Below are 72,089 nucleotides of genomic sequence, written 5' to 3' on the forward strand. Positions count from 1 at the left end.
TAAAATAAAATGAAGTAAATGGAAAGAAAGATAAATATGTTTCAATTAAGGAAACAATAAAAATACATAGAAAAGAGGGACGCAGACTCATATAATTCCTTATAAACAATTTCGCTCTTTGACTTGGGTACTCCAGTTCTATGTGGAATTGTATGTGAAAACTTGCAAACCTTTTATTACAACATATGAGTCTACTATGAACACTAACTAGGAATAATCGTTTAATACAACTAAGCTCTGCAAAAATTAACACGTCATTTGAATGCATGAAACTTCTAACTCAACGACTTGCCACACTGTTAAGGCTCTGAAAATGGCTAAAACCATTATCGCTGATCGCGACTTTATGAGTCTATCGGGGTACTAACTGCAAGTGCATAGTCAAATCGGGTAGTTTTAAAAGATATCGATCCCACAGGGACTTAATGAATAGATCTACCGTTTTTCTAGGGTTACTGCGTAAAGCTAAGGCGGATGATACTTTAATGATTGAGGGAAAAGTAAAACTAAATTTGGATCTAGATAAAATATCAAATAATATGGATATCAGTATGTAGTTCGTCGTAATTAGGGAATCAAATCTTTGTTGGTCATTTTCTTAATTTTAAAATAAGTCTTTTCAGTAGACAATATTAATTAAAAGTCCTTTCCTCAAACTCTCGCTCTGTTGAATTAGACTATGACTTTATATTTTAACGTACGCTCTCACTATTTCGTTAAATCTAAAGTCACTTTTAAAATAATAGAATCTATAGAAACTCTTTTTGAGAAAATACTAACCGTTTAAACGCCCTCGTCTCAAACTCTCGCTCTGTTGACTTAGACTATATGATTAAACTTAAATGCTTAACTCTCGTCCTCACATTTAACTTTTAAAAATAATTTTTGAAAATAATTAGAATTCAATTAACCTTAAAAATTTCTTTCACCCTGATTTAAAGTTAATGTTCAATTTACACTGTCCAGTTAAAAGCTCAAACCGTCGTTCTATTGATTTTAACTTCTGTATGTCTTTTACTCTCGTACAAAAACCTTGGTATTAACTTTGTAAATTGCGACCAGAAAAAGAGTGACTATATTTTGAAATAAATTTAAACCAACTCAATTTTGATTCCTTTATTCCGCTTACTTTACATACCGATATCTAAATTAATTAGCCGGACATGCTAAACATGCATAAACAATAATCATGCATAAATACGGCCATATCAAACAAACAATATATATAAACAGCGGAACAAAGCATATGTAAATTAAAACTATAAATCAATTAATTAATGAACCTGGAAAAATACTAGAATTCTGGATTTTATCTCCTAGCTTCGATGCTCGAACACTCCACGACAAGTCGGTTGGATTTGTTCTTCACAATTCTCGCTCGGATAGGAAAGTAAAAACAAGGAAATAAAATACTATGATCTAACGTAAGGTTAGATCCAGTAAAAATTACACAATAGTTTCCGGTGTAGAAACTATCGTGAGAAAATAAATTGAATGCTTCGGAAATTAGACTAGAAAATAAAATAAAATAAAATAAAATGCTTGGAAATTAGAATGCTGGAAAATTAGAAAGCTGGAAAAATATTGCACGGAGAAGCGACTGAATTGGCTCTTTTGAGGTCTATTTATATTCACCTCTAAATTAACCGTTTCCTTGAATTGGTCTTTAGTGTGGTTCCAAGCGTCAACGAGTGCAGGAGAAACCGGTTAGCGATTCTGATCCCCTTTTAGTTAGAAGTTCTGGTACATAAGTTGGATAACTTCGTTATTTAGTCCATTGCAAATTGCGGGGGATCGGACCGTAGTCCGCCCTACCAAGTTCAGCACCAGAAACCGCTGAACCAACTCGCAATGGATCGTTCATACTATGTTTTTGTAGGGTCCGCAACCTTTGGATTAAATGATCGGGTAAGGATCACCTAACTAAATTAGTGCATTTCCTGATTTTTAATGTGTTGTTTTGGGAATCATTCACTTGTATTCATCGGCTCTCCACGTAGTTTGCTATTAAGATGGTGCCGACTTCTTGTATAAACTACTCGGGGTTACTACAGAACTAAAAGTTCAAGGAATTGGTATAATAGGTGCTTAGACTGATCTAACATGCTGAGGTTTTTAGAGTGTTTGGGGCGGTAATAATTTTGTCTTAATTTCACTCAAGTTTTATAAAATAGGCAACCTTTATACTTATTGAGTGTGTTGAATTTTGTTATGGCTCAAGAAAATTGAGGAGAATAGATAATAAAAATTTTCACACTAGGGACTTGACTTAAAATAATTTTTTTTTATTAATGAAAGGGAAATAACATACTTGAAAGGGAAATATTGAAAGGAAAAAAAAACATACTTGAAAGGGAAATAAACATAACTGAAACAAAGTTTTCCCCCTACACTTAAATGAAACATTGTCCCCAATGTTTCAAAAAAAGCGAAAAAAGGAAAAAATTTGGTACTAAAACTCAATTCTGCCTGCGTCCTCTTGTTCTCGGACCCGGTGATCGCTCACGTACTGCCAAGTCATCAAACCTGTTAAGCAAGTCAGTGAACCTCTGGTCGGTTATTGCATTCCGCTCTTGTTGTTGTTGTTGCATCTGGCGCATCAGTTGCATTACTTCGTTATTCTGCGCATGCATGGCATCAAGACGTTGGGCTTGATGTTCAATAGCATCCATGATGTCATCATTTGTTGCATGCCTTTTTCTTCGACGACATCGGGAGGATGGGCCAGGCACATTATCGGAAGGATTATGTGGGACCGAATGTTGTTCAGGACCTTGATCACCTTGCTCTATTTCATCAAACTCGTCTGGGGGCGGGTTTGCTTGTGTAGGCATGGTAGGTTCGGGAGCATTCATATCGTAGATGAATCTGTTGGGGTTAGTAACATCGGTGAGCGCAATGTTGGGCATAACGATGCTTGGGACTTCGTGGTTATTCACCATAAGATAATACTTCCCGCCTACCCTATTTTTGATTAAGCGGCTGGAGCGACAATAGCTGATATCCATAAACAGGGGTGGCAAAGATTGCAAATTCTGAAGTCGGTCCCCTAGATTTAAACCGAGTGCGATGGTGGTTATTAATCCTCCAATCACAAAAGGTTGACTGCCTCGAGCACAAAGGGTACGGATATGGTGAAGTAAGAAAGAGGCGGCGTTTACCTTTGTATCGGCTGAAAAGATGCAGTGTAGGAAGAATAATTCTTTCGCGTTGACTTTGTTGTTGTTGGCTCTTCCAAAGATGGTGTTTTGCAAAATACGGATAAAATACCGGATAGTGGGGTTGCGTATGTGTGAAGCAAGTAATGCATCCCAATTGGTAGTTTCCACACCGGATATTTTTCCGAGGAGGTCGAATGCGTTCGTGTTCCATTATGAGTTTGGAGGGATTCTTGGGTGGACATCGTCTCCTACAGGAAAACGTAGCATGGCGCTCAACTGTGCTTGAGATAGTGAGTACTTAGTGTTGAACATACGGAATTTTGCGACACCGGTTAAGCACTCGTCCTCACCGGTTGGAGTGGTGTATGAATAAGAGCTTAAAAACTCCAAGGTGAGTGATGGGTATGTTGGGTGATTTTGTGTGCACAGAAAAGTTAAATCGGACAGCCTAAGCAGCCATTGCACACCTTGAAGTAATCCTAATTCTTGTAAGCAATTGAAATTTGGGTACCTGGTAGATATGACACCGCGTTGCTGGAACCGAACAAACTGCTCCCGTTGATAGTTACTATCTTCAGATCGGAAAATAATATTTCCGAATTGCACTTCTTGATGTTGGTTCTCCGCCATTTTGGTTGGTAGGTAGAAAGGAGGAGAAAGGAAAGAGGATGAAATATTTTTTTTGTATAGAATTGTTTGATGTGGTGTAGGAAGAAATGTAGAGAAGGTATTTATAGGAAGAGTTTTGAAATTGGGAAGAGGAGTGGGTGAGAAAAAATTAATGGGGATGAAGGTGAGTGGAATGGAGTAAAGAGGTGAGTTGAAAAGATGAATTAAAATGGGGAGTAACTGTCATGACCATAACGGTCAACAACATTTACGAGGAAACAAGTTGTCACGCTCGTGACAGAATGTGTTACGGGCGTCATGGGTTGCGTGGCGACCGTGACAGCATGTGTGACGCTCGTCACACTTCTGAGCATGCAACGGTCACAACGTTCGTGACAGCATGCGTGGGCGCTTTATTAATTTTTTTTTATTTTTTTTATTATAGTTTTGTTTATTATATTTGCTATTGTTTTCTTTTTGAATTGTCATGAATGCTACTTTACTACACCATAGTGTATATATATTTTTTTCTTCTAATAAGCCATGTAAGTAGTAGCATACAATATATATCATCATTGGGAATTTTAGACAGTGCATAAATCAAAATAAAATTTAATTTAACCAATAATGCCAATAGCTTCATAAAAATAAACATAATGTAATATTTGACTGAAAAATAAAACATGCGAAAAATAAATCCTAAGATTAAAAATATTGTCAAACGAAACTATAAATTTCCTAAGACTAAAACTAGCTAACTCCAATTCTTCTAGCCACTCGTAGAATCTCTCGTCGGAGGAGCAAAGGAATTGACACGGTGTAGCAACTCGTGAAATTGATTTGTCATTCTACTCATGTATTCCATAAATTCATGTCCCATCTTAGTTAACTCTTCTCTAATGGCATCTTGTTCTGACATCAAGGCTTGAATAGCGGTATTATAATCAGTTCCGGGCATATGATGTCTAAGATCAGGTACTGCTGATTCTACGGACGGGATAGGATGAGGTGGAGAGGCAACATCATGGTAACCAGTTGGTGTCTGCGGATCAGACTCGGCATTAGGAATCTGGTTGTCAAGAATCTCATAATCTTGGATGGTTTCAACAGATCTAACAGGAGAAGGTAATCCATCCAGGTTGTAGAGCCAATTATTTCGGTTATGGACACTAGTCATCGGACTAGGCATGGTGAATAGGTAAAAAGCTTGGTTGTTAATTAATAGTTCAAACTCTTTAGGTCCAAGGTTTCCTATAAACATAGTGTTGAAAAGGAAAAGTATATTCATAGGATGAATACCACAAAAAGGGTTCAAATCAAGCATGGGTTGGCGCAATCCAATAGCATTAGCAATCATAGTTATCAATCCTCCTATTTGAATCGGTGCACGGTCATCTTGAATAAGGAGGTCAAAACTCGCCAACATATAAGTGGCACCATTCACTGGACGGTTCTGGGAAGCACAAAATATTATGAAAAGTTCATCATGTGATACTGTCGTAATGTTTGATCTTTTCCCAAAAAAAGTGTGTGCTAGGATCTTGTGGAAATAACGAAAAGCTGGGTTGTGTATGTTTTCAAAAAGAAACTCATGTTCCTCAGGGTCGTCATTTCCCGTCAAACTTCCCCAAAAATGCTCAAGCTCTCGATATTCAAAGAGGTCTTCTTGGCTCATGGTGAATGTGTCAAAAGAAGTAGGGAACCCTAAGAGGTTAGTAAATTCTCTAATGTTATACTGATACTCCATATTGAACATCCTGAATTGAATGAAACCTCAGTTTATTCCTTTTCCATGGTTCGGTAAATAAATCAGGGAGCTAAGGAATTCTAGAGTTAGCCTCCGGTAAGTAACAAATTTTCTCCGAATAGGAGTGGTTTCCCACCCTATTTGACTCAGCAGATATAGGACATTATCTCTTAGCCCAAGAACGGTCATTGCACAATCATCAGCATAAAAATTTGGGTGCATCTCTCTCTCAGCAAGTTCTTCAAGTTTTTGTCTCTGAGCTCTCCCTCGGAATTTGATACCCATGCGATCAATATGTCCCATCAGGTTAGTGTTAACTAAAGAAAAGAAAAACAAGAATTTAGTCAGGATTTGGCCAGATGCCGAAAGAAGAAAAGAAGAAAAATTTAATAATATAAAGAAAATGAAGAATGAAGACTGAATAAAATCAAAAGAATAATCAAAGAAAAATAAAAATTTGTGGGTTGTCTCCCATGTGTAACACCTCAAAATTTGCCCTCCTCTCTTGGGACTAGCATTAACATATTGCATTACATTTTTAGGTCATTAGGCATTGCATATTGCATATCATGTGGTTACATTGTGCAAGCTATCCTCTCAAGTCTTGATCAGAAGATGAGGAAGTCAAAGTGCAAGCCTAGGGGTTTTACTGATTGATCACTGGCCATCTGAGGTTTGGGCTGTGAATTAAGGTTTTGTGATTCTCCAAGGATGTTGGACTTCATCTTGATTGCAATGATACATCATCATCATCATGGTTGGATGTCATCAGAAGATTGAAGAAGATTCCTTGAGATTAGGGTTTTGACCACTGGTCAACCCTAATCAGCTGCATTGGGCCAATCAGGGCTGGATCAGGAGATGAGGTTTATGATGGTTATGGGGATCATAATGTGATTATATTGAGCTCATGGATGCTAGGGTTTCATGGTTGAGCCATTTCATCAGGAGTTTGGGGCTCAATTTGATCAGTGCGTAGCCAAATTCATCTATCTGTCAGAAAAGTCAATTGTGGTCAACTGTGCCTGGATTGATGGATTTGGAGGAGGGAGAGGGCAAGAGATACTCCATTCATGTTCAAACAAGTCTCATTTGACATTTCAAATACTCACATTGAAGGATTTGAGGTCATAGCAAAGGTTTCCAAAAGGAAAAATGACCTATGGTTTCAAGTTTCCAAAAGGGTGGCAAGTTTTTGGAACGACTTCAACCCGATTTTCCACCATCAAAAAAAGCTTCAAATGGAATTTTGTTGAACATGAAAGTTGTAGATATTTCTCTCCCATTTTCAAAAAGTCCAAGATCGTGAGAATCGGATGAACGGTTGAGGAGATATGGTCAAATTACCACCGGGCGTGCATGGCAAAATTTTCCATGTATCGATGCACACGAATTTCGTATCGATGCGTGCAAGGCAAAAAAGGGCCATGTATCGATGCACACGAGTTATGTGTCGATGCACACTGTTAAAAAGTGCCTTGTATCGATGCAAACAAGTTATGTATCGATGCATACTGTTAAAAAGTGCCATGTATCGATGCAAACAAGTTATGTATCGATGCATACTGTTAAAAAGTGTTATGTATCAATACATAACTCTATTTGGAGCTCTCATACAGCACTGTTCATGTCCATATTACTTCATGCACCATCTTCATGCACAAGAGTGAAAATCTCATTTGAGCCAACACACTCCAAATATCAATTGAGAATGTATGAGCTGTCAATGAGCTGTCACAGGGCTTGAGTGAAAAGGCCATTTTGCCCTTGCTTAAGTAAATGCACATTTGCTAATTGCATGTCATTTTGCTAATTTGGTGATTAAAGCTTGATTAGTTGGAAGTATATATTCATAATCATCATCTAATCATAACAGAAAATCACAAATCCCAAAACCAGATCTGAAAACTCATCACATTCTCTCAATTTCCTCAAGAACACAAAAACCAAAAATTGACAAGAACTCTCTCATTTCTTGATCAATTTTCGAAATTCTTCTTGCTGCCACTTCCTCTCATCATCATCTCCATCTGTTTTTGAAGTTTGGATTGAAAGGAGCTTCATTCGTGGTGGTTCATTGTGGAGGCATCAATGGTGAATTGAAGAATTCGTGCACTACAAGCCGTTTCAACTGAATCTAATCACTCTATTCACCTTCCTCATCATCCTTCTACATCTGTTTGAAGCCAAAACACGTGAAAGCTGCACGAACAAACACTGCCATAGCAGGTATGTCAACTTTTCGACCGTCACGATTCTCTTAATGCTTATATGCGTTTGAAAGAGCATGAAACGTAGAGTATGATGATGCTCGTGGTTTTAGAAATAGAGGACTGTAGCGTGAGAAATCTAGATTCAAAGTTTTAATGTCAAACCCTAGCTCGCGCGATTCGTTCGATTTAGGAACTTTTAGCCAAGAATAAGTTGATATTCGTGATCCTTAGGCTCAGACGGTTCTAACGGATATGAGATTGTTCATTTTGGTGATGATTTGAAATTTCGTGTTCTTGAGGATTCTGGACTGTAGACGATGAAGTTCTGGAAATTTTACTGTTCAATCCAAAATCTGTTTTGAAAATTCAAACTGCATGTTTCCCGCTCCCGCCATTAGTATTTACAATAATGCCACTGTACAAATTCAATTAATTTGTTTAATTCTAAAAAATTCCATATCACATTAAAAAATTCACAAAAAATTGTAGAAAATTCATAAAAATGTGGAGATTTTTTCCTTGACTTTGTCTTTGAGTGTAGAATTTTTTTGACCTATTGGTCAAGGTTGTGCTTGGCAAATATTTTATTTGGCATAGGCTTTTCTAATGTATGTCACATTTTGATACATTTTGGCAATTTGATCATGAAATACTCATATCATAAAATAAATGGCTGAAAATTTTTGTGGTGGTTCTTGACTCATTGAGGATTATTTATATGTAAATTTCATGAATTTTTGATACCTGGTTAGAGAGCAGCAAATTCTGGAACTTAGGTGTGACAATTTGTGTCACACCTTATTATGTCAACTTGCTGGATTTAATTGGATAACCTATGCATGTTAGAATTGAATGAAATTTGGCATGGTGAATTGTTGATATGTTAGGATGCTTGATGAATTTTTGTAGAATTTTTCACTGTATTTTCAATTTGATCATGATTTTTCATTTCTGGTTGTTGAAATTGCAAGCTCATGTGATACATGTTGGTAGATTGATTGGGAAATCCTCATATTGTATTGTATGGCCATGAAATTTGATATGCATGAACTAGACACATGTTAGGACCTCCCTGTTTTGGTCTCATCCATTTATGTGTTGTTTTCAATGAGATATGAATTTTTGAATTGGATGTATGCATTGATGGTGTGAATTGAAGCCTGAAATTGTGTCTGTTTTTGTTGATTTTCATTGACATGGTTCCATTTGCCCAATTAAGCCCAAATTTGACATGGTAGACCTTGATTGACCCCTGTTTAGGTGTATTTAATTTGAGATTTTTTTGATGTGTTTTGGCATGGCTTTGAATGCAATACTTCTGTTTGTATATTTGGTGCTTCATTTGAACCAATATGGATTGTTTTGTGCATGAATTGAACTTGATGGATGATATAAACATGAGACCAAGGATGTTTGCTCTTGTTTGATGTTAATTTGATGTTGGATGGTGGATACCTTGCTGTTTTAACTTTTTTCTTGCTTTTGGACCCTAGGCTTGGCCTAGTGGTCTAGTTGCTAATGTTTGCTTGGTTTTTCAGGATCAAAAGCATAATGTACATGGAGAATGATACAAGTTGATTTTAATTGATGTTGTGGATGTTTGTACACTAACATAACATTGTTATGTAGGTGTTGGAGCTTGGGCTTAAGCCTTGAGCTTGCTTTGTGTTGTATTGTTTAAACTGTTTGATTGTTTGCTGTACAATTTGTCTGATTGAATACTGACTGAGTTTTGATTGTTTCCAGGTACTTTAGTTGCTCAGTTCCTTGTGAACTATTGCTTTGCTTTGCTTAAGCAACTTGCATTTGAGGTATAACCTTCTTACTTCATGTAGTCTGGAGACCCGGCTGTTACCGGGCCGGGCAAATTGTCTGAAGTCCTCCTTAAGAGGCAATGATTGTGTATGTTTATTTTTCAAGCCCAAGCAGGAAAAGTCCTTCAAGTAAGGCAATTGGTGGAAGGTAGGGACAAGCAACCTGTCCCCCACTATTCAGTGAGTCATCTCCTTGCTCCCATTACATGGTTGTAGCATTGAGATCCAAAGCCCAAGATCTGTTGTGTCAGAGTCATCGAGTATAGAAGGGTTCCCCTATTCTGGACCCATGCTCATTTGTCAGCTCTCCCTGGTTAGGGATAAGAGCTGTGAGGTCTGATCCTCACTTCATCCCATCATCTGCTTCACCTTAGCCTCGTAATGGCAAGGTTAAGAGCAAACACAGCCTGTACAGACGATTGCTTAGGCAGTCAAACCTGATTGATTGAGCCCCCTTGTTTGGCTATAGTGCGTGTTATGTGGATATCTGATTGACATGCTTGTTTGAGATACCTGTTCTCATTTGATGATATATGATTGTATGCTTGTGTACTAGCTTCTTTCCTGGTTAGGTTAGTTTGCTTATGCAAGTAGGATAGAAAACCGAACTTAGGGTTAACTTTGCATGACAACATTAGGCTCGAGTCTCAGCTCCCTAGTGTCGTGTTTTCCCCGGTTTCTGGTTAGCAATTTAGTCCCTTTCAGGGGAACTACATCGCCCTGATCCTCGTTCCAGACGAGGTATGTAGGCAGGTGGTCGTGCGAGACCACTCCGGGCGCCTTTTTCTTTTTTTGTGTGTGTTGTTTGACTTGTAGGCTCGAGTTCCAGACTCCCTACTAGTTTGCATGTTCTTTTTCCCTTTCAGGGGAACTACATCGCCCTGATCCTCGTGCCAGACGAGGTATGTAGGCAGGTGGTCGTGCGAGACCACTCCGGGCAACCTTTTTCTTTTTTGCGTGTGTTTGTTTGTTATCTGGTTGTGTGTTTGGCTCGGATGCCGACGTAAGCCCAGTGATTGGCTGTCGGGCTCCACGTTTGCCCTTTTGAGTGTGTTTTGGTTCGGATGCCGACGTAATTCCATCCAGTGGTTGTCGGGCTCCATGTTTGCCACCCTTGCTTGTTTGTTTTGTGTTGTTTGGCGTGCGTAAGCCGAACTACAGTGGCTCTGATTCTTGTTTCAGACAAGATATGTAGGCATAAGGTGCGATACCTTATCGAGCTCCGTTTCTCCTAACCCCACCTGCGTTCCCCGTGTGTGTGTGTGATGTTTAGCAACCTTTTCTTTATTCTAGGACGTGGATCCCGTCGAGTACGACGGACGTGAGGGGTGCTAATACCTTCCCCTTGCGTAACCGACTCCCTTACCCTTTCTCTCTGGTCGCGAGACCATGTCTTTCCAGGTTTCTCTGAGCGTTTCCTTTCCCTATCTTGGGATAAATAACGCGCAGTGGCGGCTCTGTGTGTGTTTTATTTTTAGGCTCGCCGGTTGATTTTTCGCAGGATGCGACAGCTGGCGACTCTGCTGGGGACCTGGATGTAGACCTATGCTGGTCCATCGTCCCTAAGCGAGTCCTTCCTAGCGTTCTAGGATTGGTTTAGGTTGCTTGTGTGCGCTATTTATTGCATTTATTATACTAACCATTGTTTATATACTTGCATTAAATACGTGCATGCATCATTACTGTCATGTTGCCATCTTCCTCTGCAGGTGGTTCTGTTACTTTGGGGTGGGTGTTCTGAGTGGGGCTAAAACCCAGGCCCGAGGGTACACCTAGGATTAGCGTGGTCTCATGTCGCTCATGTGTCGGTTGGGCATATTGTTGCGACGTGACATACCACAAGTCGGACGAGGTTCATCTGAGAAGTGCTCTTCCAGTGGGGTTCTCCACTTTGGTTGGGTTATCTCTTTTGGGCTGTTGACTCTGATGACCGATCATTTCCCGGATCTTTGGTTTAGACGATCTTAAGGGAGCTACAATGGCACACCCGCGAGGGCAAACCCATTGAGTATCTCCGCCCGATTGTCGAGACTATTATCCGCCTTAGGATGACCTGTTTAGAATTTACCTGTGAGGGGAGGGTGATTCTTACAGATGCATGTTCAGATGGTGACTCAGATGGTGACTTTTTGTTCTGTGGATCAGAGTCCTATTTATAAGTCGGATTTATGGCCATTTACTGCTGAGACGCCGGAGTGTTGTCCGTGTTATTTATCAGTGGGGATCCGTTTATTTCAGGATTCCCCGGGCCGATTCAGATGATGATGGGTATCTGCTCAGAGATTGGTGATGGTGATGATGATGATGTATCTTTCTTCCGTTTATTTCGGAACCTGTGGGCCAGATTGGTGGTTACATATTCCCTCAGATGGTTATGATCAGTTCAGAAACCAGGTTTCAGAGCAACAGATGATCATAGGACTTGGAGGATGGCCCAGTGCATTGCATACATCTGCATCATTCTCATTTTGCATTCATCTGCATCAAACTCACGTCTAGCCATATGGGGAGTATTATTGATTGAGAATCTGGTTGAGAGACATCTTGAATTTCAGAATGTGGATGTCAAAATATTATCTGTCTCGATGAAACCAGAATCAAAAGACGGAAGCTTCCTCATATGGATAGACGTCGCATTCATGCATATTAACTTGTTTGCTGTTTTGCAGGAATCATTGCTCGTGCTCGTAGAGCTGTACCTTTGCACTCAACCCGTCCTCACAGATACTTCACCAGACGCAATACTCCCGGACTAATGGATCCGTCCAACACCGACATTCTCGAGCTGAAAGAGAAGATGGGAGAGCTGATCAGTGTCATGCGAGAGTTCGCCTTAGGGCAGAAGGAAATTGTTGAGAAGGTGGGGAGGATTGAAGACTGGCTGAAGATGGGGAACATGCAAGGAAACGCTTCATCGTCTGGACCGAAGAAATCTTTTGGTAATGACCAGCACAAGGATGAGGGTGAATCGAGTGCTGTGTACGCCCAGAGAGGACACGGTAGGGGTCGTTACTACCAGCACACCGCTGCGGTAACTATTCCTGCTGACAATCAGCCTGCACAACAGCAACAGCAGCGTCAACCATTTCAGCGGAGGTCTCCGAGGGTAGGCTATCCAGTCAGGAGGAGGATGAGTGATCGGCATTTTGACAGGCCGCCTGTGACATACTCTGTCCTATTGAAAAAGCTGAAAGATATGGGGCTGGTACAGTTGAGGACTTTAGCACCTATGAGACCTGATCAAAGGCCAGCCAATTTTGATGAAAATGTCAAATGTGAATTCCATTCGGGTGCTCCCGGGCACAGTGTAGAGGACTGCAAAGCTTTTAAGCACGTAGTCCAAGACCTGGTGGATTCCAAGGCCCTCAATTTTACATTGTCATTGAATGCTGATGCCAATCCTATGCCGACGCATGGACAGGCGATGGTGGGTGCAATTGCTGAAAATTCAGATCGCGCCTGTGCGATGGGGGAAGAGACTGACAGTGACTGGGAGATTGATCAATGGATAAAATCGTATGTACCAGGAAGCTGGAAGGCTTAAAAGATCAGCACTGTCATTCATCCTGAAGAGTAATAATTTCTTGCTTTCAGTTTTATTTGCATGAAAGCCTTGCGTGTTGCCCGACACGTAATGGTTCATTGTAAGGGCCACCTCATGTTTAAATTTGCATTTTCTGCATCATTAATAAATGGATGTTTTTCAGTCAAAAAGCGGTGTTCCCTGTTTTTCATTTATTTTTGCAGTTTAAAAACAAATAAAAATGGCAATGTTTATTTTCATTTTTCCTTTTTGATTTGTCTCGTCCCAAAGTCGAAAAATAATTCTCCGGATCTCGTTGATAACAATTTGGTTACCCCTCATATGACTTCGACAAACCGATCTATCTTGCTGAAGAAGAAGACGAAGAAGATTGTGATCTGCTGGAATTAACCAGATTGCTAAAACAAGAGGAGAAGGTGATTCAGCCGCCCGAGGAGCGGGTTGAGATTGTTATTCCACGCACCGCCGAGGTCAGAAAGGAAGTAAAAATTGGAGCCGCTTCAGAGGCAAGTCGAGAGCAGAATGGTAGCCTTGTTGAAAGAGCATGTGGATGCTTCACCTGGTCATGTCAGGATATGCCAGGGTCGGATACCAATGTCGTTGTGCACAAGCTACCGTTGAGAAGACTGTCCTCTGGAGAAGCATAACGCCAGTGCCTGTATCAGAGAGCCATGGTGACTTTGTTTCATGATATGATTCATCATGAAATTGAATGCTATGACATGATAGCAAAGTCCCGAACAGAAGTGGGGCATCTGGCAGACCGGGGCAAGTCGGTTGACGGGTTGAGACTATTCAAGCTGAGGTTGAATTCAGATAAGCGCACTATCAGAGTGCGGTCCGGTAAGATGATTGGGGTTCATTGTAAGGGAGGAATCGAGGTTGATCCTGCTTAAAAAAAAAAAAAAAAAAAAAAAAAAAAAAAAAAAAAAAAAAAAAAAAAGAAAAGAAAAAAAGAACAATAAGAGAAACGCCTGAACCGAGAAAGAAAAAGAGAGGTTCGTGGTTTCATAGATAGATTGAACTACCTGTCATGGTTCACATCTCACCTGACAGTCACGTGCGAACCTATATTCAAGATGAAGAAAGATCAAACGGTCAGGTGAAATAATGATTGCCAAGGGGCATTGAAAAATAAAAGAAAAGTTGCAGGAACCTCTGATTCTGATACTTTCTGTGGAAGGAGTGTTTGTCAAATCTGTACTTGACGGCCTTCGAGTGGTCTACGAGGTGTATTGGGTCAGCATGACGCGTCTTGTCGAAAAGAGCATGCAATTTACCTTAGCAAAAAGTTTACCGACTGTGAAACAATACATTCACTGTTCGAGAAAACTTGCTGTACTTTGGCATAGGCTGCTCGCCGACTGAGACAGTTTATGCTGGTTTATACCACTTTGTGGATTTCGAGATGGATCCGATCGAGTATGTGTGTGAGAATCCAGCATCGACCGGATGGGTTGCGAAAGAGCAAAAGAATGTTGACTGATTTGTGATACTCTCAGAAAGCAATCAAAAGGGGTATTGTCTGATTACATCTCTCTGCAACCCATTGAGGATTATCAACCGATGAAGTTTGAGTTCCCTGATGAGGACATCTCGAGGTACTCAAATCGAAGGATTGAGAGTGACCGATCCCGGAGGAGGGGCCTGACCCTGAATCCGAACGGATTCTGATGTCTGATGGGGAGGTTAAGGAGAATAAGCTTTTGTTGCCCGGATAACGTTTGAATACACCAACGACGGTGTGATTGAGTAGGAAACTGGTATCCTGGGTAGTGATCTTCGGTGTGTCTACTGGGGCAACTCCTTTCTCATTGGTATATGGAATGGAGGCGGTATTACCCGTTGAGGTTCAGATTCCCTCTTTGAGAGTCCTGAGGGACGTGAAGTTGCAAGAGGCTGAATGGGTAAGGACCCGATATGAAGAGTTGAGCCTGATCGAGGAAAAGAGGCTAGCAGCCATCTGTCATGGACAGTTATACCAGCAAAGGATGAAGCGTGCTTTTGACAAGAAGGTGCGACCTCGGGTATATCACGTGGGTGATATGGTGCTGAAAAGGATCCTTCCTCCTCAAAACGATCGAAGGGGCAAATGGACGCCGAATTATGAAGGTCCATTCGTGGTCAAGAAGGTTTTCTCTGGCGGAGCCTTGTTGTTGACGACCATGGATGGCGGAGATTTTCCATCCCCTGTGAATGCGGACGCAGTTAAAAAATACTTCGTGTGAATAGACCCGCTGGACGAAAAGAATAAAATAGTCCAGGCAAAAATGGGCGTCCCGGCGAACCAAAAACAGAAAAGGGTTCGGGCAAAAATTAGGGATAAAATGAAAAATGTACACCCGGCAAGTCGAAAACCTGAAAAGGCGACTTGGGCAAAAAGGGGTATCCCGGTGGACTGAAAACCCGAAAGGGCGGTCCAGGCAAAAGAGGGATTGAAACGAACAACTGCGTCCCGCATGATCGTTTGTGCTTTGGTTAAAGCATCATGGATAATACCCGGTAGGGATCAGTCAGAAACGTCTTGTTCAGAAGGCAGAAAGCATGGAGAGTCTGAGGACATATGGGGTGTAACCGAGTTGGAACTTGATGAGATCACAAGTTTCACATTGCCATTAGGATAGATTTTTCCTTTTGCGCAATTACCTCTTTTCAGGAATTGTTTCCTTTGTATTGCTCAATTTGAGCCACACACTTTTCAATCAATAAAATGCATATTCAGTCAAATAATTTTGTTTTTGTTTTCCTTACCGCTTTGATTGCAAAAACATCCAGAGATTTTTGATAAAGAATGTTGCATTTTAAGACATACAGGTTCCCTCCAATGCATGTTTATAAGATTGAAACTGGAAATCTTATTTGGAAGGTTGAGTGACCCAAGTGTTGAAATCTTGACACGCCTGGGGCACGGTTTTATCTGACGATCTGTTTTGCAGGAACTGTTAGATATTCGTCACTCACTTGCAGGTTGTGATGTGAAAGCTTTGTAATAGATCCCCAGAGAGTTCGCTCAGGAACGAATATATGAAGAAATGGCGAAGACGTTGAGACGTACGACGATCCTTGATGATAATCAAGAAGACTCTTCAAAGTCGAAAGACTTGAAAGTTTGTAGAAATTCCCCAGAGGAGGACGGTAGGAAGAGACGACGCGAGACGTCCGACGACCTTTGGAATTAATCAAGAAGACTCTTCAAAGTCGGAAAATTGAAATTTCTGTATAAATCTCAGGGGTACGTCTCTCGTCGAGCGCGGAGCGACTTGGAATGCAAGATGATGGAGCAGAAAAGGTCCAGATGAGTCTGGGAATTCTCAAAAGTGGAAAGCTGATACGAGATTGGAAGGTGGATACCGTGGTTCGACGAGTCGACGGGTGTTCTGTACTTACTTTTCTCATGTCCCAGCTAAGTCCCCAAGCAGAATCAGAGGACTAGCTCCCCAGCAGATTCCAGGTCTGTGATTTCCCCAGCCGAGTCAAGATGGTTATCTCCGGTAGGTTCAACGATGTTTCCTCAGCAGCCAGGTCTGAAGGTTGTTACTCCCCGAGTGGAGCGGGTTCAAAGAAATATATCTCCAGCAGTTCCCCGAGTGGAGCGGGTTTTTTCAATGACATATCTCTCCAACAGTGTTCATTCTACCAGTGGATTGAACAAGTTCCCGTAGTGGACGAATTTCTGCATCCCCCAGCTGAGATGATTCTACATGTGGATTGCATGGGTTGTCCCCAGCGGAGTAGTGTGCATTTCCCTAGCAGGATCAGCATGGGTTATCCCCAGCAGATGATAGAGTGATGCATCCCCAGGTGAGTCTGGAGGTTGTTATTCCCCTAGCAGAGTCTCTGTGAGTGTTTCCCCGGCGAAGTCAACAGATATCTGTGGGGGTTTTCCCGAAGCGGAGTCAGGATTGATATCCCCAGCAAGTCAAAGATTGTGGTATCCCCACAGAGCGCGATGATGGTTCTTCTTCCCCAGCAGGTCCTCGAGAGGGTTGGGTGCAAAGGAGGTATTCCCCAGCAAGGGTGCCTTATCCCTAGCAGCAGTGATTCCCCAGCATGGTGGAAATCGGAGCGTTGACGAGTCCCTCAGCAGAGTGTCTCGTATTCCCCAGAAGAGTCCCTTGAGGGGGATACTTTCTTTATGCATTCATCATGAAAAAATAAACATGGCATATTGCATAGAAAAATAAATAATCGCGTAGCATTTCCATAATTGTGGAGCATTACGCTGAAAAAATCAATCATTCATCATGGCAAGCATAAGCTAGTCTCAAGCCGTGGTTACCGTTTGAGAGGTGGTTTTGCCCAAAGGTGAAGAGGTGTTACTCCGAGGAGTTCAGCATCGTGATTGAATCAAAGGTATTTCCCCAGTGGTGCGATACTGGAGTAATTGTTTTCCGTCGAACAGAGATGGGAAGGTTATGCGATCAGCGCAATTCAAGCCGTGGTTACCGCTTGGAGTTTTGGTTTCGCTGGATGGTGAAGATGTTACTCTGAGGAGTTTAGCATCACGACGTCAGATCAACAATGTTCCCCAGTAGTGCGATATTGGAGGAAATGTTTCCGTCGGACAGAGATGGAGATAAAATCAGAAGACGTTGCGCGATCAACGCGATTTTCGGGGTTCAATCAGAGAAGAGTATATGTTGAGGCATTTTCGGGGTTCAAATGGAGAAAAGGAAGTGTTGCGGCATTTTCTGGGGTTCAAATGGAGATGGAGTTGAAGATTATACCCGGGATGAGGTCCTCAGGATTATCTTCTGTTCATGTGTCACCGTAGACTCGGGCTGAGGCCAATGGGGGTCGTTATAGGTGTCTTCTGAGGAAGAGATACACATGCTACCTTCTTTATGAAGGTTTACCCTCTGACATGTCGCCCTCAGAGTGGTTTGGTGTTATTTCCGACGTTGCCAGCGGAATTATCACGAGAGATTGGAGAAAAGGAGATGCTGAGACATTTTCTGGGGTTCAAATGGAGAAAAGGAAATGTGGATACATTTTCTGGAGACGGGGTTCAAATGGAGAAAAGGAGATGTTGCGACATTTTCTGGAGAACGGGGTTCATTCTGGCGATCGAGAGTTATCGTCAGGCGACTGGGGTTCAAACTGGAGATCGGGGTTCATTATGTTGGCAAAAAGGAGTGCTGAGGCATTTTCTGGGGTTCAAATGCAGAGGTCCGAGGATCGTTTGCGCGGAGAAAATTTCGGGGTTCAAGAAAAGCATAGAAAAAGAGAAGAGAATAATGATCCCGCGTGGATGTGTGGTGATCAGACCATGGTTATCCTTGCGTTACCATTTATTTTGGCATCCAGGTCGTCGGTTTTTCGAGTTTTTCTTCGCCGATGCTGACAGGCGTTGTTAATTATTATCCCATCAGAGTGCAAATTGTTCGTCTGTTCTTGGTATTCAATCACTCTTCATCCTGATCATCCGAAAGCCGAGGCTATTTCGTATCGACAGGTTCACAGTGGATTGAATAGGGGCAGCTGTAACACCTCAAAATTTGCCCTCCTCTCTTGGGACTAGCATTAACATATTGCATTACATTTTTAGGTCATTAGGCATTGCATATTGCATATCATGTGGTTACATTGTGCAAGCTATCCTCTCAAGTCTTGATCAGAAGATGAGGAAGTCAAAGTGCAAGCCTAGGGGTTTTACTGATTGATCACTGGCCATCTGAGGTTTGGGCTGTGAATTAAGGTTTTGTGATTCTCCAAGGATGTTGGACTTCATCTTGATTGCAATGATACATCATCATCATCATGGTTGGATGTCATCAGAAGATTGAAGAAGATTCCTTGAGATTAGGGTTTTGACCACTGGTCAACCCTAATCAGCTGCATTGGGCCAATCAGGGCTGGATCAGGAGATGAGGTTTATGATGGTTATGGGGATCATAATGTGATTATATTGAGCTCATGGATGCTAGGGTTTCATGGTTGAGCCATTTCATCAGGAGTTTGGGGCTCAATTTGATCAGTGCGTAGCCAAATTCATCTATCTGTCAGAAAAGTCAATTGTGGTCAACTGTGCCTGGATTGATGGATTTGGAGGAGGGAGAGGGCAAGAGATACTCCATTCATGTTCAAACAAGTCTCATTTGACATTTCAAATACTCACATTGAAGGATTTGAGGTCATAGCAAAGGTTTCCAAAAGGAAAAATGACCTATGGTTTCAAGTTTCCAAAAGGGTGGCAAGTTTTTGGAACGACTTCAACCCGATTTTCCACCATCAAAAAAAGCTTCAAATGGAATTTTGTTGAACATGAAAGTTGTAGATCTTTCTCTCCCATTTTCAAAAAGTCCAAGATCGTGAGAATCGGATGAACGGTTGAGGAGATATGGTCAAATTACCACCGGGCGTGCATGGCAAAATTTTCCATGTATCGATGCACACGAATTTCGTATCGATGCGTGCAAGGCAAAAAAGGGCCATGTATCGATGCACATGAGTTATGTGTCGATGCACACTGTTAAAAAGTGCCTTGTATCGATGCAAACAAGTTATGTATCGATGCATACTGTTAAAAAGTGCCATGTATCGATGCAAACAAGTTATGTATCGATGCATACTGTTAAAAAGTGTTATGTATCAATACATAACTCTATTTGGAGCTCTCATACAGCACTGTTCATGTCCATATTACTTCATGCACCATCTTCATGCACAAGAGTGAAAATCTCATTTGAGCCAACACACTCCAAATATCAATTGAGAATGTATGAGCTGTCAATGAGCTGTCACAGGGCTTGAGTGAAAAGGCCATTTTGCCCTTGCTTAAGTAAATGCACATTTGCTAATTGCATGTCATTTTGCTAATTTGGTGATTAAAGCTTGATTAGTTGGAAGTATATATTCATAATCATCATCTAATCATAACAGAAAATCACAAATCCCAAAACCAGATCTGAAAACTCATCACATTCTCTCAATTTCCTCAAGAACACAAAAACCAAAAATTGACAAGAACTCTCTCATTTCTTGATCAATTTTCGAAATTCTTCTTGCTGCCACTTCCTCTCATCATCATCTCCATCTGTTTTTGAAGTTTGGATTGAAAGGAGCTTCATTCGTGGTGGTTCATTGTGGAGGCATCAATGGTGAATTGAAGAATTCGTGCACTACAAGCCGTTTCAACTGAATCTAATCACTCTATTCACCTTCCTCATCATCCTTCTACATCTGTTTGAAGCCAAAACACGTGAAAGCTGCACGAACAAACACTGCCATAGCAGGTATGTCAACTTTTCGACCGTCACGATTCTCTTAATGCTTATATGCGTTTGAAAGAGCATGAAACGTAGAGTATGATGATGCTCGTGGTTTTAGAAATAGAGGACTGTAGCGTGAGAAATCTAGATTCAAAGTTTTAATGTCAAACCCTAGCTCGCGCGATTCGTTCGATTTAGGAACTTTTAGCCAAGAATAAGTTGATATTCGTGATCCTTAGGCTCAGACGGTTCTAACGGATATGAGATTGTTCATTTTGGTGATGATTTGAAATTTCGTGTTCTTGAGGATTCTGGACTGTAGACGATGAAGTTCTGGAAATTTTACTGTTCAATCCAAAATCTGTTTTGAAAATTCAAACTGCATGTTTCCCGCTCCCGCCATTAGTATTTACAATAATGCCACTGTACAAATTCAATTAATTTGTTTAATTCTAAAAAATTCCATATCACATTAAAAAATTCACAAAAAATTGTAGAAAATTCATAAAAATGTGGAGATTTTTTCCTTGACTTTGTCTTTGAGTGTAGAATTTTTTTGACCTATTGGTCAAGGTTGTGCTTGGCAAATATTTTATTTGGCATAGGCTTTTCTAATGTATGTCACATTTTGATACATTTTGGCAATTTGATCATGAAATACTCATATCATAAAATAAATGGCTGAAAATTTTTGTGGTGGTTCTTGACTCATTGAGGATTATTTATATGTAAATTTCATGAATTTTTGATACCTGGTTAGAGAGCAGCAAATTCTGGAACTTAGGTGTGACAATTTGTGTCACACCTTATTATGTCAACTTGCTGGATTTAATTGGATAACCTATGCATGTTAGAATTGAATGAAATTTGGCATGGTGAATTGTTGATATGTTAGGATGCTTGATGAATTTTTGTAGAATTTTTCACTGTATTTTCAATTTGATCATGATTTTTCATTTCTGGTTGTTGAAATTGCAAGCTCATGTGATACATGTTGGTAGATTGATTGGGAAATCCTCATATTGTATTGTATGGCCATGAAATTTGATATGCATGAACTAGACACATGTTAGGACCTCCCTGTTTTGGTCTCATCCATTTATGTGTTGTTTTCAATGAGATATGAATTTTTGAATTGGATGTATGCATTGATGGTGTGAATTGAAGCCTGAAATTGTGTCTGTTTTTGTTGATTTTCATTGACATGGTTCCATTTGCCCAATTAAGCCCAAATTTGACATGGTAGACCTTGATTGACCCCTGTTTAGGTGTATTTAATTTGAGATTTTTTTGATGTGTTTTGGCATGGCTTTGAATGCAATACTTCTGTTTGTATATTTGGTGCTTCATTTGAACCAATATGGATTGTTTTGTGCATGAATTGAACTTGATGGATGATATAAACATGAGACCAAGGATGTTTGCTCTTGTTTGATGTTAATTTGATGTTGGATGGTGGATACCTTGCTGTTTTAACTTTTTTCTTGCTTTTGGACCCTAGGCTTGGCCTAGTGGTCTAGTTGCTAATGTTTGCTTGGTTTTTCAGGATCAAAAGCATAATGTACATGGAGAATGATACAAGTTGATTTTAATTGATGTTGTGGATGTTTGTACACTAACATAACATTGTTATGTAGGTGTTGGAGCTTGGGCTTAAGCCTTGAGCTTGCTTTGTGTTGTATTGTTTAAACTGTTTGATTGTTTGCTGTACAATTTGTCTGATTGAATACTGACTGAGTTTTGATTGTTTCCAGGTACTTTAGTTGCTCAGTTCCTTGTGAACTATTGCTTTGCTTTGCTTAAGCAACTTGCATTTGAGGTATAACCTTCTTACTTCATGTAGTCTGGAGACCCGGCTGTTACCGGGCCGGGCAAATTGTCTGAAGTCCTCCTTAAGAGGCAATGATTGTGTATGTTTATTTTTCAAGCCCAAGCAGGAAAAGTCCTTCAAGTAAGGCAATTGGTGGAAGGTAGGGACAAGCAACCTGTCCCCCACTATTCAGTGAGTCATCTCCTTGCTCCCATTACATGGTTGTAGCATTGAGATCCAAAGCCCAAGATCTGTTGTGTCAGAGTCATCGAGTATAGAAGGGTTCCCCTATTCTGGACCCATGCTCATTTGTCAGCTCTCCCTGGTTAGGGATAAGAGCTGTGAGGTCTGATCCTCACTTCATCCCATCATCTGCTTCACCTTAGCCTCGTAATGGCAAGGTTAAGAGCAAACACAGCCTGTACAGACGATTGCTTAGGCAGTCAAACCTGATTGATTGAGCCCCCTTGTTTGGCTATAGTGCGTGTTATGTGGATATCTGATTGACATGCTTGTTTGAGATACCTGTTCTCATTTGATGATATATGATTGTATGCTTGTGTACTAGCTTCTTTCCTGGTTAGGTTAGTTTGCTTATGCAAGTAGGATAGAAAACCGAACTTAGGGTTAACTTTGCATGACAACATTAGGCTCGAGTCTCAGCTCCCTAGTGTCGTGTTTTCCCCGGTTTCTGGTTAGCAATTTAGTCCCTTTCAGGGGAACTACATCGCCCTGATCCTCGTTCCAGACGAGGTATGTAGGCAGGTGGTCGTGCGAGACCACTCCGGGCGCCTTTTTCTTTTTTTGTGTGTGTTGTTTGACTTGTAGGCTCGAGTTCCAGACTCCCTACTAGTTTGCATGTTCTTTTTCCCTTTCAGGGGAACTACATCGCCCTGATCCTCGTGCCAGACGAGGTATGTAGGCAGGTGGTCGTGCGAGACCACTCCGGGCAACCTTTTTCTTTTTTGCGTGTGTTTGTTTGTTATCTGGTTGTGTGTTTGGCTCGGATGCCGACGTAAGCCCAGTGATTGGCTGTCGGGCTCCACGTTTGCCCTTTTGAGTGTGTTTTGGTTCGGATGCCGACGTAATTCCATCCAGTGGTTGTCGGGCTCCATGTTTGCCACCCTTGCTTGTTTGTTTTGTGTTGTTTGGCGTGCGTAAGCCGAACTACAGTGGCTCTGATTCTTGTTTCAGACAAGATATGTAGGCATAAGGTGCGATACCTTATCGAGCTCCGTTTCTCCTAACCCCACCTGCGTTCCCCGTGTGTGTGTGTGATGTTTAGCAACCTTTTCTTTATTCTAGGACGTGGATCCCGTCGAGTACGACGGACGTGAGGGGTGCTAATACCTTCCCCTTGCGTAACCGACTCCCTTACCCTTTCTCTCTGGTCGCGAGACCATGTCTTTCCAGGTTTCTCTGAGCGTTTCCTTTCCCTATCTTGGGATAAATAACGCGCAGTGGCGGCTCTGTGTGTGTTTTATTTTTAGGCTCGCCGGTTGATTTTTCGCAGGATGCGACACCATGAAGCGCTTTGTTTAATGTCGCAAGCTCGACATAAAACTACTAAATGTTAATCTATTAATTTTGGAGACAATACGTCTAAGTGCAGGACTTGCGAGTCTTCATTGTTTTCAACATAATGATAATGTTTTAGACGCTGCCCGTTTACAATAAATGATTCAATAGATTTTCCTTTAATTTCTACAGCCCCACTAGTAAAGACATTAGTGACTTGGAAAGGGCCAGACCACCTAGAGCATAGTTTTCCTGGGAATAACTTAAGTCTAGAGTTAAACAATAGGACTACATCGCCTTATTTGAAAGTTTTCCTTGATATACGTTTATCATGCCATTTTTTCGTTCTTTCCTTGTAGATTTTGGCATTTTCGTATGCGTCTTGTCTAAGTTCCTCTAATTCGTTTATATCTAGAATTCGCTTTTCACCGGCGGCCTTATAGTTTAAATTTAAATTTTTAATAGCCCAATAGGCCTTATGTTCTAACTCCACTGGGAGGTGACACGATTTACCATAAATAAGCTTAAATGGGGTTGTTCCTATGGGAGTTTTGTAAGCGGTTCGATATGCCCATAAAGCTTCGGGTAATTTTGATGACCAATCTTTCCTTGATGTAGCGACAGTTTTTTCCAATATCTGTTTAATTTCTCTATTAGACACTTCCACTTGTCCACTAGTTTGAGGATGGTAAGGTGTTGCTACTCGATGTTTTACACCATACTTAAACAATAATTTTTCGAGTATCTTAGATATGAAATGAGATCCACCGTCACTGATGACTATTCTTGGGACACCGAATCTTAGAAAGATTATATTCTTAAAGAGTTTAATTACTACTCGTGTGTCGTTTGTTGGAGAAGCTATAGCCTCAACCCATTTGGATACGTAGTCAACTGCTACGAGTATGTACTTGTTACCAAAAGGAGGTGGAAAAGGTCCCATGAAATCTATTCCCCACACATCGAAAATTTCTACTTCCAAAATGCCTTTTTGTGGCATCTCGTTACGTCTAGATATGTTTCCTGTGCGTTGACACCTATCGCATTTCTTGACAGCGGTGTGTACATCCTTCCATATGTTTGGCCAATAAAGACCGGCTTGTAGGATTTTAGAGCAGGTCTTGGATGTACTTGCGTGTTCACCATAAGGAGCGGAATGACAATGTTGGATTATACTTTCTACCTCTTCTTCAGGTATACAGCGACGGAAAATACCATCGGAGCCTCTTTTGAAAAGTAAAGGGTCGTCCCAGTAATAATGTTTTATGTCATGGAAGAATCGTTTCTTTTGTTGGTAGGATAAATCAAGTGGAACCACTCCGGCGGCTAAATAATTGACAAAATCAGCGTACCATGGTGTAACGCATACAACCAAGGTGGTTTCTACCTGTTTGTCAGCTCTATTTTCTTCCAAATTAGCTATAAGTTTATCGTACGAGAAATCATCATTGATCGATGTTCCTTCCGGTTCCAGGTTTTCAAGTCTAGAGAGGTGATCTGCTACTACGTTTTCAGTTCCTTTTTTATCTTTGATTTCCAAATCAAATTCTTGTAGCAACAAGATCCACCTTAGGAGTCTAGGTTTAGCGTCCTTTTTTGTTAAGAGGTACTTAATGGCAGCGTGATCAGTGTAAACGATTATTTTAGCTCCGACCAAGTAGGAAAGAAATTTATCTAGTGCAAATACTACTGCTAAAAGTTCTTTCTCGGTCGTGGCGTAATTCATTTGCGCTTCATCTAGAGTTCTACTCGCATAATATATGACGTGAAGTTTTTTATCCTTTCGTTGTCCTAAAACAGCGCCTACGGCGTAGTCACTTGCGTCACACATTATTTCGAAAGGTTCATTCCAATCCGGGGTCTACATTATGGGCGCGGAGATCAATGCTTGTTTAAGTGTTTGAAATGCTTCTAAACATTTATTGTCGAAGATGAACTCAGCATCTTTCATTAATAATTCGGTTAAAGGTATAGTTATTTTAGAGAAATCTTTAATGAATCGTCGGTAAAAACCGGCATGTCCTAAGAAGCTTCGTATTTCTCTCACAGTTTTCGGAGGTTGAAGGTTTTCGATTACTTCTATTTTGGCTTTGTCTACTTCAATTCCTCTATTTGATATGATATGTCCTAAAACAATTCCTTCTTGTACCATAAAGTGACATTTTTCCCAATTAAGTACTAGGTTTACTTTTACACATCGTTCTAGAACTCTTTCTAGGTTTTTCAGACATTCTTCGAAACTTTGCCCGCATACGGAAAAGTCATCCATAAAGACTTCCATGATGTTTTCGAGAAAATCGGCGAATATTGCCATCATGCACCTTTGGAAGGTTGCAGGAGCATTGCACAAGCCAAACGGCATTCATCGATAAGCGAAGGTACCAAAAGGACATGTGAACGTTGTCTTTTCTTGGTCATCAGGATGAATTGGTATTTGAAAGAAACCTGAGTAACCGTCCAGATAGCAGAAATGAGAATGCTTGGCTAGTCGTTCTAACATCTGGTCTATGAATGGTAAAGGAAAATGATCTTTTCGGGTTGCTTTGTTTAGCTTCCTATAGTCAATACATATTCTCCATCCCGATTCAACTCGTTTGGTTATAGTTTCTCCTTTTTCATTTTCGATCACTGTTATACCTCCTTTCTTTGGTACTACGTGTACAGGACTAACCCATTTGCTATCGGATATAAGATATATGACACATGCCTCTAATAACTTCATTACTTCCTTCTTCACTACCTCACTCATGATCGGGTTTAGTCTCCTCTGATGTTCTCTAGAAGTTTTATAGTCTTCTTCTAGCATGATGCGGTGCATACAAATAGAAGGACTTATCCCTTTAAGATCGGTGATGTTGTTGAAGGAGAATTGCGACCCAAAGCGCAGCGGAAATTAAAAATTTCTCCTTTAGAGATCCTTACGAATGGTCATGATCAGTGATAGAATATTTACCTCTTGTGACGGTTGAAACCTTTGGTGCAGATCTCTTGTGACAATCAAAACCTTTGATGCAAATCCACAAAGCGATCACGAACGTTGAACGATGACAACGTCTCTACTCAGTCCACACGAACGGCTTCCTTCAATCTCAGTGCTAGCTGGTACGAATGAAGGCTTTGAGTGAGAGAGAGAGAGAGAGAGAGAGAAAACGAAAATAATGCAACCGCACTTTGTGCTTCTGCACAAGGGTTCTATTTATAGAACCACTTGTGTGGGCTTCAAGCTAAAAGCCCACTTAAGTGTATTTTGGCCCATATCTTATAATATGCCCAAAATCACTTAAGCCCATGGTACCTTACCATATTTCGTATTCTACTCAAGTACACCGTACCTTACGATGTTCTATAACTCACTTAAGGGCACCGTACCTTACGGTATTCCTTAGTTACTCTATCTCTCATCAATCCGTCCTTTGTGTGTGACCCTGTAGGTTTTCGCGGTGTTGGCAATTATATTAAATCATGTATTTAACATAATAAACAGTGAGCGGTATCTAGCAACACATCACTGCTACCCAAGACACGAAAATGTCATGTGATCTGACAATTCCTTCTGTGATAATACTTATGTGTATAATTACCCTTTTGCCCTTATGTCTATATTGAACACAAGGTATAGACCGTGTCATCCTTGTCCAGTTCAATATTGGGCCCGTAGACATTTATCCTGTTATGCAGGATGGGCAAATTCCATCTAGGTCACTCATGTCCCTCAGCATGCTTCGTGGAGTACCCATCAACTGTCTTTATGGTTATCCAGTTACGGACAACGTTGGATCAGCAATAAAGCACTCGACTCTACACCTAGGATCCATAGTGGTTTCAGGTCGAAGAGTGGAATACACTATTATCACCATGAGAATAACTTATGACACTTTGCATAACGTTCTATATAGTATTCTCATAGCGGGTCAATCCGGTATAAATATTACTCTTAATATTCATACCTATGTTTAAGACTTAATAACTCTTTATCCATGATCCATGAGATGTGATCATCAGTCTACAAACATAATAGTCTTAATGCTTTAATGTTATCCCACTTCACACTAAAGCTCGACTACGGATACTTTAAGAATAACGCCCTTATGTTTAATGTGTTCTCATGATTAAGTCACACTTAATACATTAAACGGACTATCTATTCTAGGGACTTTATTAATCAATCATAATAAAGAAAAAGCCTTTTATTAATTCGATACAAGTACCAAAAGGTATTGGCCTCTAGGGCTTACACCAACAATCTCCCACTAGCACTAGAGCCAATCAGGCATACCCCTTATGCCCATTGATCTAGTATGGCCATCATGCTTCTGCTGCGCAAGAGGCTTTGTCAGTGGGTCAGCTAATTTGTCAAGTGTAGGTACTTTACATATTTTCACACAACGCCTAAGTATGTATTTGGATCGTTGGTGAGATCTAGGCTCCTTAGCTTGTGCGATAACACCATTGTTATCATAATAGAGACCAATGGGATCCACAATGCTAGGGACTATGCCAAGTTTATTGATCCAAACAACTTCCTTTGCTGCACTTAAGGCAGCAATATACTCGTCCTCAGTAGTAGAATCAGCAACTGTATCTTGCTTTGAACTTTTCAAGCTCACAGCGCCACCATTTAAGCAAAACACATAACCATTGGAATCATTCATATTAAAGCGTCTCAGCACCTTGTCTATGTACTCTGACTTAGGCCAAGCATTTTATGATCTATCTATAGATTCTAATTCCTAATATATAGGTTGCTTCACCTAGGTACTTCATAGAAAAGCATTTCCCCAACCAAGACTCTACTTGTTGCAGGGCAGGGATATCGTTTCCAATGAGTAATATGTCATCTACATATAATACCAGGAATACGATCATGCTCCCACTAACCTTCTTGTAGACACAAGGCTCATCTTCGTTCTTAACAAATCCATACAGTTTCACTGTTTCATCAAAACGAAGATTCCATGAGTAGGTCACAGGCTCATCTTGATCCATGAGTAATACATCACCTTGATCCATATATCTCAGGTAGGTGACGTATCCTGCCTGACCTACATTGGTCTTGTTCTACTTGAGCAGGTTGCTCTTACACAACTACTTGTGTTTCCTGCTCCAATTCCTCCATAGGTGTATCGATGCTTTGTGATTCTTGAATTTCTTCAAGCTCTACTTTCCTCCCATTGGTTCCTTTGGAAATAAAATTATTTTCTAGGAAAACTCCAGTTCGAGCGACAAACACTTTGCCCTCAGAAGGATTGTAGAAGTAATACCCTCTTGTTTCTTTAGGATACCCCACAAATAAGCATTTGTCAGATTTGGGCTCAAGCTTAGTTGAAATTTGTCGTTTCATATAAACTTCGCAACCCTAAATCTTCATGTAAGACATATGTGGTTTCTTACCACTCCATATCTCATATGGTGTCTTATTAACCTTTTGGATGGAACATGGTCAAGTGTGTAAGCTGTTGTCAATAGTGCATGTCCGCAAATGGAGTTTGGAAGATCAACGTGACTCATCATGGATTTAACTCATTAGGTTTCATCCTTTTAGTATTAATGTTATAAGTTGGCATTATGAGATCAAGGACATATAGTCCATTGCTCACTTGTGCAGTAGCATAGAATATATCATTCAAATAAATTGAGCAACAATTGTTCTTTATTATAAATAAAAAACCAAACTTGTCCAAACAAGAAATGGAAATAATATTCCTGCTAATTGCAGATACATAATAACAGTTCTCTAACTGAATTATAAAACCACTAGGTAAAATTAATAAGATCCTACGGCTAAAGTAGCAACCTTTGCTCCATTGCCAACTCGTAGGTCAACTTCACCTTTTGCCAAATCTCTACTCCCTTTCAGCCCCTACACATTTGTACAAGTGTGAGAACCGCATCCAGTATCTAATACCCATGATGCAGAAGTAGATGAATTAATAACAAAAATACCTGAAGTTGAAGTCTCTACTCCATTCTTCTTATCTTCCAGGTACTTTGGGCAGTTTCTTTTCCAGTGTCCGGTCTTACCGCAATGGAAGCAGGTGCCTTCTTTTGCTATGCCTCCACTAGGCTTCAAAGCAGCAGTGGGTCTGGGATTTGCAACTTCCTTGCCCTTCCCCTTATCACTCTGCTTAGTGGGCCTTTTGTTCTGTCTCTTTCCATTTCCGATCATCAGAATGGACTTCCCTTTTGACTTCAGATTCTGCTCAGCAGTTCTTAACATGGCTAGCAGTTCAGGAAGAGATTTGTCCATATCATTCATATTGAAATTTAGGACAAATTGACTGAAACTATCTGGCAACGATTGCAAGATTAAATCAGTCGCAAGTTCCTTTTCGAGGGGAAAGCCCAATCTCTCAAGGTTTTCCACATACCCAATCATCTTGAGTACATGGGGACCTACAGGGGCTCCCTCTGCTAACTTGCTTTGGAAAAGGGCTTTTGAAACTTCAAACCTCTCATGCCTTGCTTGCTCTTGATAGAGCAACTTCAGGTGTTCGATCATATCGAATGCTGACATGTTCTCATGTTGCTTTTGCAATTCTGAGTTCATCGTAGCCAGCATGAGACAAGCAGTTTCATTGGCATCATCGACATGCTTCTTATAAGCATCTCTTTCTGCCTTAGGTGCAGAACTAGGAGGTTCCTCTTCAGGAACAGGTCTCTCCAAGACATACAACTTTTTATCATGTTTGAGGACAATCCTCAGGTTTCGGTGCCAATCCAGAAAATTTGTCCCAGACAATTTTTCCTTGTCAAGGATTGATCGCAAGATGTTGTTAGAGGTGTTTGCTGTCATGGTTATCTACATAAGGATTAAGAAAATATAAGTATCATTGACATATTTAATTAGGCCTTTAATCAAATATGCTCCCACTATTTTACTCAAAACAAATGACCCTCATCATTTGATTCGGAAAATCCCGTTGGAAGATTTTCTAGTGGGTCGAGATCCATATTTCACTTCGTTCTAAGTCCGCGTAGGCGGATTACACAAAACTAGGTTATTTAGGTAGGAACTCCTTCCAATTGTATGTCATACAACTCTCGAAAATTTCAGTTGGGTGAATAACTCCTTATTCCAATCCATCATATGGATCATTCCCAACTCTTGCTTCTAAACATATATAAGAAAATTATAATTAAGTTTGACTCATCGTTTTAGCAGTTGGATATTACAATTATCCCATCGCACCTTAACTAATACAAAACATGCACCTCGCGTAGGCGAAACCTACATATTCGATACCAGTCTTGATGAGTGCTAAAACTTGGAAAGCAACCACATATAATATTATTATAATTTGTTTAGTTAAGTTTGACCCATTATTTTAACAGTTGGATATTACAATTATCCCATCGCACCTTACTAATATGTAGATCATGCACCTCGCGTAGGCGAAACCTACATTATCCATTACTAGTCTTGATGAGTGTTAAAACTTGGAAAGCATAAACTTAATATTTAATTTTGAGGGAATTGCAATTATACTGATCTCACCGGCTTGTTTATCATATAAATCGTCTCTCACATGCATCAACATACATTCACATACATTCACATACATTCACATGCATCAACATACATACACAATGAAACAGTTATGGCCCCTAGCGCAGTTGTTCTCCCAAGCCAATGAGAGAACCTAAGCTAACCTAATAACGATCTAAGCTTCTCCAAGCAAGATCTTCAAGGTTGTCCTCCTTTAATATTGAATTCTTCTCTAAGCTTCTCCAAGCAAGATCTTCAAGGTTGTCCTCCTTTGATCTTCAAGGTTGTTCTCCTTTGATATTGAAATCTTCTCTTTCTTCATAACATTGTCTTCTTCTCTTTCTTCATAACATTACATTACAGAAGAAACTCGTTTTACATACGAGGGTTTGAGATGAGAAAAGAAGTTACATTAAGAGATCAAAAGGAGAGGCACGACACGCAGGTCGTATTTAAAAACCCAAAATAAAATAAAATAAAGAAAGACTAAGGCCATAACTGATCACAACAAGGCAATAATAACAAACACATTATTATTATTAATTTTAATTCCTTTAATTAATTAATTAACCCCAAAATTTTGACTCTGGGAGTGTGACGACCGTCACAGGCGTGTGACGACCGTCACAGGCAATGTGAGTGTGACGACCGTAATGGGCGTGTTACGACCGTCACGCATCCAGTTTGTTACGCTTGTTACGCTCGTCACACGAGCTTCACGCGGCCAAATAACAAACTTTGAAACAGTCAACACACGTGTTCCAAAAACCCTAAATTGACAACTCCTTGACGGCACAACCCTTGCGCAGTCACCAACCCTAATGCGCCAATTTCAGACCGTCAAACACACCTCGATTGTTGATTCAGTATGATTGATCAACAGGTCATTGCTTCACCATACTAATGTCGGATTCCGAAGCAAATGACCATTGATCGCTCAAAGGAAAACAATCATTTAGTGTTCGAATGAATGAAACAGAAACAGTATATCACATATACCGTATTTTGCATTAGGATTACTTATATCATATATAAGTTGATCGGTCTCAATTGTGTAACCTATGGACGATCGATGTATCGCTGCTTCACCATACTAATGTCGGATTCCGAAGCATAGTCAACATCAATCATCCAACTCGTACACTCATGATGCCAAATTTAATTACCCGTTTAATTAATTGATTCATTCTGTCTTTTAATCATATTAATACAGAAAATAAACAGCTATCCGATTCATGGTTTCGTAAGTGGCTCTGATACCACTGAAGGAGAATTGCGACCCAAAGCGCAGCGGAAATTAAAAATTTCTCCTTTAGAGATCCTTACGAATGGTCATGATCAGTGATAGAATATTTACCTCTTGTGACGGTTGAAACCTTTGGTGCAGATCTCTTGTGACAATCAAAACCTTTGATGCAAATCCACAAAGCGATCACGAACGTTGAACGATGACAACGTCTCTACTCAGTCCACACGAACGGCTTCCTTCAATCTCAGTGCTAGCTGGTACGAATGAAGGCTTTGAGTGAGAGAGAGAGAGAGAGAGAGAGAAAACGAAAATAATGCAACCGCACTTTGTGCTTCTGCACAAGGGTTCTATTTATAGAACCACTTGTATGGGCTTCAAGCTAAAAGCCCACTTAAGTGTATTTTGGCCCATATCTTATAATATGCCCAAAATCACTTAAGCCCATGGTACCTTACCATATTTCGTATTCTACTCAAGTACACCGTACCTTACGATGTTCTATAACTCACTTAAGGGCACCGTACCTTACGGTATTCCTTAGTTACTCTATCTCTCATCAATCCGTCCTTTGTGTGTGACCCTGTAGGTTTTCGCGGCGTTGGCAATTATATTAAATCATGTATTTAACATAATAAACAGTGAGCGGTATCTAGCAACACATCACTGCTACCCAAGACACGAAAATGTCATGTGATCTGACAATTCCTTCTGTGATAATACTTATGTGTATAATTACCCTTTTGCCCTTATGTCTATATTGAACACAAGGTATAGACCGTGTCATCCTTGTCCAGTTCAATATTGGGCCCGTAGACATTTATCCTGTTATGCAGGATGGGCAAATTCCATCTAGGTCACTCATGTCCCTCAGCATGCTTCGTGGAGTACCCATCAACTGTCTTTATGGTTATCCAGTTACGGACAACGTTGGATCAGCAATAAAGCACTCGACTCTACACCTAGGATCCATAGTGGTTTCAGGTCGAAGAGTGGAATACACTATTATCACCATGAGAATAACTTATGACACTTTGCATAACGTTCTATATAGTATTCTCATAGCGGGTCAATCCGGTATAAATATTACTCTTAATATTCATACCTATGTTTAAGACTTAATAACTCTTTATCCATGATCCATGAGATGTGATCATCAGTCTACAAACATAATAGTCTTAATGCTTTAATGTTATCCCACTTCACACTAAAGCTCGACTACGGATACTTTAAGAATAGCGCCCTTATGTTTAATGTGTTCTCATGATTAAGTCACACTTAATACATTAAACGGACTATCTATTCTAGGGACTTTATTAATCAATCATAATAAAGAAAAATCCTTTTATTAATTCGATACAAGTACCAAAAGGTATTGGCCTCTAGGGCTTACACCAACAGTTGTATCCTAGTGCGGTTGGATATTTTCTTAAGATATGTAGGAGTTTTTCGGTTTCAAGTTTTCCTAGGTCTGCATTAACTATTAATGGTCGTTCAAGTTCTAAGTCTAGGAATTCATATCTCAGATTTTTGGGAAGTGTTTTCAGGTCGAGGGTTGGTTTCTTAAGGCATTGCGTAGGATCTGATGTTATTGCTAAACATTGGTTCAGTCTGTCTTCTACACGATAGTCAGATAAATCGTCATTTTCTAATTTTGTTTCTTTTATGCATTCATCGATGATATCCATGAAGTAACATGTGTCTTCTATTGCAGGTGCTTTCAAAAATTTGGAAAGAATGAACTCAATTTTCTCTTCTCCTACTTCGAAAGTGAGTCGTCCTCGTTTTACGTCTATGATAGCACCGACAATTGCTAAGAAGGGTCTTCCTAATATAATGGGGGTAACTTCATCTTCTCTTATGTCCATAATTATAAAATCGGTGGGAATGTATAATTGACCTATGCGCACGGGAACGTTTTCAAGAATTCCTACGGGATATCTAACGGAACGATCTGCTAATTGCACATACATTTTAGTTGGTCTTAATTCTCCCATTTCAAGTTTCTTGCATATGGACAAGGGCATAACACTGATACCGGCTCCTAAATCGCATAAGGCTTTGTCTATGACAAATTTTCCTATATGACAGGGTATAGAGAAACTACCAGGATCTTTAAGTTTAGGAGGCATATTCTGGATTATTGCGCTACACTCAGCAGTGAGTGTAACGGTTTCGCTATCTTCAAGTTTCCTTTTATTAGATAAAATTTCTTTTAAGAACTTAGCATATGAGGGAATCTATGTAATAGCTTCTGTAAAAGGAATTGTGACGTTTAATTGTTTCAGTAGGTCAACAAATTTTTTAAATTGGCCCGCGTCTTTGGTTTTAATTAGCCTTTGAAAGGCGGTGGAGGTACATAAGGTTCTTTTTTCTCTACGGTTTCTTTATTACACTCTTCCTTTTCCTTAGGTTTACCTTCTTCCTTAGTTGACTTTTTAGAGTTTTGGTTCTCAATCCTTGGGTCAGGCGGTCCTTCTACCTCTGTACCACTTCGTAATATAATTGCATGAGCGTGGCCTTTCGGATTAGGTTGGGGTTGTCCAGGAAATGTACCAGTTGGGGCAGCAGTAGGCGCTTGTTGTTGAGCTACTTGCGAGATTTGTGTTTCAAGCATTTTGTTATGGGTAGCCAGGGCATCTACTTTACTTGCTAGTTGTTTAATCTATTCGCTAGTGTGTACATTCTGGTTTAAGAACTCTTTATTGGTTTGCTGTTGAGAAGCTATGAAGTTCTCCATCATGATTTCCAAGTTGGATTTCCTAGGAACGTTATTGTTAGGTGTAGACGGGGTCGGCTTTTGATATCCAGGAGGTATAGCTGGAGCTTGACTGGGTGCGTATAAAGCGTTGTTACTTTTATATGAAAAATTAGGATGGTTATTCCAGTTTGAGTTATAGGTATGCGAGTAAGGATTTCCTTGAGCATAGTTCACCTGCTCTGTTTGGATTCCTGTTAGGAGTTGACAATCTGTAGGCGTGTGACCTTGAATTCCACAAACTTCGCAATTTTGAGTTACGGCAACCACGGTGGCTGGAGGTGATACATTTAAACTTTCAATTTTCTGGGCAAGAGCATCCACTTTTGCATTAACATGATCAAGGCTACTTATCTCGTACATGCCACTTTTCGTTTGAGGTTTTTCTATCATTGTTCGGTCGCTTCCCCACTGATAATGATTTTGGGCCATGCTCTCGATAAGTTGATAAGCATCGGTGTAAGGTTTATCCATAAGCGCACCACCAGCGGCGGCGTCTATTGTTAACCTTGTGTTGTACAAGAGACCATTGTAGAAGGTGTGAATTACTAACCAGTCCTCTAAACCATGGTGTGGGCAAAGTCTCATCATGTCCTTGTATCTTTCCCATGCTTCGAAAAGAGACTCGTTATCTTTTTGCTTAAATCCATTTATCTGGGCTCTCAACATAGCTGTTTTGCTTGGAGGAAAATATCGAGCAAGAAAGACTTTCTTCAACTCATTCCATGTGGTGACTGAGTTGGAAGGAAGATATTGAAGCCATCTTCTAACTTTATCTCTTAACGAGAAAGGAAAGAGACGAAGTCGAATTGCCTCTGAAGTGACACCATTAGCTTTAACAGTGTCAGCGTATTGGACAAATACGGATAAATGAAGGTTTGGATCCTCGGTAGGATTTCCAGAAAATTGGTTCTGTTGCACTGCCTGCAACAGCGAAGGTTTAAGTTCGAAGTTGTTCACTTCGATTGCGGGTGGAGCAATACTCGAATGCGGCTCATCTTGCGATGGAGCAGCGTAATCTCGAAGAGCACGAGCTGGTTCGGCCATCGCTGGTATCGTCGAAGGAAGGAGATTTTTGAGATCAGGAATTTCGATTGGAGGAAGATTGTTTCTAGCACGATACTCCCGGATTCGTCGTAATAATCGGAGATATCGTTCAACATCGTTGATTCGTAAGTAGTACGGCTCGCCTTGTGAGCGAGTGTATGGCATACAAATCAACGAAAAAGAAGGGAAAAAATAAAAATTGCCTTAGTCTCTACATCGTAACAGAAGAGTCACGATATCGACTAAATAAAAGTCCCCAGCAACGGCGCTAAAAACTTGATCGCGACTTTATGAGTCTATCGGGGTACTAACTGCAAGTGCACAGTCTAATCGCGTAGTTTTAAAAGATATCGATCCCATAGGGACTTAATGAATCAATCTACTGTTTTTCTAGGGTTACTGCGTAAAGCTAAGGCGGATGATACTTTAATGATTGGGGGAAAAGTAAAACTAAATTTGGATCTAGATAAAAAATCAAATAATATGGATATCAGTATGTAGTTCGTCGTAATTAGGGAATCGAATCTTCGTTGGTCATTTTCTTAATTTTAAAATAAGTCTTTTCAGTAGACACTATTAATTAAAAGTCCTTTTCTCAAACTCTCGATCTGTTGAATTAGACTATGACTTTATATTTTAATGTACGCTCTGACTATTTCGTTAAATCTAAAGTGACTTTTGAAAATAATAGAATCTATAGAAACTCTTTTTGAGAAAATACTAACCGTTTAAACGCCCTCGTCTCAAACTCTCGCTCTATTGACTTAGACTATATGATTAAACTTAAATGCTTAACTCTCGTCCTCACATTTAACTTTTAAAAATAATTTTTGAAAATAATTAGAATTCAATTAACCTTAAAAATTGCTTTCGCCCTGATTTAAAGTTAATGTTCAATTTACACTGTCCAGTTAAAAGCTCAAACCGTCGTTCTATTGATTTTAACTTATGTATGTCTTTTACTCTCGTACAAAAATCTTGGTATTAACTTTGTAAATTGCGACCAGAAAAAGAGTGACTATATTTTGAAATAAATTTAAACCAACTCAATTTTGATTCCTTTATTCCGCTTACTTTACATATCGATATCTAAATTAATTAGCCGGACATGATAAACATGCATAAACAATAATCATGCATAAATACAGCCATATCAAACAAACAATATATATAAACAGCGGAACAAAGCATATGTAAATTAAAACTATAAATCAATTAATTAATGATCCTGGAAAAATACTAGAATTCTGGATTTTATCTCCTAGCTTCGATGCTCGAACACTCCACCACAAGTCGGTTGGATTTGTTCTTCACAATTCTCGCTCGGACAGGAAAGTAAAAACAAGGAAATAAAATACTATGATCTAACGTAAGGTTAGATCCAGTAAAAATTACACAATAGTTTCCGGTGTAGAAACTATCGTGAGAAAATAAATTGAATGCTTCGGAAATTAGACTAGAAAAGAAAATAAAATAAAATAAAATGTTTGGAAATTAGAATGCTGGAAAATTAGAAAGCTGGAAAAATATTGCACGGAGAAGCGACTGAATTGGCTCTTTTGAGGTCTATTTATATTCACCTCTAAAATAACCGTTTCCTTGAATTGGTCTTTAGTGTGGTTCCAAGCGTCAACGAGTGCAGGAGAAAATTTAGGGGAGAACGTTCCTTCTGTTACGCACGTCAAGCCTAAAATATAGGATGAAATGTGTGACGTCCGTCACACCATGTGTTACGGTCGTAACACTAGGTTTTGGGGCGTGACGCTCGGCACGTGGGTGTGGCGGTCGTGACAGCCATTTCCTTCGTTCCAAACGTGGGCTGGGCTTTGGTGCTTCAGCTTGCTGCTTTTCCTAGAAAATCCTCTTTTTGCACCCCTCTTCTTTCTTTTTCACACGTGCTTTAAATAATGATACCTGAAACAAATAATAAGAAAATACCAAGTAATATCGAATAATATAAAATAAATTGACTCAAATAACGATATAATTTAATTAAATCAAGTCTAAAAAATGTGATATAGTTTCATGTTATCAATCGCACGTTCTCTAGCTGCTAGAGACTGGTAACTGCTTGCTCGTCGAAGGCAGTCACAACTCATAACACCCTTCTCCTTTGGTTTCCTTAATCCTCTAAGTATCTAAAGCCTGTTGGAGAGTCCTCTCTTGACATGGTGTATAGTGATCAATTAGGTCTACTCATGATACTCCTTCAATTAATATCTCAAGATATCTCAAGATTTTCCCAAACTAACATCTCAAGATGCTAGTTGAGATGATCTAGTCGGTGTGCCATCATTGTCGACTCTTGTCCATCACTTGTTACACTTAGCATTTCACCAAATGCAACATTGACTTCATTTTCCTATTAGACAGAAAATCGCAAGTCAACAGGAAGACAGTGAAATAAGCTTCATTCAATTGAGTCTTTAGGGTTTTATTTGAATTGAGAATTTATATCTTGATGTTATGTTATTGAATTGTTAGCATCTCAATTGAATTGTGAAATCAGATTGTGATATTATTCAAATTTAATTTGGGTATTTATCAATTACCACTATTTTGGGTATTTATCTTTCATGCACTCTAAAAAACACCTCAATAGCCACTTATAGATCCTTTTCATTTCATCAGATACCAATGCATCACCAAAATATAATTGTCTGAGAGTGGTGGTTACACCCTGAAAATATAACCAGTTATATTTGTCCTTCTTGTAAATTGTGTCGAACGCAACCACGTTGCCAAAATAAAATAGTTAGATTTACTGCTCCCGTCTGTCATACGGTGAACTGACTTAGGGTGTTTTGCTTTTTATCGCAATGTCGCGGATAGCAAGAGTCGCCACCGACTTTTCTTTTATCCAATAAGGAAAGGTGGAAAAGAACAGGAAAGACCTCAATAGATTTTGGGTTCGGGAGGCACATTATACAAAGGGAAGGTATTAGCACCCTTTGTATCCATGGTTATCCATGGGCTCTTAATTACTGGATCACTTATATTTTTGTCTGAAAAAGTGCTTGTGAGGTGCTTAGAAAATGTTTTGAAAAAAAAAAAGAGAATTTAACTTTGTAATGATTCTCGTATGAATGTATACAAAGTGGTTATCTCGTTTGATTTTGAAAATGGTTTAGAAAAATGTAACTCGGTAATGATTCTAGTATGAATGTATACCAAGTGGTGACTTTCTAGGATTTGTAAAGTGTAAAGTGTGAGGGGTGGAAAATGTTTTAGGTTATGATCCAGCAATTGAGAGTTATACCTTCCTAAGGTCGTTATGGGCATTTCCTATCCTTATGAGGGTAAAACTGTCCTTACTATTGAGAAGTAAGTAATTTTACCCTTTGGATGTTTAAGGGTCATCGTAGGGTCATCGATAGGTCATTGAAGGCAACATTTGTAAGGATACCTTAGCATTCGAAGGGACGATCATCATTTAACCGTAGGCTACACCGAAGGGTCATCGAGGGACAAAATCGTATTTTCGAAGGCAACATCCGAGGGACCATGATTTATTTTATGATGATTTAACCGAAGGGTCTTTGCTAAGTGTATCCCTACATTCGCGGGACATGACCGTTATACCGTAATACCGTAAGGCAGCAAAGAGAGGTCCAAGATCACATGTTTAAAGGTCATATTTTAAAGTTAATTAGGTGATTATGATGAATCTCCACATTAAAATCAATACATTAAACATGATACATTAAAATTAATACATTAAAATTAATTATTAAAATTAACACATTAAAATTAATTAAGCAATTTAGGGTGAGCCTCCACAAGGGTATCCCACAAATAAAGTGGAAGACCTAACGGCAATCTTTTCCTGGGCCATATGAACCTTTGCAAAATTCAACAAAACGGGTTAGCATACCAAATCAGGGTGCAATCGAGGATTACACCGCAAAAGAAATCACAACAGTAATAGGATCAAATAAACAATGCCTGGCTATGATAAAACATGAATGAAAAGTCATAACAGAAAAGCTGGCTACTGTCAGGTTCGCGCCTGCCTCGCCTAGCGAAGGCCTAGCGAATACTCGCTACATGCTCGCTTAGCGATGTGCTAGCGAGCGGCTGCGGGTTTTGAATTTCAGAATAGTATGACTTCAACCTGCGGCATGGCTTATGGCATCCAACACATAATTACATGGTTCAGCATTCACAATATTCAGGCACACTTAAATTCACATGCAAAACCTCAAATATGTTTATGAATTCAATTATAATATCACATGCAAGTTACGAACATAAAGCGGTATCACATGCAAATTAAGAAAATAAAGCGATAATAGTAGTGCAAACCTGTTTGCAATGGAGTGGTAATGCTGAATTGGCGAGCCGGATTGAGTTGGACGGAGGTAGCTTTGCGGCCGCCGGCTTTTCCTTCAGGGTTTTCCGTCTGTGAGCGCTAGGGTTTGCTTGCTAGGGTTCTCCTTTTCCTTTTTTTCGTTTTCCTTTCATTACTGAAGTGCTGGTATTTATAATGCTCTTTTTCATGACCTAATGGGCTCAGAACGAAGCCCGAAATTTTTGTTGTCTGTCGGCCTCGCTAGGCGAGCTGGTAGCGAACGTTTGCTTCGCTAGGCGAGCGTGTAGCGAACGTTCGCTAGGCGAGCGTGTAGCGAACGTAACGTTCGCTAGGCGAGCGTGTAGCGAACAGACCAGTTTGGGCCATTTTCTGGATTGAGCCATTCGTGAGCTGGGCCTTCGTTCCTTTGAGATCAGTGTCATAAAAATGATTCGGAATGCCTTGAAAAATGTCTTGAAATATTAATGGGCAAATTTTGGGGTATGACAGCTGCCCCTGTTCAATATTCTTGGACCGAGACAGTTAGAATGGTGTTTACGCCATTCGTGGTCTGGAGGTGGAAGATTATTGAACACTAGAATGCCCCAAAAATTTGCACTTGAAAATCGACAGTTGGTCTTGATGGAGATGGGCTTAAAGGTGCCATCCGGGAGGTTTGATGACGAAAGCTTCAGATCGCGCCGTATATTAGGCCAATTTGAAGACATGGGTGCCACACTGGGTCGTACGTTAGACCGTATAATGAGTCATCCATTAGGCTGCCGACTTCGCTGGGGAGTCGGAGTGTGTCATATGCTGTTGGGGATAAAGGATCAGAATGGACCATACGCTAGATCGTATCTGAGTTGCAGAATGAGCCGTACGTTAGGCTGAATCTGATGACGAAAGGGGTAGTCGTACGTTAGACTACACTTCAGAAATGTACCGTATGTTAGGTAGCATCTGAGGGGATGGACATCCGAACGGGTCGTACGTTAGACCGTCGCAGAATGAGTCGTCTGTTAGGCCGCATCTGATGATGAAAGCGGTAGTCGTACGCCAGACTACACTTCAGAAATGTACCGTACGTTAGGTAGCATCTGAGGGTTGTAAGATCCAAACGGGTCGTACGTTAGACCGCGTTGGAGTTGCTGGAGTTCAGAATGGATCGTACGCTAGATCGTATCTGAGTTGCAGAATGAGCCGTACGTTAGGCTGTATCCGAAGAAGAAAGTAGTCGTACGCTAGACTACACCCCTGAATGTACCGTACGCTAGGCAGCATCTGAGGATTTGAAGGTCCAAATGGGTCGTACGTTAGACCGCATTGGAGTTGCTGAAGAAGTCATATGTTGGGCTGAATCAGAATGAACCGTACGTTAGGCTGTATCTGATAACCTGTATATGTTGTACTTGCAATAAATGTCTGGGATGGGCTTAAAGATGCCATCATTAGGAGGATATCGAAGTGTTGTCAGAATGAATGTTCCCATGAACTGTATTTGAAATATGTATCTGAATCTTGAATGTGATTGATAAAGGTGTCTGTCTGAATGAACCTTTATTTTGACTATATCAGGAGGATAAATAACCTGCAAAGAAAAGTTAGCTTCATGCTATGTCATGATGTATGAGATGTTTCGTGTTATGCTAAAATAAATGCGAATGTTGTATGCATGCGTATGCTGTGAAATGATGTAATGAATGAGTTATGCGTATGAGAAGTTCTGCTTGGGGACTCTACTGGGGAAAATAAATCCCCATCTACTGATTGGAGATATTTGTAACGATGACCCTTTCTCGGCAGGGGGTTCTTGATTCTGTCTGATGGTAGAAATATTCCACAGATCTTGGCTGAGGATGGATGAGATGATCAATCTGTCTGATGATGCCGACCTCTGTTGGGGAGTAACTGGCTGTGCCGGGGAATACTGCTAATTTCTTCTGAGGAATAACAGACTTGCTGGGGGAATAGAATTGGTAGCGGATTCCTTGGAAGCATGGTTAGACCTTCTCCTCGATCCTGAAGTCGGGTAGTAATTGCTATTGCTATTCTACGCATATATTTTGGTAAACATTTATCATATTCAAATGCACATATTAATTCAAATTAAATCAATGGACATTTACGCAAACAAAACAGAAAAAGTAAAACAAAAGCATCTTTTTTGAAATGAATTGCATTGATTTTGAAAGGAGGCCTATGAACAGGCAATTTGTGTACAAGGAGACAGAAATCCTAGTAAGAGGAAATTGTCAAAAAGAGAAAGCTATGCAGAAAAGTCTTATTGATTTTAAGTCTACTACTGTCATTATGTCTTCAAGCATCTCATCCCTGCTGTCGGATAGAAGTGATTGGCTTGGTCAATCCCTTGAACTTGGATAAAGTTGACTAAGAACGGGACATAGTCATACGCTTTAATCCCTAATTTTTGCATGGACCGCCTTTTCAGGTTTTCAGTCCACCAGGATACCCTTTTTTGCCCAAGTCGCCTTTTCAGGTTTTCGACTTGCCGGGTGTACATTTTTTATATATCCCTAATTTTTGCCCGAACCCTTTTGGTTCGCCGGGATGCCCTTACTTTTGCCTAGATACGTCGATCTAGCGGGTCTCTTTCATGCGTAGCATTTTTTAACTATGTCCGCGTTCACGGGATGCGGGAAATCTTCGCCATCCATTGTAGCAAGTATCATGGCTCCACCAGAGAATACCTTCTTAACTACAAATGGACCTTCGTATGTGGGAGTCCATTTGCCTCTGGGATCAGTTTGTGGTAGGATGATACGCTTTATCACCAAGTCGCCCATTTGATACGCTTGTCTCTTGACCCTTTTGTTGAATGCCCTGGTCATGCGCTTCTGATATATCTGCCCGTGACATACAGCCGCAAGTCTCTTCTCATCAATCAAATGTATCTGATCGAGTCGAGTCTGAATCCATTCGTCCTCGTCTAAGCCCGCCTCTTTCATGATCCTTAGAGAGGGAATTTGAACCTCTACTGGTAAAACGGCTTCCATTCCGTAGACTAAAGAGAAAGGAGTTGCCCCTGTCGAAGTGCGGTAACCATGAAGAGCAAAAGGTAACATCTCATACCAGTCTTTGTATGTTACTGTTATATTCTTGATATTGTTAGCAGCCTCCACGGCGTCGTTCGTCTTTGGCCGGTACGGAGAAGAGTTATGGTGTTTTATTTTGAACTGCATGCAGAGTTCAGTTTAGTACCATTATCAGTGATAACTCTTTCGGGAGACAGCAAGTTTCTCGAATGTATATTTGATAAGATCCATCTTAGAAATCAATAAAGTGGTATGATTCAACATATACTGTCTTAGTCGGCGAGCAGCCCAAGCCAAAGCGCAGCAAGCTTTCTCGAGCTGTGAGTATCTTTTTTCACAGTCGGTACCTTTTGCTAAGGCAGTGTATGACATGCTCTTTTCGACCAGACTCGTCATGTTGCCCCAGCACACCCTATTGAATTTTCTAACACGGTCAAATACATAGTTAAAGGTCTTCCTTCAACTGGTAGCCTCAGAATTGGAGGTTCTTGGAGATATTTCCTGATTTTGTTATTCATCATTCCATACCATCTCTTGATTTTTCCTTTTTAGTAATTTGAAGATGGGTTTGCAGGTAGCAGTCAAGTGTGGAATGAATCGAGCAATGTAATTCGAGTGCCCCAAGAAACCTCTGACTTCTCTCTTGTTTATTTCAGTACCCAGATTTACAATTTCAATTGATTCCTCATGCGGCTGTATAGTCTTTTGTAGTACCAGTCTGGCAAGTTCTCCAGGGACTTCACAATCTTCCTCACTTCCATCCTCGGCTTGGTAGATCGGATTTTCAAAGTCATAATGAACGGTAGCAGAACTATTATCAACAGGATCCAGAGTGAATATGGATACGCGATTTGTTACGTGAGTGTGTGCAAGAAAACATAGCTTGTTTGAAAAAAAATGACAGGAAAGATAAAGAGCGCAATATTTGAATGCAAAAAGTCCATTGATTTATTGAATATGAATATGCTTATGAAAATGACAAAACCCTTAACAAATTAGCTATTGTGCCCCGGGCATAGACACAATGCTTTGAACCACAAAAATAGCAATAACAATTACTCCTGACTAAAGGAAATCGGGATAATGTCTTCAGCCTTCCGATTATTGAGTCCGTCACCAATTGTTGGGAAAATCCAGCTATCCAGGTCGCAACCGCTATCAGCATCTTCCACAGCATTGACAGTCTCGTTATGGTTAGGCAGAGGGGCAGTGATGCCATTAGGAGTCTCCGGAGGATCAAAGATAGTCGCCTGTATCTTCCCACTTCGAATGCCACTTTCAACATGTTCACCTGTTAATATAAGTTCAGTGAAACCCAATGAGGAACTCCTCAATAGATGGCTGTAGAATGGGCCAGTCAGTATGCTCATGAACATGTCCACTAATTCTCGATCAGTCATAGGGGGTTTGACTCTGCCAGCCAAATCTCTCCACTTTTGAGCATATTCTTTGAAACTTTCTTTAGATCCCATAGTCATATTCTGCAACTGTAGCCGAGTAGGCGCTAGTTCAGAATTATACTGGTACTGTTTATAGAAAGCAGTTGCTAAATCAGTCCATGTGTGGATGTCAGAGCTCTCGAGCTGATAATACCACTCCAATTGTGTGCCAGACAGACTCTCTTGGAAGAAATGGATCCAGAGCTTCTTATTAGTGGTATACGGCTGAATCTTTCTCACGTAAGCTCTCAGATGCATCTGAGGACAAGATGCCCCATCATACTGAGTGAAAGCGGGGACCTTGAATTTGCGAGGAATGATCACATCGGAGACTAGACCCAAACTTTCAAAATCCAGACCGGGCGCCTTCTGACCTTCCATAGCTAGCATGCGTTCTTCCAGCAACTTGTACTTGCCATCTTTTGGAGAGTACTGTTCATTCTCGTAATCTTTATCGTCATCCTCAGGGTTGAAAGGATCAGCATTCTCATCTTCTGAATCTGTCTCTGTTTCTTCTTCTTGATCCTTCGGAATTCTAATCTCGACTCCTGCGGCCTGTCGTTTGAGCCTTCTTCCCGGGTTGATGTAACTCACAGGTTTCTTGTCTTCCTTTTTCTCGAGCAAGAGAGCCTTCAGTTCCTCCTGCCCCTTGGATAAGTTCAAGATCATCTCCTGGAGCTGAGCATTCTGAGCATGGAGATCTTTGACAGTTTGTTCGAGGTCCATTTTTCTGTTTGGAGGAAAACCGTGAGAACATTGATCCCTTAGAATACCTGTTATGCGATGTTATGTTATGCCATGCAATGTATGAAATGTTTTCAATGTTTGAAGTCCTTGAAATGGTTAGTACAATGCCATGATGTTATGATGTTATGATGTTATGATGTTAAGTAAACAACAAGCACAAACAAGTCACACAACCATCATTCCTAGGTTTTAAGGCTTGCATGAGTTCCATAGGTAAGTACCCTCCCCACTGAAGTTTGGTTGGTTCAACCTGTCCTAGAATAGTAACCGGGTTCTAGAAGGATCTCAAATCATTGACCTTTCCTTAAGTCCACTTCAGTGCAACACCAAGTGGTTGACCGAAGCTTCCCTAAAGTCCAATCTCAAAGAGTGTAGTATCGAGTCTCAACCAACTCCAGTCGGAACCGAAGCCAGTTATCTCACTACTTTCTAATGGCCAGGATGAGTCAATTAGGGTTCTAAAGGTCTGGTTAATGCTTTTATGACACCACGCGAATGCCAAATATTTCCTCAACTAACATGAGGAACATCAGGACATCCAAAGTGCCACATTAACCGTAGCCATCATTTTGACCATTCCAGTATACGCCGGACAGTCGCGATGATCTCTTGCTACTTACCTAAGGTACACTAGATCCGGGTGTAGGATCTTTCACTCAAAAATACCCAAGCAATCCCTTAAAAGTAAATCAGACAATTTGGAATACGTGATCTTGTTTTTTAAGGTAACCTCTCTTTTTAAAGTATTCCCCAGCAGAGTCGCCAGTTCTGTCATACGGTGAACTGACTTAGGGTGTTTTGCTTTTTATCGCAATGTCGCGGATAGCAAGAGTCGCCACCGACTTTTCTTTTATCCAATAAGGAAAGGTGGAAAAGAACAGGAAAGACCTCAATAGATTTTGGGTTCGGGAGGCACATTATACAAAGGGAAGGTATTAGCACCCTTTGTATCCATGGTTATCCATGGGCTCTTAATTACTGGATCACTTATATTTTTGTCTGAAAAAGTGCTTGTGAGGTGCTTAGAAAATGTTTTGAAAAAAAAAAGAGAATTTAACTTTGTAATGATTCTCGTATGAATGTATACAAAGTGGTTATCTCGTTTGATTTTGAAAATGGTTTAGAAAAATGTAACTCGGTAATGATTCTAGTATGAATGTATACCAAGTGGTGATTTTCTAGGATTTGTAAAGTGTAAAGTGTGAGGGGTGGAAAATGTTTTAGGTTATGATCCAGCAATTGAGAGTTATACCTTCCTAAGGTCGTTATGGGCATTTCCTATCCTTATGAGGGTAAAACTGTCCTTACTATTGAGAAGTAAGTAATTTTACCCTTTGGATGTTTAAGGGTCATCGTAGGGTCATCGATAGGTCATTGAAGGCAACATTTGTAAGGATACCTTAGCATTCGAAGGGACGATCATCATTTAACCGTAGGCTACACCGAAGGGTCATCGAGGGACAAAATCGTAATTTCGAAGGCAACATCCGAGGGACCATGATTTATTTTATGATGATTTAACCGAAGGGTCTTTGCTAAGTGTATCCCTACATTCGCGGGACATGACCGTTATACCGTAATACCGTAAGGCAGCAAAGAGAGGTCCAAGATCACATGTTTAAAGGTCATATTTTAAAGTTAATTAGGTGATTATGATGAATCTCCACATTAAAATCAATACATTAAACATGATACATTAAAATTAATACATTAAAATTAATTATTAAAATTAACACATTAAAATTAATTATTAAAATTAACACATTAAAATTAATTAAGCAATTTAGGGTGAGCCTCCACAAGGGTATCCCACAAATAAAGTGGAAGACCTAACGGCAATCTTTTCCTGGGCCATATGAACCTTTGCAAAATTCAACAAAACGGGTTAGCATACCAAATCAGGGTGCAATCGAGGATTACACCGCAAAAGAAATCACAACAGTAATAGGATCAAATAAACAATGCCTGGCTATGATAAAACATGAATGAAAAGTCATAACAGAAAAGCTGGCTACTGTCAGGTTCGCGCCTGCCTCGCCTAGCGAAGGCCTAGCGAATACTCGCTACATGCTCGCTTAGCGATGTGCTAGCGAGCGGCTGCGGGTTTTGAATTTCAGAATAGTATGACTTCAACCTGCGGCATGGCTTATGGCATCCAACACATAATTACATGGTTCAGCATTCACAATATTCAGGCACACTTAAATTCACATGCAAAACCTCAAATATGTTTATGAATTCAATTATAATATCACATGCAAGTTACGAACATAAAGCGGTATCACATGCAAATTAAGAAAATAAAGCGATAATAGTAGTGCAAACCTGTTTGCAATGGAGTGGTAATGCTGAATTGGCGAGCCGGATTGAGTTGGACGGAGGTAGCTTTGCGGCCGCCGGCTTTTCCTTCAGGGTTTTCCGTCTGTGAGCGCTAGGGTTTGCTTGCTAGGGTTCTCCTTTTCCTTTTTTTCGTTTTCCTTTCATTACTGAAGTGCTGGTATTTATAATGCTCTTTTTCATGACCTAATGGGCTCAGAACGAAGCCCGAAATTTTTGTTGTCTGTCGGCCTCGCTAGGCGAGCTGGTAGCGAACGTTTGCTTCGCTAGGCGAGCGTGTAGCGAACGTTCGCTAGGCGAGCGTGTAGCGAACGTTCGCTAGGCGAGCGTGTAGCGAACGTAACGTTCGCTAGGCGAGCGTGTAGCGAACAGACCAGTTTGGGCCATTTTCTGGATTGGGCCATTCGTGAGCTGGGCCTTCGTTCCTTTGAGATCAGTGTCATAAAAATGATTCGGAATGCCTTGAAAAATGTCTTGAAATATTAATGGGCAAATTTTAGGGTATGACACCGTCATTCCAAAAAAGAGACTTCATTCATCTATCACTGTTGACAGCATATCCAACATATAACATGGGATCAGTAGATGACTTTACATTTAGATAATTTAAAGAAGCAGCAACATCATCATCTATAATAATAACACACATTTTTTTATCTAAATAATTATACAAATCTGTCTTTGTAAGCCCTACACCAACATATCCATCCTTATGAGAAACCATGGACCCCATTATATGACATGTTCTAATTCAATGTGACTGAAGACCATCAATCTGAGCTCAATCTGATTTAGAAATTTGACCCTAAATGGGGTGTAAGTGCACAAACCTAGATTGGGTCAATTCATGGTTTTGACCCTCTTCAAAAATTGACACTGCATATCTATCCTTTTTGGCTTTATAGTGCACACGAAGCATAATTGCACATTTAGTACATGTTATATGTTTGTGATCTTTTTTCCTATTTACCATACATAAGTGTTTCTTCTCTATTAAATCATGTCTGTTGTATACAGACTCCCTCATTACTGTTATTTTACTACCTTCCGATTCTCTTCTCCTAACATCACTTTTCTTAATTGCAAAATCTTTACATTTATCATACCGTTAATAAAGTTCATAAGCTTTATTAATAGTAAAAAATTCCCTATCACGAATTTCATCATAACTAATGGAATTAATACTCCTCAATCTATCACCTATAAATGCATCTACTTCAACCAAATCATCATCATCATCATTATCAACATCATCACCATCATCTAAACATTGATACCTACTAGATATCAAATAACTGTCATCCTCATCATCATTCGATTCAACATCGTATCACCATTAGTGAAATGGACGCCATTGAAATCAATTTCAACAAAATCTTCGTACTTTTCCATAATAAACTTAAATTAACACAATTTTTAACACAACAAAACTCAACACTAATCATAAAACCTAATTCCCTAATTAAAATCAAAGATAACTAACAAAATTGAAAATCGAAATATATACAGAAAACCAATTCAAGCATAAACCCTAATTTCCAAATTGAAATCAAATTTAACACCCCCAGTTATACTTTATTTGAAATCAATAAATCTTAATAGTTAATTTCAAATAAATATATCAAACATTTTCGTATTTATCTTGACAATTGTGTTTTCAATACGAAGACAAGCAAACTATTTTTTTCAATCTTGCCCTCGATGTAGATTTTCGATGGTGTTATGTTTAATGAGCGATTGATTGGGAGAACATCAAAGACCCGCTCGTCTGCAGTGTTGGGAAGAATAGCCAAGATCAGTACATTCAACAATGGCGAACAGGCCTGAAATGAGGGTTTCTGGTTAAATGGCGAGAAAATATAATGTTGATGAAATTGGTATCTTGTATCTGCATAAAATTGAAAACATATTTAAGCAATGAGAAACCAGCTAGATCTGCTCTAACACACGAAAACTTGAGAGATAGTAATAAGTAAAGCATGCTCTAAATCACCATAATTATCTGTCAAATTTTGACATCATATATAGTTTTGTTTTAAGTATTTTCGGAATTATAGTTCCTTTCCCGATTTGTACGATAAAGAAGACGTTGTGGTTAATATGGGTGGTTGGCATAATGACGACTAGAGCTGGGGCGAGTTTGGTATTCCTATGGAGTTGCAGAACACTGTATCGGACAGAATAAAATGTTTATAGAATTTGCTGTCTGATTTTCTTCCAGAAGTTGGAGCAGAGGATTCATTGCAATGGAGTGGAGGTGATTGTGTTCTTTATTCTGCTAGAGAAGGTTATCAATGTTTAATGGGTTCAAAGTTTCATGAAGGCTGGAATCTAATCATTGTAGTGCTCATGATTTTAAATTGCGGTTGCGGTCATTGTGCTTGTTGCAATGCGCATTGCGGTGTGAATTTTTTTTATGTGCATGTTTGAAATACAATATTGAAAAATATTTAATGTTAAGTTTTTTAATTACATATGAAATAAATTGAGTTTTAAGATTGTAATATTTCGTTTTATGATTAAAATATTCAAAGAATTATGATTGAAACGGTTTGATATGGTTTCTAATATATTGGAGGTGTAATTTTAAAATCACACCGTACTTGTGGTCTCATTCGGATCCGCAATATTGTGGGTGCAATTGCGGTTGCGGACCGCAATTTAAAACCATAGTAGTGCTTTCAACTTGCAGTGGAGGTCATAAGTTCCGGCGAAGATTAAATCCTTTGGTAGGAGGATCTTTTTAAATAGATTGGTAGGAGAATCTTTTAATGATGGAGGGGGAAACAGAGAAAATGATTTGATACCAATCCTATAGTAAATGCTTTATTTTGTTAACGATGACGAAATTGACTAACAACTCTCTCTCCTTTGAAGAGAATGAAATTTCTACAAGCTCAGATGTACCAACAGATGGCGGCCCAGAATGCCACATGAAAACGACCTTTAATACACCCCTTAAGGCTTTTCAACTTTTCTTTTCAAGACAAAGGTGACATTACCATTGATTGAACAAGAATTCCAAAAATTCTAGACTAAAGGAAGGAAGTCTTTGTCATACCCTAATTATATCATACTTTTCCTTATCTATATTTTATACACTACATTTTTCAAGCATGCTGAGGCAAAATAAAAGTCAACTAAGAAAGACTTATGCATTTTAAGTATGAAGTATGTAACACCCCTAATTTATTTTTATATTTTATTAGTATATTATATTACTAAAATGATGTAATGTGTTATTTATTTAGTTATTGTGATGTTTTTGATGATTTTTGAAGTTGTAAGGTATTTTAGTAATTTTATAAGGGTAATGTTAACTTATGTCCTAGGGGCACAAGTTAAGAATCAAATGAAGAAATATTATATTGGAAATTGTGTATTGATTTTAATAAAAATATAAAATTAATTTTTTAATTGTTTTTTCCAATATAAACTTTCTATATGGGACTTTCTTAACTTGTGCCCCAAGTTAGCATTACCCATTTTATAATTAAGGGAATTATATATTTGGTGAGTGGAGAAATGAAATTAAACTTTTATTTAATTTATTAGAAATAATAAAATAATTTAGTATGATATAATAATAATAGTAGTTAGAATAATTAAAAACAAGTTATTATATTAAAAGTTTATTTAAGATTTATTTAAATATGACAGATATAAATATTTAATTATATTATTATGAAATAATTATTTAACGGGAAAATGTTTAAGTAGGAAGTGGAATGTTTGAAAGTTAAGTGTTGTTGCTGTTAGGGAACACAATAATTATTGAGATTTTTATTATTATCAATAAATAATAATTAACAATGATTGGAAATAGAATTCCAACCTTAGAATTAGCACCGGAAGAAATACGATAGAATTGGGAAGCAACTCTGGGAAAGCGATTATGGAGAGTGAAGGAGGAACGAATAACTTTTCAAGATTTGTGAAAGCTGCAATTATTAGGTAAGGAGGAGATTATTTACTGTATGGTGGGTTTACTCAACAGATTGATGAGGGTACCCTTGCCCTCTCATCAACTATGATTTTTTTCATGTGAATTGTGATCTTTCATGTATCAAATCAATATACAATTTTGTGTTTGTTCCTATGGGGTTTGATCAAACCCCTTATGGGCAATTATATGAAATGTGGGTGTGATATAAAATTTTGATGATTTGGGTTTAAAACCTTTAAATTAATGATGAAATTGTTATAATATAATTTTTAATAGTGTTTTATAATTTCACAGATGTTGATGTATTATATCGATACTGTAAAACGTTTTCTCAAAAAGTTCAAAAAATTGAATTTTTCTCAAAACGTCAAATAAGTCTATTTTTTTCCCATATGACTTCTTTTCTCATAACCGAGCATACTTAGAGTATGAATACTTTTTTTATTTAAAAATTAAATAAAAATTTAGTCCTTTAAATGTTAAATGTTTATTTATTATATAATTTTTATATCCTAAAAATTATATTCTAATATCTTTAAAAAAAAATAATATTAAAATATTTTTAAAAATAATAAATATAGGTCATAATTTTACCCCATATTAAAATGTTTCTAAATTCGCTACTGGTGGCAGATCGGACGACGACGACGAATTGGGCGACGGCGGATCAGGTGACGGCAGACCGACGACGACTCTGGGGCATTTTTGTAATTTTGTCGCTTTTGCCATTTTAAGTTCGAAGACCATCCAATTGATTTTTTTAAAATTGAAATTGTGATAAAATAGCCCTAAAATAATTAAATATACGTTTTATAAAATATTATAAAAAATATTAGTATATTTAACTCACTTTTAGGAATATAATTAATTAAATAATTTTGGGTGTAAGAAAAATGAATATATGGTGTAATGAATAGTATTTTAGGTGATTTGAGTTTTGGTGACCCTTATTGGATAATTTGTGGTTCGTGAATGGAACTTATTTTGGTGATATTCTTTGGGATACTTTTGGTGTTTATGAGTATTTTATACATAGTTTTTGTGAATTATGATGTTTGTCTATGAAATGCATATTCATGATTCATGTTAACACGCATTCATGTATTTTTGAGTTTAGGTGGGACTTCAGTCCATTTTGGTGGCCTCAGATCCATTGGTGGGGATCGTTGGTCTTGGTGGAAAAGATCAAGGGCGAGTCTCAGATCCATTGGTGGGGATCGTTGGTCTATGTGGGAAGGACCAGAGACTAGTGGAATAAAATCAGTAACATTCCTCTGATTCCACAATATATTCTTGGTACCACATGCATATAGGTGATGGAGTTGGTGGATCATAGTATTGTATTTTGTTGTGATGTGCGTTTGTGATTGGAACTGATATATATATATATATATATATATATATATATATATATATATATATATATATATATATATATATATATATATATATATATATATATATATATATATATATATATATATATATATATATATATATATATATATATATATATATATATATATATATATATATATATATATATATACATACATACACATATATCATTTGTGTATGATTATTGTGTTTTTTATGTCATTCTGTTGCTAAAATTTCATTGTTATTACATGTAAATGTATTCTCACCCCTTTTCTCTTTATTTGATGTTGTCTATACGACTTGGGTACAGGTGATCAACATGAGTGATAGGAACGTGAGTACTGTGAGACGGCAGGATGCCTCTCAACATTATACTATATTATTTTTCCATTTAGTCGAATAAAATGCTCTGAACTGTAACAATGGGGTTTCGGGAAGTTGTGTTTCCTTATGTATTAGATTTTATTACTCTTATGGATTTTATTGTTGGAGATGTTTTATTCAGACCATTACATGTTTATCTTTACTTCCGCTATGATTTTTAATAAATACATGTTACTTATTGAGTTTTTGTGATGAAGTAACATCTTAGAAATTAGTTTCTTAAAAAAAGCTATTTTTGGGTTTAGGGTGTTACATAGTGGTATTAGAGCAGGTCGGTCCATCCGGCCAGATTTTTGTAATGTTGTTTGTTTCTTAGTATGCGACATGTGTGTGAAACACTGTCGATACTTGCTTGTTTCCTTTACCACTTTTTAGCAGGAGCGTGATTGAAACAAGTGGGGGAAAAGCTTATGTTTCTTTTCGTTACTGCAAGCATGAAGAGTTGGTTTATTAAGCTGTTGATTGTAAGAGTTCAGGTGAAATTGAAGTTGTGTGGTTTTTCTGAAACCGAAGTGGATGTGCATTCTAGATTCCTATCTACCAGTCAAGTTGAGATGTCCTTGAGGGAAAATGATCAGATATTATTGATGTTTGCTTCTCGGAGAATGGAGAACTAATGTGACAGCTAGTGAAGTACAAACGGTGTGTGGTTTCTGATATTTTTCCTGAAGATATCTGTGACTTGCCTCCAGAGCATGAACCTGAGTTTGACAGAGGTGAAAGGTTGTCTATTATGCTAAGCAAATGGATGAGTCTGTGAAAGAGGGTGCATAAGTGTTTATGATGTTGGTTTCTTTCGAGGCAGAGGGAAATACTATAATTAGTGATTTATCTATAGTGTCTAACGTAAATTTCAGTGGTGGCAGAACCTTATAAAGTAAATGAAGTGCTAGAGTGGGAAGGTCATAAGTCAGTTACTAATGATCAGAAGTTTCCTTGGACTGGCTGGTTATTACCAAAGATTTATCAAGGGTTTTTCGAAGTTTTCTCTACCTTTAACTCATTCGACTCGAAAGGGTCAAGCTTTTGTTTGGGGAATCTAGTGCGATAGGAGTTTTTGAGAACTTAAGAAAAGGTTGACGACAATGCAAGTTCTAATTTTACCAGACGCTGAAGAACCTTTTGTGGTATATTGTGATGTGTCTAAGATGGGTCTAGGTGGTGTACTTATGCAGGATGGCAAGGTGGTATCTTATGTTTCGCGAGAATAGAAGGTCATGGGAAGAATTATCCCACCCATGAGTTAGAGTTGGCAACAGTGGTTTTGTGTTAAAGATTTGGAAACACTACTTGTATGGTTCGAGGTTTGAGGTGTTCGACAACCATAAGAGCTTGACATACTTGTTTGATTGGAAAGAGCTAAATAGGAGACAGAAGAGATGGTTAGATTTTTTTTAAGGAATGCGATTTTGGTCCGAATTACCATCTTGGCAAAAGCAATGTTATAGGAGATGCTTTGAGTCGGAAGTCTTTGCACATGTCAACTTTGATGGTTAGAGAATTGGATTTGATTGAGAAATTCGGAGATCTGAGTTTGGTATTTGAGGTGAATCTTAATAGTGTGAGGTTGGGTATGCTGAAGTCGACTAGTGATTTTCTTCGTGATATTAGAGAGATTCAGAAGATGGATGTAAACTCGGGAGATCAATTGTCATCAGTTAACCATAATGGGGATGAGGACTTTAGATTTGATGAGAATATAATCTTAAAGTCTCAAGATAAAGTTTGTCTATTTGATGTGTCGGAGCTTGAGATAATGATTTTAAAGGAAAGTCACAAGAGCAATTTAAGTATTCCTCATAGGGCTACTACAATGTACTAAGATCCTAAAAGACTTTTGGGTGGTCAGGATGAAGAGAGACATTGCACAATTTGTTTATTCTTGTTTGATTTGTCAGGCGTCTAAGGTAGAGCATCAAAAGTTGTATGGACTAATGCAGCCATTGGAGATTCCTGAATGGAAGTGGAACAACATCTCAATGGACTTTGTGACTGGGTTGCCGAATACCTCGAAGGGAAGTGGTTCTATTTGGGTGATTATTGACAGGATGACTAAATCGTCTCACTTCATACCGATTAAGATTCGTTTCTCAATACAGAGGTTGGTTGAGATCTATATTGATAATATTGTGAAGTTGCATGGCATCTATTCGTGTATAATTTCCAACAAAGACCCAAGGTTTACATCCAGATTTTGGGGGAGTTTACAGGAAGCTTTGGGTACTAGGCTGAGGTTGAGTTCCACTTATCACCATCAGACAAAGGATAAACTAAGAGGACCATCCATTCTCTTGAGGACTTAATGAGGGCATGTGTTTTGGAACAAGGAGGTGCTTAAGACAACTATCTACCATTGATCAATTTTACATATAATAACAACTACCATTCTAGCATTGGTATGGCCCCATTCGAGGCATTATATGGTAGAAAGTGCATGACTCCTCTATGTTGGTACAAATTTGGAGAGAGTGTTATACTCAAACCTGAAATCGTTCAATAGGTTACCGAGAAAGTTACAATGATTCAAGAGAAGATGAAGGTTTCACAGAGCAGGCAGAAGAGATATCATGATAAGTGAAGGAAGGATCTAGAGTTCCGAGAAGGTGATCATGTTTTTCTGAGAGTCACTCATATGACCGGTATGGATCGTGCTCTGAAGTCTAAGAAGCTGGCTCCTTGTTTCATTGGACCCTATCAGATTACTCAGAAGATTGGAGTTATTGGTTACTGTGTGACACTACCCCCATCTTTTTCGAATTTGTATGATGTGTTCCATGTGCCACAACTTCGGAAGTATATTCATGATCCATCTCACGTGATACAAATGGATGATGTACAAGTTCAGGATAATATGACGGTTGAAGCGTCATATATTTGGATCGAGGATAAAGGAGTGAAGCAACTATGCGGTAAAGAAATTTTTCTTGTGAAGGTTGTTTGGGGAGGACCTGCTGGAGGTAACATGACTTAGGAGCTGGAGAGCCAAATGAAGGAATCATATCTTGAGCTGTTTTCGCCAGGTAATTTTTGAGGGAGAAAATCCTTTTTAGTGAGGGAGAGTTGTAAAACCCCTAATTTATTTTTATATTTTATTAGCATATTATATTACTAAAATGATGTAGTGTGTTATTTATTTAGTTATTGTGATGTTTTTTTATGATTTTTGAAGTTGTAAGGTTATTTTAGTACTTTTTATAATTAAGGGAATTATATATTTGGTGAGTGGAGAAATGAAATTAGATTTTTATTTAATTTATTAGAAATAATAAAATAATTTAGTATGTTATAATAATAATAATAGTAGTTAGAATAATTAAAAACAAGGTATTATATTAAAAGTTTATTTAAGATTTATTTAAGTGCGACAAATATAAATATTTAATTATATTATTATGAAATAATTATTTAATTGGGATTAAAATAATATTACAAGTGTTTCACCGTTACGGGAGAATGTTTAAGTAGGAAGTGGAATGTTTGAAAGTTAAGTGTTGTTGCCATTAGGGAACACAATAATTATTGAGATTTTTATTATTATCAATAAATAATAATTAACAATTATTGGGAATAGAATTTCAACCTTAGGATTAGCACTGGGAGAAATATGATAGAATTGGGAAGCAACTCTGGGAAAGTGATTATGGAGAGTGAGGGAGGAACGAATAACTTTTTAAGATTTGTGAAAGCTGCAATTATCAGATAAGGGGGAGATTATTTACTGTATGGTGAGTTTAGTCAGCAGGATGATGAGGGTACCCTTGCCCTCTCATCAACTATGGTTTTTTTTTCATGTGATTTGTGATCTTTCTTGTATCAACTCAATATACAATTTTGTGTTTGCTCCTATAGGGTTTAATCAAACCCCTTATGGGCAATTATATTTTTCTTCTTGTGATTGTATGCATATGTGAATAAATCTGTGAATTTGGTATTTTTGAAATCCATCGCTTATAACATCTGTGACCAAATGGGATTTTCCCATTTGGTCATTTTTTAATCGAACGATGATTCGATCTGTGTCCAAAATGGGATAATCTTATTTGGTAGTAACCCATATTTTGATGATGAAAGGTGCGTGGGATAGAGAATTTTGATGATTTGGGTTTAAATCCTATATATTAACGATGAAATTATTATAATATCATTTTTAATCAGTGTTTTACCACTTTTTGATCGGTATCCAAAATGGGATAATCCCATTTGGTCGTAACCTAGATTTTGGCGATGAAACATGGGTGGGATATAGAATTTTGATGATTTGGGTTTAAAACCTTTAAATTGATGATGAAATTATTATAATATAATTTTTAATAGTGTTTTATAATTTCACAGATGTTGATTTATTATATCGATACTGTAAAACTTTGTCTCATAAAGTTCAGAAAATTGTATTTTTCTCAAAATGTCAAATAAGTCTTTTTTTTTTTCTCATACGACTTATTTTCTCATAACCGAGCATACTTAGAGTATGAATACTTTTTTTATTTAGAATAAATCAATAAAATTTTAGTCCTTTAAACGTTAATGTTTATTTATTATATAATTTAATATCCTAAAAATTATATTCTAATATCTTTAAAAAAAAAAGATAATAATAATAATATTAAAATATTTTTAAAAATAATAAATATAGGTTATACTTTTACCCCACATTAAAATGTTTCTAAATTTACTACTGACAGCGGATCGGACGACGACGACGAATCGGGAGGCGGCGAATCAGGCGACGGCAGACCGACGACGACTCTGGGGTATTTTTGTAATTTTATCGTTTTTGTCATTTTGAGTTCGGAGACCATCCAATTGATTTTTTAAAGTTAAAATTGTGATAAAAAAATCCTAAAATAATTAAATATACGTTTTATAAAATATTATAAAAAATATTAGTATATTTAACTCACTTTTAAAAATATAATTAATTAAATAATTTTGGGTGTAAAGAAAGTCAATATAAGGTGTAGTGAATAAAATTTTAGATGATTTGAATTTTGGTGGCCCTTATTGGATAATTTGTGGTTCGTGAACGAAACTTTTTTTGGTGATATCCTTTGGGATACTTTTGGTGTTTATGAGTATTATTATACATAGTTTTTGTGAATTATGATGTTTGTCCATGAAATGCATATTCATGATTCATTTTACCATGCATTCATGTATTTTTGAGTTTAGGCGGGACTTCAGTCCATTTTGGTGGTCTTAGATCCATTGGTGGGGATCGTTGGTTTTGGTGGAAAAGACCAGGGGCGAGTCTCATATCCATTGGTGGGGATCGTTGGTCTAGGTGGGAAGGACCAGAGACTAGTGGAATAAAATCAATAATATTTCACTGATTCCACAATATATTTGTTGGTACCACATGCATATAGGTGATGGAGTTGGTGGATCATAGCATTGCATTTTGTTGTGATGTGTGTTTGTGATTGGAACTGATATATATATATATATATATATATATATATATATATATATATATATATATATATATATATATATATATATATATATATATATATATATATATATATATAATTATTGTGTTTTTTTATGTCATTCTGTTGCTAAAATTTCATCACTATTACATGTAAATGTATTCTCACCCATTTTCTCTTTGTTTGATGTTGTCTATACGACTTGGGTACATGTGATCAACATGAGTGATAGGATCGTGAGTATTGTGAGACAGCAGGATGCCTCTCAGCATTTTACTATATTATATTTCCATTTAGTCGAATAAAATACTGTGAACTGTAACATTGGGGTTTCAAGCGGTTGTGTTTCCTTATGTATTAGATTTTATTATTCTTATGAATTTTATTGTTGGTGATGTTTTATTCAGACCATTACAGGTTTATCTTTACTTCCGTTGTGTTTTTTAATAAATACATGTTACTTGTTGAGTTTATTGAGTTTTTGTGATGAAGTAACATCCTAGAAATTAATTTCTTTTAAAAAAAAACTATTGTGGGATTTAGGGTGTTAAAAGGTCCATCTTGTGCGTATTCCAATCTATTTCTTCATTGCATTTTGCGTTCTAAAGTCATGTTTCAAAAATAGTCCATTTTCTTTCTTTCTTTTTTTTCTTTCATTCATCATGTTATCCTTTGTTTAAAAAAAATAAATAATAATAAGGTTATGAGTCCAAGTCCATTTTCTTTTTTTTATTTCATTCATCATCATGTTATTTTAATTTTAAAAAATATAATAATAAGGTTATGAGTCAAAAAGTCCAATTTCTTTCTTTTGGCGCACATTTAATAACCATCAAGACATGGGCCCGCCACTCCTTTACCTTTAAACAGGGGTTACAATATTAACCCACTTTAATAACTAAAATGATAAATACTTGAAGCAATTATGAACCTAGAACTCATAAAAAATGAAATATTGTGCATTAAGTCGAAGAGTACTCAGACCATAGTTGCATCAAACGTTTTGCTTGGAGGACTAGTAGAAGGATATAAAGATCATAAGCACATTCATGTTTCTTGCTTGAGTACTGGTGGACCATAATATTTTTAAGCATTTCACTTTTACGGGCCTTATAGTCCAATTCAAATTCTACATCCCATTATCTAAACCTAAACACTCTAGCACCAACTAACCCTAATGTAGTAGCCACATATCACGTCTCCTCACCCTATAATTGAACAATGGTATATATCAATGCTTAGCCTATGCGGTAAACAATGTTTCTTTTTAATAAAATAATATTCAAATTTTATTTTAAATAAAAAAATATTTATAAAAATATTTTTTTTAAAATTTATTTTGTAATACAAATATAATATTTTTTATTAATCAATTTTATTATTGTAGTAACCACAAAATATATGTTATTAACCATGTTCTTCTGTTCTGATAGATTATTAACCAATTTTACTATTTTATTAACCAATAAAATATATAATATTGATCAAATTCTAACATAAATTTGTAATATTGACCTATTTTATTTTATTATTTATAGTATTTTAATTTTTAAAATTCATTAATCAAATTATAAATTAATTTCAGAAATTGGTTAATATTATGTATTTTATTGATTAATGAAATTATGAAATTGGTTAATAAACTATCAAAAAAATAGGTAATATATTTTTGTGGTTAATGTAATAATAAAATTGATTAATAAAAAAATTAAATTTTTGTTACAAAATTAGTTTTAAAAAAAAATATAAATATTTTTTAAAATAAAATTTTAATATTATTTTATTAAAAAAATAATTTTTACCGTATAAATAAAGTGAACAATGTTTGGTGTAAAATATTGGTGTAAGAATAACATTAATCATTTTATAATATTAGTTTGAATTAAATATGTCTAAACTACAAATTCAATATAGAAGATAATGAATTTTTTATAATGTTAGTTTGAATTCAATATGTCTAAAATACAAATTCAAGACAAAAATCCAACAAAACATCATGGTTTAAGAAACTTTCACATAATGATGATGATGATGATGATGATGATGATGATGATGATGATGATGATGATGATGATGATGATGATGATGATGATGATAATAATAATAATAATAATAATAATAATAATAATAATAATAATAATAATAATAATAATAATAATAATAATAATAATAAATGAAAGTGAAAGTTATAGTTAGTCATAAAAAAATGACCTACTGAATATTAAGAAAAAGTTAGAAGCAACGTGCACTCGTTCGTGTTAATGCTTCACACCAAATAACTAACTACAAAAGTATTATTCCCTATCCCACATGATTCAATTTGAATAAAAAATTTCTCAAAATAAATAATCAATTTCAATTTACAATATGAATCAATTATTATTTTTAATTGAATCACTCATTGTTAAAAAAGTACTGTATTTCTTTCGAATCGAACTCTAATTTTTTTCTTTTCTTCTATTTATTTTTAATCATTGTTAAAAAAGTATATAAAATAGAAATAGAAACTAAATGATAGAAAATCATGAGGATATGATGAATAAAATAGCCAACTTAATAAACGAACAATTTTTATAGTAATACAAATTATTCTTCTTTTAAATAAACAAATTAGTTTTTTCATTAACAATAAAATGAGAATAAATTTTTTTTCACTATAAATGAAATTACAAGTTACAATTTTTATAAAGATTTAACTAAAATGAATTTTTAAGGAAAACTCAATGATATAGGTTAGTATGTGATAAAAAACTAATTTCTATAATATACTTTACAACTCCTAGTTTATGCTCACTTTATAGTCATATCCTATTTGAAAGAGTTTATGTTGAAAATAAAGTTAATTGTAAAATATGTGTATAAAGACCTTATTTATACGTAAAATATGTCTATGGGCAAAAGTGCAAAATCACTTGCTATAAATCTTTTTGCACACTCTCAAAGTCATGCTATGAGTTGGTAACCACTATCTTCACTCACAAAATTTTCTAAAATAATTTTAGATGTCTTTTTAAATAAAAAATACTATTGCACTCCCCCATTCAAATGAATTTCAGTAAACTCAAATACCAACATTCATAATTTGAATATGAGTAGTAGAAAACTTAAATTTTATATTATCTTAAACAAATTTATATTTCAAAAAACTTTTGATAGATTTATAAATACAACTTTTTCAAAATTTATAATAAAGAATTTGCCATTACTTTTCTAGTTTTATTATTTTCCAAAACGAATTTAATTAAAATACACTTATAATGCAATAAAATTTATATAATCAGTTAATCATAGACGTTGGAGGTTGAATTTATATAATCAATATTATTATTTTTTAAATAATAATTATCCTTTTATTTATAATATTCTTATTTATTTATTACATTCATTTTATTTTTTCTTTCTCTATAATAAATACTTAAGGATAATTTTAATAAAACTGAAATTAATATTATCTTTACAAGTAATAATACAAAAGAGTGATAGTGACAATTTGACAATATAAAATTTTCATTTTCTTACCATACTAATTAATCTCTTTCAAAAAAAAATATATTATGTAGGTAAACTTAAATTATATCTTTTGGTTCCCTTTTCTTTAGTAAGACTTTTTTTTCCATATCAATTTTTGCATAGCTAATATTATGTGCCACTGTAGCGCCATGTTAATCAAATGTACTAAGTTATTGAATTAAAAATAAAAATAATGTTATAATTTAAAATAATATATTTAATAATAGAAACACTATTTTATAAAAAATGCAAATTATAAATTAATGTTAATTAGAATAATAAGTTTAATATAAATTAATTTCTATAACATAATAATATAATTTTATTTATTAGAATTTATATAACCAAAAAATAAAAAATTGTAATCTCCATAAAAAATCATTTTTTAATAATTAGAATTTAAACAAAAATTCAGAAAAATCATTAAAAGAATATAACAACTAATTTCATAGCAATGATGTATTTTGTTTTGGTCAATAGCAAGGATGAATTTTGAAAACTCTATTTATATATATATATATATATATATATATATATATATATATATATATATATATATATATATATATATATATATATATACCAATAAATTAATTTGTGTGTAAAACACTATTTATATAATTTATTTGATATTATTTATTATTACCATTTTTTATGCTTGATTTTGTTGAATTTTCCCATGAAAATCATCAAAAACGTTTTCTCAAAACTATTTTATTATGAAAATAATGAATATTTTTTTCGCAGCATAGTGTTGGAAAAAAATTGTTCCATCATTATCATGGTGGAAATTGTTTCTCCTATTGCATATACATAGCATGATTATTCCATCGTCTCTCTCTCTCTCTCTCTCTCTCTCTCTCTCTCTCTCTCTCTCTCTCTCTCTCTCTCTCTCTCTCTCTCTCTCTCTCTCTCTCTCTCTCTCTCTCTCTCTCTCTCTCTCTCTCTCATATGGCTCAAATGAGCAAAGTAAAAATGACATAAATATAAACAAGTTAAATGACATGTAAATGGTAGTGAAGGGTAAATGACTTAGAAATTAAATTGCATAAAGTAAATGACTTGAAAGTAAAGCAATATTAATAAGAGTTAGTTAAATGTTAGTTAATTGAACGTTAGTGGTGTTTTTGCTTTTTAATTGATTAAGTCATTCTTTGGAGAACACTCAACCATCTATTCACAAGCATGAATCCTTGAACCAAGACATCTTACATAGGAAGGAAACAATGTCAAGTTTCCACACAATACCATGAAAGACATGAGACTTACAATCTCACTTACTAGAATGTTATGCCTTTATGGTCAAATTTAGCTCTATGTTAAGCAATCGTAATTGGACTTATGTAGAAGTCACAACTATCTGAGGTCGGGCAATAAAAATTTAGGTGTTAATGCATGTTAGAGATTTGGTATGATGAACCAAACTCCTAAAACATACAACAGACTAAAAGAAAAGATTAAGAGGGATGGACCTATCTCATCCATACTTGTATTGGTTCATCTGACACAAGGTCATTGATGAACAATTAGTCTTAGGATATTTGAGATTTCATTGGTCAATGAAAGGAATGGGGAGGAATAGGGATGAAGATGAAAGGGGGGGGGGGGGGGGTGAGAGAAACACATATTAGTCATGGGAGGAGTTTTGTCAAATTAAAATTATTAATTTATTTTGGGAGATGAAATGTACATTTCATCAATCACCTAAATCCAATCATTTTAATCCAACAAAAGTCAAATCAACCTTGACCAAGGCCCAAACAGATAGTCAAGCTTCACAAGACCATAAAAATGGCTCAACATAGTTTTTACACAATTAACCAATTAAAAATCAAATTAAAAATGCATTAAAATTCAATTTAATTTGGTCAAAACCTAAAATCTCTTCAAAACACCATATAAATGGTCAAAATATTTATCCTAGGTCAAACAAGGTCAAAGAACATTAGACAAAAAATTTCAACATTTTTGAAAAGTCAGAAGTATTTTTAAACAGTTAAAAAAATGCAGAAAATATTTAATTCATGAAAAATATCAAAATTAATCCAAAAAGTAATTTTAATTTAGAAAATGAAATAGAAAAGCAATTAAATGAAATTAATATGAATTAAACAAAATAAAGCAATTAAATGAAAAATCAGAAAATACAAAAAAGCAAGGGTTATCAGATCTCCCTAATTAATTGAGGTGACATATCTGATGGTCACGCACGCGCTATCCATGGTGGACTTGAGTCAAAGCGCCACACGCATAATAATCAAAACCAATGGTCAAGATTAAAACGATGGATCATGATCAGATGGTTGGAACATTGCCAACTCACCACCGGAGCCCTAGCTCCGGTCATCTTCTCCGGTGATGACCACCTGACTGGTCCAACCTAAACTTCATGAAAAATAAAAAACAAGGACACTATTTTGAAAAGAAAATGCCCAGGATCACAAATCTAACCTCAATTTTCTCCAATTTCAAGTATATAAAAAGATACAAGGATTTGAATTTTGAGGATCATGAACTGAGTTGCTTCGATTTGACCTCAAAGCAAATCAATCTTGTTGCCTACATTGGTAGGACTTCAGCCAACCAAAAATCACAAAGAATAGTGAAAATTTGAGAGAAAATCGAAGAGATGAAGTTTCTGAAATTTAACCTTCAAGTAACTTCAATTCAACTTGATCTTGATCTGGATTTGCTTGATTCTTTCTTCTCTTGCTTGCAGTGATCAATTGAGATGAAAAAGGCAATGCATTCTTGGAGTTTGAACTTCAAAATAGAAGGTGAAATTCAAACTCGATTTCAATGAAATCCTCAAGAAATTCTATGAAGTGAGGGGTCTGAGTTCTCTTGGCAAAGCTTGGACAAGGTGTTAATACCTTTCTGAGCTCAGGGCACTTGTATTGATAGGCTTACTCAATGCTTTTTTCACACTTCACTTCAAAATCCAAAAATAGCAATTATCTCATGAATGCTTGCATGGGCATGTACAAAGCCCAATTAATGATGTCAAAGGATCCAAGCTTAATTCCAAATGATGTTGAAACGAAATCAAGGAACCATGCAATGTTGAAATGAAAGTTGATCACAAATCTTTCCAAATGGGGCCATATATTACACTCATGCGCAAGTCCCTCAATTCTGATCCAAATGAGATGATTTTGAACTTTTTGGAAAGGTGAGATCAAGGGAAACAACTTTCATGTTGAAACATTTTCCATTTGAAGCTTGGATCATGATAAAATTTTAGGTGGAAGTTTGGAAAATCAAACATATTTGAAAATTTTCTAAGTACCAAGTCAAATGTTCACTTCTTCCATCTTGAATAACTTTTTCTATGGACTTCAAATGGAAAAAGTTTATGCATAAAAGTTGTATCTATTTCAAACCTATTCAATTTAGTAATCAATTTGACCTCATTTGGATTTGGCATGAAGGAGTTATACATTTTAGAAGTTGAGGAAAATCACTTGTTCAATGGTAATGACACAAAATGACCTATAATGTTTCCTCTTGGCACATGCATTTTCAAGTTGAATTTGAACTTCCTACAAACATCAAAGTTGAAGAGGACATCTTGAGTTTGATAATAAAACTTTAATAGATGTCATATCATAAAAATTGAGCAAGTTATGGTCCTTGTAAGTTGACCTCCTAACTAGGGTTCAGACAAAATGACCTATAATCTTTCATCATAAAAAATGACTTTCCAAGTAAAACTAGCTCTTGACTTCAACATGAAAGTTGTTTGGAATGTCATTATGAGTAACGTTTTTCTTGGAATAATTTTCATATGACAAAAAGTGTAGAATATAGGGTCTAGGGAACCCCAATTTTGACTAATTGACTTTCTCTGGTCAAACACCATGAACCATCTTGCAAACTTGATATTCTCTTGATATTATCTTGATATTTGGGACTCATGGAGGATCATATATGTGTAGGATGATGTAATATGAAGTATACCTTGAAATATTTTATCAAATTATGAAGAAGCTTGTTGAAGAAGTCACACAAGATACCTAGATGAACTAGGGCTTCCAAGTCAAACAAGCTTCAAACTCTTGATGATTTCTTGATCAAAATGATATGTGAAGACCATGCGGATCCATATATGATGTCTAGAGCCAATGTAAACCATCTCTTGATTGATCTCCTTGCATTGAGGGTCTCAAATCCTAGATATGAGCTTGATGGAGCATAGGTGAGCACACACAATACCTACAAAAGAGTTAAACTATACATTGACATATTTTTGATATTTTGGTTGGTAAATAATGAAAAACAAAGTATGATACAATCAAAAGTGTTTGGTGATCTCTCCCAATGCAAACCCAATGGATAAGGGGTCAGGAGGATGTCAATGTGTGATCCCAAAGCCAATGCATATGATGAGATAGCATGGGGGATCCTATGGTCAAAATTGGGGTCTTACACCACCCTAATACCATGATTATGTCTTTACTTTTTTAATTCAATTATTTTCCCTATATATTTTGTTATTATTACATGTGTTCAACAAGCTACTAATAGAGTAAGTTTATTATTGTTTGATATATGAAAAATGTTATTTGGTGAAGAAGAACTATGATGAACAATATTTTCTAAAATTTTGATGTTTACCTTTTTCTTTTTCTTATTTTTTCTTAAAAAAAAACTTTGATTGATTGTGTAAAACTTGATTAATATAATTTTTAATTTGATTAATAAGTGTCATAATATTGAAAATTAACTTTATCTGATGTAACAAAATTAGTTATTTAACAAAACGAGTTATTTGAATGTAAAAACTTGGTTAATATAATTTATAATGAGTTTTCTGACATAAATATTTTTTTGTAAAGAATTGATTAATATAATTTATAGTTTAATTAATGAAGTCTTAATATATAAAAAAATAGTTTTAAAAAATAAATTAAAGTTAATTAATAGAATGTATAAATTGATTAGATACATTTATAATTTTGCAAATGGTTAATATCTATTTTATTGATTGATAAAATAGTAAAAGTAAATAATAAATAAAATAAAATAAGTAATTAATAAACTATGTTTTTGTGTTTAATTAAATGATAAAATTGGTTAATAATATAAACTTATATTTATATTATAAAATAATTCTTTATAATTTTATAATAAATAATATATTTATTTTAAAATAAGTTTGAAAAGTAAATTGTTCAGCTTATATATTAGTGTAAGTATTTGATGTAAAATATTCTCAAAACAGGAGAGCTGATTATTTATATACATGTACAATATATAATTGTCTTTTGAATTGTGCTATTTTTGGGACAAGATGTTGGAAATCCACCATAATCTATGGAGAATTTCAATCAATTTTGATGAACAAAATTGTTATCATCCACACAATGACAATAAAAAGAACCATTGAAAAAGAAAAGAAAGAACGATAGAGAAGAATAATATTTTCTGCAGAGTTTCTCTCTGCCCAAAAACATATGAAAAACTTCTTTATTCACTTTGCAATTGCAAAATTTTGTGAATACAATGTTATGACTATAATATTACAAGAATAAGAGTTACTCATTCTATTTATAAATTTAGGTTAACTTACTTCCTAAATCAAAGGCCAAAAATATAAAAACTCAAAACTATAAAAAGTCAAAAATAATTAGCACTACTAAAAATAGTCATAAGTCAAAATCATATATAAAACAACATGTTTCAACACTTCAACATATTAATATAACTCAATATATCAGATGATTCGACATTTTTTACTTTAACTCAAAAAATTAAAATTCAAATAGAAAATACCTCTGTTGTATGTCTTTGATGCCTTTAGTATAACAACTATGTTATTTTGACAGTCATTTTCCAAACACTTTACACAGTAGATTTTAACAAACACAAATGTTATTGCACAAAATTTAAGACAATATAAATTATTAAAAAATAGAACTTGTATAGTATGTATAAAAATACGTGTATAGTACGTATGAAAATACGGTATTGGTGTAAAAAAAAGTGTTAATTTATCATTCCTCTTATAAAATCTTTAAAAAATTCATTATCTAAAATCATTGTGTTCCCACATCACAATCCCACTCTAATTTAGTGTTATTATAAAAAATCCATTATCTTTTATCTTAACTAGTATTTATTTATAAGAAATTGATCATATTATATATCTTTTTTATTATAACAAATTAGTCATTTGTTAATTTATTTATATAATAAATTTTCCCTTTTAAAGTTTTAAATTTATTTATAAGAAATTGATAATATCATATATCTTTTTTATTATAACAAGTTAGTCATTTATTAATTTATTTACATAATAAATTTGCCCTTTTAAAGTTTTAAAACTTTAACATTATAATTATGATAAAGAGGGTATAAAAAAATTTAACGAATACTTTTGTAAATAATATTTTTACAGTGATTTAGAATAAATAGGAAGAAAATAAGAGAGAAAAAAAAGAAAAAAATTGAATTTATACTTTTGAAATAAACATGGTAATGAATACTCCGATTAAGGAAAAGATATAAATGAAATAGTGAATGATATTTTTAATGAAGTACTTTTATTATGTATTTGAAATAATGAAAATAGTATTAATTAGAAGATAAAACTGAAAAAAATACATTAAAAATTAAAATGCATGGTTTATTCATTTATTTCATTTAGTTGTTTGGTGTGAAGCAATAACAATGTGCTTCTAAGGGCCAGATTGAAACTGTTCTGAAAAACTGTTTTATAATTTTTAAAAATTAAAAAACAAAATACTTGTTTGATGAATTTGTTTCTCAAAACTATTTTTGAAAATACTTTTAAAATTGACTGTTTTAAAATCTAAAAACCCAAAACTATCAAAGCATGTTCTGGTTTTTCAATTTTCTGTTTTACGGTAAGTTAAAAAACACGGAAAACATAGCTCTGCTTTTCATTAATGACAATATGGTAATTAATTATTATTTTTCAAAGAAATTAATTAAAATATTTGATAATACTGCTATATTTTTAAATTAGCGTGTCGTTCACATTTTCAATAATTTTGATTTTCACTTATTAAAGAGCTAGCCAATGACTCCACCCCTTTGCTTTCCATTACTTTACATGAATGCTAATAAAACTAAGAAAATTAATCATGCATTAATTATTTTTTTGTTATTATTGATTTAAATTTTTTTTAATAAAATAATTTTTTTTAACCTTTTATATACATTATTTGATAATTATCTTAAAAATTATTTTAAAAAATTCAAAAATTTAGACCAACAATTACTTCCATTTAACCCTGACTAATATACATGAAAACCTTATTGAACATGGTGGATTTTTTCATTCCAACCATTTTTTTTAAATACGAGCTAGGATACCCGAAGTGATTTTTTAAAATGAATCATATTTAATTAATCGAATAGAATAATCACATTATCAATGTAAGTAATCAACATATTATTGCATAATAAAAAAAGTAATCAACATGTTAATATGGATATTATACTATTTAAAACTTTATTATAAAATATTATGAAAAATTAAGTGAAATATTTAATTATAGTATCATATTTAAAATTTATTGAAGAATCGTAGTTGTTGTTGAGATATTATATATAATCCAAATTGAGTTGTGTGAGTCAAGCCCAAAACTAATTAAGGTTAAGGGTTTGTTACGTATTCAAGTCACTTTTGTGTATATAAGTAGACACTTTGTAATTCAGTATTATAATTCAATTCAATAATATTTAAAAGGATCGACAATCTATGGAATTTTATTTCTATGAGACTCTGAAAGAAAAAAATCTATAGTTACTTGTTATTCAAATGCTTATTAGTGTGGAGATAAGGAAGATCGAAGAAGCATTACTGAACATTTCTTTCAAGTATTTGGTGTCGCAATCTTATGGTGCTCGAGAAAACAATTTGTGGTGGCATTATCATCATGCGAGGCTGAATATATAGCAAGATCTTATGTTGCGTGTCAAGTAATTTGGATTAGATATGAACTGGAAGAGATCGAGGTCGAAGTGAAGAAACCTCTGGTACTGCAGATCGACAACAAGTCAGCCATAAATCTTGCGAAGAATCCAGTTTTGTATGGAAGAAGTAAGCACATAGATGTTAGATTTCACTTCTTAAGGGATAAGGTAAATCAATGTTAACTTGAAGTAAGACATTGCTCAAGTGAAACACAATTAGTCGATATTTTTACCAAAGGTTTGAAGATTGACAAGTGTTTCGACAACTTGAATTATATGGGTATGTTGAGATATTAGATATAATACAAGTTGAGTTGTGTAGCCCAAGCCCAAAGCTAATTAAGATTTATGATTTGTTACTTAGTTTGTTATTTTACTTAGTATTCAAGTCACTTAAGTCTATATAAATAGACACTTTGTAATTTAATATTATAATTCAATTCAATAATACAATCTTTATTTCTTCATTCTCTCCTCAATAAAAGTGCCTCAAACACTAACAGTTGCAACAGACAACAACTGACTTGAATCTAAGGTGCTGAGGAGAATGAGTTAACCTACAGAGTTAACACTGCAACACTCAAGTCAGTATGTGAAGGAGAAAAGCGAACTAAATTTGAATTTAAAATTATGTACAAGATATTTAGCGCGCGTGTCCTTTATATAATGAAGCGTTTATAATAACCCGCTATTTTCTAGACTAGTGATATGGGGAGCTGTTGCATATTTATACTAACTCTAGATCTCCTATACTTTATAATAAGATAGTTCCTGTAAGACCCATAAAAATACAATAGCATAAATTAGAATTTAAAAATATTAAATAGTATTATGCTAATTCCTTTATCCATTCTCAGTTTAATTGTCTCTTTTACATAAATTTTGCTGATATCATGTTGCATTTTTATCAAACTTTTAAAAATTGATACAACAATTTAATTAGTTTTAAATGATTATATAATTGTTCCTATATATTCAAACTAACCTTCAAATTTAAGTTTTATGTATCTCATTAAGTAATTTGTATATTTTATTATTAAATATAAAAAATTATTTTTAAGAAATTTAAATGTATATTAGTTGAATTTTTTCATTTCCAAAAAGTATATCATGATTATTTTTTAATATAATAAAATAGATTTTAAGAAAATATATTATCAAACAAACTATTTTGTTCCATTCCTAAGGACAGTTTTTACAATTATACTACCAAACATAATTTTTTAGTTTTTTAATTTTTAAAACAGTTTTAAAAAATTGAGTTACCAAATGAATTACTTTTTATTTTTTTTTCTCAAAAACAATTTTTCAAAATAGATTTTTAAAATAGATTTTAAAAACCAAAAATCAAAAGTGATTCAAACAAACCCTAACTTTTTTATCATTGTGTTCCTGTCGCAGCCTAAAAAAAATAAATATGCGAAAAAACAACCGGCGAAAAAGAAATGACAGAAGAGTCGCC

At 36.4% G+C, this 72,089-nt stretch overlaps 1 protein-coding gene and 1 non-coding gene across 2 annotated transcripts; both read left to right on the forward strand.

Moving 5' to 3' along the window:
• Positions 1 to 35,679: 35,679 nt before the first annotated feature.
• LOC127115966 (small nucleolar RNA R71) lies at positions 35,680 to 35,786 on the forward strand. Its single transcript, XR_007800962.1, has one exon. It is a non-coding gene; the product is annotated as a small nucleolar RNA R71 (small nucleolar RNA).
• Positions 35,787 to 56,385: 20,599 nt separating this feature from the next.
• On the forward strand, positions 56,386 to 56,715 carry LOC127089308 (uncharacterized). Its single transcript, XM_051029356.1, has one exon. The coding sequence runs from the start codon at positions 56,386 to 56,388 to the stop codon at positions 56,713 to 56,715; it is 330 nt and encodes a 109-aa protein (XP_050885313.1).
• Positions 56,716 to 72,089: the final 15,374 nt, after the last annotated feature.

The sequence above is a fragment of the Lathyrus oleraceus genome, chromosome 1, assembly GCF_024323335.1.
Source record: "Lathyrus oleraceus cultivar Zhongwan6 chromosome 1, CAAS_Psat_ZW6_1.0, whole genome shotgun sequence".
NCBI classification, from domain to species: Eukaryota; Viridiplantae; Streptophyta; class Magnoliopsida; order Fabales; family Fabaceae; genus Lathyrus; species Lathyrus oleraceus.

Coding starts and splice junctions, on each gene's coding strand:
- LOC127089308 (XM_051029356.1), top strand. CDS start 56,386: ATGGATCGTGCTCTGAAGTCTAAGAAGCTGGCTCCTTGTTTCATTGGA.